At 44.7% G+C, this 72089-nt stretch overlaps 2 protein-coding genes and 2 long non-coding RNA genes across 5 annotated transcripts; 1 reads left to right on the top strand and 3 right to left on the bottom strand.

Annotated features, from left to right (window-relative positions):
* Positions 1 to 21186: 21186 nt before the first annotated feature.
* On the bottom strand, positions 21187 to 22078 carry LOC120653486 (protein MAIN-LIKE 1-like). The gene is made up of 2 exons (XM_039931222.1): positions 21613 to 22078; positions 21187 to 21519 (listed from the first exon to the last, which is right to left on the bottom strand). Exons 1-2 carry the CDS (start codon positions 21814 to 21816, stop codon positions 21187 to 21189), a joined length of 537 nt encoding a protein of 178 aa, XP_039787156.1. The 5' UTR covers positions 21817 to 22078.
* Positions 22079 to 35037: 12959 nt separating this feature from the next.
* LOC120654066 lies at positions 35038 to 43876 on the bottom strand. Its single transcript, XR_005666968.1, has 2 exons — positions 43680 to 43876; positions 35038 to 35379 (listed from the first exon to the last, which is right to left on the bottom strand). It is a non-coding gene; the product is annotated as an uncharacterized LOC120654066 (long non-coding RNA).
* A 7102-nt stretch (positions 43877 to 50978) lies between these two features.
* Positions 50979 to 57819, bottom strand: LOC120655746. 2 transcript variants are annotated; one of them, XR_005667717.1, is made up of 3 exons: positions 57380 to 57819; positions 56746 to 57063; positions 50979 to 51578 (listed from the first exon to the last, which is right to left on the bottom strand). It is a non-coding gene; the product is annotated as an uncharacterized LOC120655746 (long non-coding RNA). The 2 variants fall into 2 exon arrangements; XR_005667716.1 differs by lacking the exon at positions 56746 to 57063 and having other exon boundaries at positions 57380 to 57770.
* A 770-nt stretch (positions 57820 to 58589) lies between these two features.
* LOC120655745 (probable LRR receptor-like serine/threonine-protein kinase At3g47570) lies at positions 58590 to 62524 on the top strand. The gene is made up of 2 exons (XM_039933712.1): positions 58590 to 61738; positions 61849 to 62524. The coding sequence occupies exons 1-2, from the start codon at positions 58705 to 58707 to the stop codon at positions 62250 to 62252; spliced, it is 3438 nt and encodes a 1145-aa protein (XP_039789646.1). The 5' UTR covers positions 58590 to 58704; the 3' UTR covers positions 62253 to 62524.
* Positions 62525 to 72089: the final 9565 nt, after the last annotated feature.

Genomic DNA, 72089 nt, shown 5'->3' with positions numbered 1-72089 from the left:
ACCCCAGCGCGCAGCCAGACGGAGGCCAACGCAGTGGCGGTCCCACGATGGATCCCCAGCCTCACCGATGAGCGGATGATCTCGGGGAGGGCGTGGAGCTGGTCCACCCGGAAGACAGTGAGCGCGCCATCCTCTAGGGCCTCACGCTGGTCCTCCACCTCGCCAAGACGGCGCTGCAGGTCCATCACCTCGCGGCGGACGGCCTCCAAATCCTCCTCCAGCACTGCAGGTAAAAAATGTGAAACGCAGGAAAAACAGGGGATGGAAGGCATGATCAAGAACAGAACTCACCAAAGGCACGGGGCTGGGCGTCCGCTGCAGCGCACCTTGCCACACGTACCTCCTCCTCGGCAGCGCCCCGGGCCACCTGGACCGCCCGCAGACTCTCCCGCAGGTGCTCGATTTCGACCGAGGCAGCCGAGAAGCGACCGCGTGCCAAGTCGCACTCCCGCTGCAGAGCCGGTATGTTCGGGTGGACATCCGTAGAGCCGGACTCCGAGGACGTGGCGGACGCTACAGGCAAACCCGGCGCGAGCAGCCCCGGCCGGACAGTGGCAGCAACCGACAGCGCCGTGACGACCGGCACCGGGGGCGCGGCGGAGGGCGACGCCGAACCACTGGCAACAACAGTAGACGTTCCAGCGCCGCCCTGCACCGGAGGTCTGCCAGACGAAGAGGAGCTGAAGGCAACGGGGCCGCCTAACGACCCAATGCCACCTTGCCCCGCGATCCACGCTCCGGGACCCGTCGTCGGCACCCTACCACCGCGTTGATATCATCACAAACACAACAAAGTAAAATGCAAGGACAGATGAACGAGGACAGCGTCGAAAAATACCTTCCCCAGAAGAGCTCGCGGCATACCCGCGGTAGACTGCGCAGCGGAGCACTGGACCTCTCATCGCGAGGACGCTTGCCGTCAGCCATCAGGAGAAGATCGACGATGACGATGAGGGCGGTTAGCATTCCTCCTCGTTCTCCTTTCCCCTGCGCCTCTGCCCTCTCCTTCTCTCTGTTTTTCTCCGAGAACTGGCAGGCAACTATGTCGATGGAGATGAGGTGACGGGAGGCAGGGGGTTAAATAGGCAATCATCATCATCACTCCGCGGCGGTTCCCGAGCGAAGCAACGTCTCGAGACACGAGCCGGCACAAATGGACCTCCCTGCGGCAACCGGCACGACGCATCGGTTCAATGGGTGCGTATTCCACAGTTCCAATTAAATCTACGTTGTCAATTCATTTCCAATTGCAGAGAGGACGGCGAACCATTTCCATGCCTCAAATGAATCACAACTGCACGATTCGATTTCAAGGTTCGAAGGCCAGTCCACTAAGGGCTCCGCGCCGCCTTGACCCAAAGAGCCAGGGAAGAAAAAGCGAGATGAGCACCAAGCGGCCCGAGCCCGACCTACCCTGGCTGCAGTCGGGTAGTCTCAAATTCTCTTGTCCGATCCAGCCTCTACCGTTCCACGGAATCCTCTCCAGGGGGGAGGCCAACTAGGCCCCCCGAGCTGGCTGACGGCTCGGGTATCTGACTGGGATGCGGGCTGTAGAGCAGTGGAGTGCTCCCAATGGGGCTCTGTCGACCCGGTCGTCCGCGGCAGGGTCGGACTTCACTCGGATTGTCCTTAAATGGGCGTACCCGCTATCGAGCTCACCGAACTCGCCATTCCGGGCCATCTAGGTCAAGTGGTAGGGTTCACCTCCTCCGATCGCTACCGGTCGCAATGGAGTCATTCATCGTTGAGGCAGGAAAACGAAAAAACAGTGCGGTAAAACAAACAAACAAGAATGCCCCAAGGCTAACTTTACTTCATCAATCATCTCCTTACAACAATCGGCCATAAGCTGTTACAACAAACAAAAGCTGGTTGTTCTCAACTCAGGGAAACAGTGGATACAATGGATCAAATCCATTTACTCCCACCAAGGGAGCAACAAAAAGGGGCTAAGGCAATGGCTGCTACCTGGCAAGCTGGAGGACATACCCAAAGAACGTCGCAAGACTTCTTGTGGCACCTCGCAAGCCTTTTCCTAGCATCAGCCATGCCAAAAAGCCCCCGGCGGAGGTAGAGGCAGACGACGCCGACGAGGGGGAATTTAATGGAGCTGAGGCTAGCCCAAACTCCCCACCGGTCCCGCTTCTGGGTATCTTCCTCAGGCACTGGAAGACGGGCCATGATCTCCTTCCATTGGCTACGGCGCCTTCCAGTCCCACCACACTAACCGCCCGCCTCCAAAAGGAAGCACAGGAGACCCATCTTGGCTGCAAGACCACCCTGCCAGACGAGAGAGGAGCCCGTGACCATCCCCCGCTACCACGAAGCACAGCACCAAGCTATGCCGCCTTCCAGCTATAGCTGGAAGATGAGGCAGTGGATCTGCGGCTTCGCGTCGATGACACGTGATGTGCCCACCCGAGATCTCGGGGGAGCGGCAACCGCAAGGACGCAGAGGGGCGACCCCGTGGCAGGGAAGGTCCACACCACCACCAGGTCTCCAGACCGGCGTCATGGGGAGTCCAAGGAGGGCACCAGAAGCAGGGAGCCCCCTCGTCGATTGGCAAGGCAGCTGGCAGACTAGTGGCCTGGCTTGCCTAACTCCAGCAGCAAGCCCTCGATCTCCTCGGCGCCGGGCAGCAGTTGGCGGGATGAACTCGTTGACGAGTACATACCTAAGGAGGATCCCCTGCCGTTCGCAAGCATTCTTCTAGCACCAGAAACATAAGCCATGCCCACTCTCATCTGGAGGACGGGTGTGGGGTGTGAGGAAGAGAACTACCAAAAGGACTTCCATGTTCCGTTTTACTTGTGTAGAACCATGTATCCATAACACCCCTATTTATAGGCAAATGTGGGCGCAAACGGCCCCAGCGTTCAGCGGGCCAGCCAAAACGGGGCACACCAAAGGCCCTCACCTAACCGGACCCCTCTTGAATGCCGACGGGATGGCGCCAGCTCACCAAGCAATCGCCACGCCACTTGGGGCACGATCGCCGCACGACCAACCAATGGGAAGCGGCCCCAAGAAGGAGGGAAAACGAGGCGACCACGGTGTGGCGATGAGATGCGACGACTGGCCTTGGGATTCCACAGCACCAACACTCCGGCCGGCCATCAAGACAGGCAGGACCCCGTCACGCCACCACTGGCACACGCCGAAAGCTGAGAACGCGGGCAGGTGGATGGGACACCCCGGTCAGGGGTCATCAAGACCGAGTCCAGCGGCTCCGCGATTATAAAAATCGCAGAGCCACTCGGGGGCCTCTAACGGGGGTATAAACCCGGGACCCCTGACGGGCCCGGATCGTGCAAGGGGAAGCCCAGCAAAATTACTAGGCCAAGCATGGGACGGCCCACTAACAAGCGTGGGGAGCTGCCTTCGTTCCTAAGCCAACGGGTCCAGGATCCGACCTCCTAGGACACGTGGCGGCCCCCCGACCTGACGCTCCGGGCCAGAGCCATGCTGGATGACCCGGGACATGCGCCCCAAGGACGCCGCTCCTCCTGACAAGCGTGCCGACCAAGACAAGCCCCGTGCAGGCTCCCCGACGCCAGCTCTCCTTATCTTGCAGCACGGGCTTAGGCTAGAGGACCCTCTGACAAAGGGACAGCACCGTTCGCGCGGGCCCCGCTACACAACAGGAGGGGGCGTCCACAGACGCTGCCTCCCTCCGCCGTAATGATGGTTGCCTCTATGCACCATCTCATTACGCCAGCGAGCGTGACAGGACGCCCCCGGCCAGGCCTCTGTAAGACACCCCTCACCGGATGCGCCATCCCGCTGGCAGGGACTACACAAGAGAGGCATGAGATAGCTTCGTAGATAAGGGACGTAGGCCCAGGCGGACAAGACCGAAGGTGACCCTCGAGCGATCGACCGAGTGATCGCGCCGCCCCGACTGAGCCAGGATAAGACAGCACCGGGACAACCCGTTGCCCGGGAAGATCGCCAGGATCAAGTCTGCCCACTCCCGACCGACAGAGTGGGCCCCGACCACTAACAAGAACGAATGGCACCCCGACGGTGCTAAGACACAGCGGCAGATATATGTAAATGGGGGCCCCACCTTAGACTATAAAAGGGAAAGCCCTCCACGTAGGAAAGGGTCGGACTCCTATGAGGTTCGACACTGCTTGATCATTTTGTAAGCTCCCCTCTGAACTTTGACCACCCGGGCTCGAGAGCAATAGAGCAAGAACACCACCCCCCATACTGGACGTAGGGCACATTCGGCCTGAATCAGTCTAAATCCTCGAGTCTTTGCGTGCTAGACCATATCCGATCAAGCGCACATCAAACGAGCAATCGAGTAGTTTAGTAGTCGCCTATTTCCCACAGCGACATCGAGAGAACTCGACTCCACCCCTTTAGCCCGGCTTCTACCAAAGCTTTCACCTCACACTCTTCCTATTCTACTAGAATGAAAAACTAATTTGAGGCACTCAAGCTCCAAGTGGTGTGTTACAAGTGAGGTGAGGGGTCCAATTTATAGCTGTCAAGGTCGGTGAAACGGTTAACCGCTGCAAGCCTACGCTACCTCTGCCATGGATTCAACTCCACGCGAAAGGGCATCTTCGGAGGATGACAAGTGGGGCCGGGCGGCCTTCCCTAGGCCGGCCGGTCTGGGGGTTGTGCCACCTGTCCACCGACTTCGTGTGGATGGCTCTGATCGCTTCTGGAGATCAGTACTTCTGGCGGTTTGCTCAACCAACGTCGTCTTGGGCCGGGCAGCCTGGCTCTGGAGGCTTCTCGGCCCTCCATTGCACCGACATGCTTCTCAACGGTCATAGATTGCTCCTAGATGGGTAGATATCTTGTGCTACAATCATGGCCCAAGATTCCTTCACTTTGCATATGGGTTCAAGCCTTCCAGTTCCATCTTGTATTTTCTAGGAAACTACCCATTGGATTGGCTTGAATTCTCCCTCTAGATGATATTGGTAAAGTTTCATGCCAAAATTCCACAGTACGTATGCCGGTCGGCCGGACTCGGGCCTTCCGGTCCAAACAGTGTCTGTTTTGGGTCAAATTTGGATATGTTATTCTTGAGATCAAATATACACCAAAACTTCTGGAACACATTAAATATAATGATTATGGCATGGTTATCACCTAGATTACATAAAATCAAGTGGAGCGTTGGCAGCAAAAATCATCGATATCGACCGCCAATAATGTGTTGACACCGTTTTTTGACACTAGATACATACTGAAGAATATGTTGGATGATTCGCCAGTGGAGAAGAATAGAAGTTCTCGCTGCTGATTTCGATTGCTGATGGGACTTGCCGATGGGTGTTGCAGATTGAAGCTTGTCGATGGATTGCCAATGTGGCCAATAAAAGGAAGGTGTGGTGTAGATCTGTTTCCACCACTTTTGAGGAGCTGAACGGGCTAGCCCATTGCCAGTAGTTATCGTCTAATTAAAGGAGTCTTAGGAGTTTTCTTTGTTGATAGACTATATATATATAAGCATGCCAGAGTGTTTACTTGATGTCTGCGACATCAATCATTCGGGCGTGGAAGACTATACACACCGAATATATTCTCGAATATATCTAGAGAATATCACGTGAAGGAAGTGGACAAGGCAAAAGGAATAAACAGTAATTTCAATAGTGAGTCCTACTGTAGGCAGGACAATTATTGAAGCCAGCACCGCCATCCAGAATAGTGAGTTCTACTGTAGCCTGGACAATTATTGAAGCCAGCGTTATCATCCAGCTGTCCAGGCAATAGTAAAGGAGGATAATTGAAGACGCCGGGTGTCCAGCGCTTCCTTAAGCCTGAAGGCTCCTCCCGTCTATAAAAGGAGAAGCCAGACGCACGCATTCGATACCAGTTGGACGAAGAAGAGGAGAGAAGACACCGAGCCTAATACTCAGAGCGCATCCACCACCACTCCACCTAATCAGTAGCCATCTCACTCCCATTGTAATATAGAAATAAGGGAGCTGTTGTAATCGCCCTCCGCCTATAAGGTAATCCAAGGTTGTGTAAGTGATTGGGGTTTCCCGAAAGGGAAAGCCGTATGTAAGTTTGCTCTGTGGAAATGGATTAAGCTTTCCTGTGAATTTCCCTGCTTTCCTTGGAGCTCGTTCATACGGGGTGATGTCTTTATGCTAGAGACCCTAGAGGAGAAACCTCTGCGTTGAGTTGCTCTCGTTTAGCCCATGGAGAGGCGTCTGAGAGAGCCTGTGACCGCAGAGAAGTGTTCCCTTCGGGTGGAACTGCCTGGGGAGACGTTAGAGCCTGAGTCCTGTGTGCGCGTGGCCGGGGTTAGTTCGGGAGAAGACTGGGTAGGCCTGGTTCAGAAGCAAGCTAGCGATGCATGCGGTGAGTACCGAGTAGGACTTACACAAGCATAAGACACTCCACCGGCTAAAATTTTGGTTTCGCCAACCTGCCAAGATCCTGAGAAGCACGCATTACCCATACTCTGCATAATCTCTAATCACGCGCAAATAATAACGCACTCGTCCACCATCCATAAGAGGTCGCTATCGTTCAATAGTCGGTGCCTGAATATTAGCTGTGAAATATTACTCTGCTAATTACCCGCATAACAATCACGCACTCTTATCCACTACACACGCAAGTCGCTTTCATCCAATAGTTAGTGCCTTGAATAGTAGGAAGTTTGGGTGCCTGAGCCACTCTCTAGTGAGTGCTCGTGTGCTATTCATATTCCGAATTTGAATAGTACCTGATATTTTGAATAGTGCCACGAATTTGAATAGTAACTGCTGAATTTGAATAGTCCTGTGAATAGTAACTCGTGATTTTGAATTTGAATTTCGAACCCCCGTATCCTTTTTTGTGTGTACTGGTATCAGAGCCGAGGTTATTAAAATTTTAATTTAAGGAAATTACAATACTCTGTCAAAATTGAAAAGCTACATTATTTGAATTTAGAAGTCAATACCGGAAAGACTGTTAGTACTAAAGAAAATATAAATATTAGGTGCAGAATAAATAGTTCTGAAGAGCATACTTGGCATACCTCTCACGATTAGATAAATTTAATAGATGATTTAATTCATAACTTTTACATAACTTGGGGTAAAAGACAAGACGATTTAGAATTAAAATTTGAAAGATTACAGAAAGAACATAAGCATCTAGAAGGGCAATATTTAGTAGCAAATAAAAAATTAGAATTAGCTTTGCAAGGATTGGAAGAAAGCAAAATATTTCTAGGAAAGATTAGTCAAAATAGTGAATATATTAAAAGGGTTATATCTTATTTATTCAATAAACTAGAAAGTACCAATATTGTTGAGCATAGTAAAGAAATTGTGTTGTCATCATCTGGAATACTAGAGGTTACTAGATCATTAAATTCGGATAAATGGAAGTATCTGACAGCCTCACTAGAAGAGACCAGTGTCTCCAGGTAGTGCAAAAAGATACTAGGCTTTTAAGCCTAATGGATAAATTAAAAGGAGGATGTGCTGAAATTGAAAACTTAGAAGAAATGATAGATGTAGAAAGTGACCTTGAAAGATACCAGAAGGACACTTTAAGGAAAATAAGACCTCAACAATTATATCAAATGGGTTGGTTTGAGTACAAAAGTGGATTATACAGAATATCCAGAGAAGTTGAATTAAGTGTTTTAACAGAACTTGTTCAGTTAAGAATTGTTAGTAAGCAAATTGAGAAAAGATTGAAATATACTGGATATAAATACATACATCAAGGAATATATATTATTGGAATTAAAGGAATGACAAGGAAGAAATTAGGAACAAAAGTTTTAATCACCCTATTAGATAAAAGATGGGAATCAGTACACAAAGGATCATTAGGATTCTTAGAAGGAGACATGAATGAAAATATGCTAATAACATATATAGCTCCAGATTTAATAATGCCAATAAAAAAATTTATAGACAAAATGGTATTTGCTTTTCAGACCAAAGGTTATGAAGACTTTAAAGGTACCAATTTATTAGTAAGCATAGAATTCATTGGAAGATTAACCAATAGAAGTGGAACTCGATATAAAGTAAATGTGAATAATGTAATAGAAAGTATGCAATCCAAAGGAATAAATTTTAGGAGTCCTCTTAAAATCAGCTCTAAAGAAAGAACAGGAGAAGAATGTAATATTGCTGCTTTAATAGAACCAAAGATTTTAAAACAGCCTGAAGATTACATAAGCTATGAAAATAGAAAGGGGAAAACTTGTATTAGGTTTGTAGATTATAAAGAAAAAAGTCTGGATGATTTAGAAGCATCTAGTTCTGAATCAAATGTAGAAGAAAATAGAAGACATAGTGTATGTGAATTTATGGAAAAATTAGACATTGATAATGAAATAAAACATTATGGGCAGAAGCTAAATAAATTTCCTGATGAATATAATACTTCTATGCTATGTGAATGGTCTGCTATAAGAGAAAAGGAAATTACTTTAGACGAGAAATTTATAGGCTTAACAAAATTAAAAAGGAAAGAGAATTAAATAGTAGAAAGGCTTATACACCAATAAAACAAAATGAAAATGAGCTGAAACTACAAGATAATTTAGATAATAAAGAATTAAAGTTGCAAAAGGAAAATGAAGTAAAGATAGAGAATACAGAAGAAGATATTATTAGTGAAGAGGAACAGTGGGAAATTAATAATAAGTATTTATTAGAAAGTTATGAGGAAAAGGATGAAGATATAAATGAGTCATATAGCAAAGATTTAGAAATACATATGTCTTTACAAGACAAAGATAATGCTATAGAAGCAATGGACCTTGACTCTAGTTCATCTAAAAGAAGACGAGGTCCAGAAATAAAAACTGAAGAAGAAAAAGAAAGACATTCTAGAATGTCAGGAACTTGGCCACCAGAAAAGGAAGAACCTGCATATAGCTATATACCTGGACAATATAAATATATGGGTTCAAAAGGAAGACAATTTGAAAAGACAGTTCAATTTCAAAATTATAGAAGTGATGGTGCTATATTAAACTTAGCAGCACATGACCTTATAGATTGGCTGAATATAATCAGTATATGGAAAGGATTGATAGTGCAAAAATACATACAAAATCAGCATAATATTGGAAATAGAGTAGAAGATATACTTACATATTTAGAAATATTTTTAGGAGAATCAGCTAAGGTTTTATGGGAACAATGGATAGATGCCTTTCCTAATTACTATGAAGAGTTAAAAAGAGCCGGTAGTAATCCATATAATTTTACAAATATTATTTCAAGCATTGTTATAGGAGAAGATCCTGAATTAGGATATACTACCTTGCAAAATGAAAGATTAAAAGAAATAGAAAAGCTAACTTTAACAAACTGGAAATGAATAAAAGAGTTCTCTCAGCATTATTTGTATAATGCAACAACTGCTAAGCAAGGATATAATAAAGGAATAGTCGAAAGATACTTTAATAAGTTGCCAGACACTTTAGGGTCCATGATATTCGAAGAATATAAAAAGGAATGCAAAGAATATAATATTTCTCAAGCTATAACATTTGTTTTTAAGCAGCTTAGAAAGATATGCACAAATATACAAGCCCAAAGGTCAATGAAACAATCAGATTATAATTTTTGCAACAAGATAGTTCAAATACCATTGACATATGGAGAAGAGAGATCTAGAAATAAAAGATATCCAAAGAATTACAAGAAGGGAAATGTAAAAACAAAGAAGAGATATTTTCTGAGGAGATCAGATAATAGAGCTCCTTTCCTTCATAAAAGAAAGGTACGAAGATATAATCCTAGAAATAATTATGATAGCACATGTAGGTGTTTTATATGTAACTCACCAGATCATTTAAGTAAAACTTGCCCTAACAAAGATAAGAAAAGGTATTCTAGTAAGCAAGAAGAACAAGAAAAGGTGTTAATAATAGATAGTGTGAATGAGAATATCTTAGTTTGTGATGATGATATAATGGACGATGAGTCAATATATTCTATAATAGAGACAGATGAAGTAGAATATGATGAAGAAAATGAATCAAGTGAGGAAAAATTAGATTTAATTGATGAATTAGCTGGTCTAAAAATAGAAATGATGGATCAAGTAATTTGTAATCATGAATGTGATTATAAGGAAGGTAAGTCTAGCATAAAATGTGTATATTGCATATATTATCAAGACCCAGGAGAAAGAGCAACATGTAGTCTTTGTTTAAGACAAGCCTTTATGGCATGTCTAGTACAGAAAAATAATGAGAAAGTGAAAAATAAGTTAGAATTAGTAGAAGAAGTTAGTTTAGAGAAAGATAAGAAGGAGGATAAATATTTAGGCAATACTCCACAAGAGTTTTTAGTTCCTAGAATAAGTTTTAAGACTGAACATGTCCTGTCATGTTTCACGTAGGATATTATAGATCTAATATGGAGCAAATATGTTGAAAGACAATACAAAACCTTTCTTGATATACAAAATTATTTTATAAAATTATATCAAGGAAAAGAAAGGCAATTAGGAATAATTGCCAAAGCAAATATCTTTCCTTTACTCCATATTGATGATAAATTAATTGTCAAGCCTCGTCATAAATTTATAATATTCAAGGCTGATATAAATTTAAAATACTTCAGAAGTATACAAAGAAATACTGGTAATGATATCTCTTTACAAACTATTATAGACCATGGTTTAGCTCATGATATATATGGAACACTTGGAGAAATATGTCAATCAGACCTTGGAATGGCAATTAAAGAAGCAGCTAAAAAACTAGCTTGTGTCCAAGGAAGATATAGAATTAGATTCTGCTCTAATCCACCAAAATTTACACAACCTATAAGACCAGCAAGCCATGATATTTATATTACAAAAGGATCATACAAATTTCCTACTACTTGGTCTTCTGATATATGGAAGAATTATGAAGAGTTATTCGCCAATAATGCAAATCATGACAAGTGGAGGATATTTACTAAAGCAAGAGAAATAGAAGGAAATACAAAATTTGATCCTGAATATTATATGATGTATCAAAATAAGATAATAAAAATATTCCTATGAGAATATTATGGCAAAAATAGTATCATACAAAGAGAAGTGGGAAGACTGATAAAGCCTAATTATGGTACAGAATGTGAACTAAGAAAAGAATATCGAGAATTGTTGGCATGGTATGAAATATGGCAGCCAGAAGATGTTGATACTGAAGTGGAAGAAATATTACAAGAAGAATATCAGCAAGATCAATATTAATGTTTCTAGAATGTTGATAAGGAGTTATCAACAAATCCGCCGTGGGATAAGCATGCCAGAGTGTTTGCTTGATGTCTGCGACATCAATCATTCGGGCGTAGAAGACTATACACACCGAATATATTCTCATAATATATCCAGAGAATATCACGTGAAGGAAGTGGACAAGGCAAAAGGAATAAACAGTAATTTCAATAGTGAGTCCTACTGTAGGCAGGACAATTATTGAAGCCAGCACCGCCGTCCAGAACAGTGAGTTCTACTGTAGCCAGGACAATTATTGAAGCCAGCGTTATCGTACAGCTGTCCAGGCAATAGTAAAGGAGGATAATTGAAGACGCCGGGTGTCCAGCGCTTCCTAAAGCTTGAAAGCTCCTCCCGTCTGTAAAAGGAGAAGCCAGACGCACGCATTCGACACCAGTCGGACGAAGAAGAGGAGACAAGACACCAAGCCTAATACTCAGAGCGCATCCACCACCACTCCACCTAATTAGTAGCCATCTCACTCCCATTGTAATATAGAAATAAGGGAGCTATTGTAATCGCCCTCCGCCTGTAAGGTAATCCAAGGTTGTGTAAGTGCTTGGGGTTTCCCGAAAGGGAAAGCCGTATGTAAGTTTGCTCTGTTGAAATGGATTAAACTTTTCTGTGAATTTCCCTGCTTTCCTTTGAGCTCGTTCATACGGGGTTATGTCTTTATGCTACGGACCCTAGAGGAGAAACCTCTGCGTTGAGTTGCTCTCGTTTAGCCCATGGAGAGGCGTCTGAGAGAGCCTGTATCCGCAGAGAAGTGTTCCCTTCGGGTGGAACTGCCTGGGGAGACGTTAGAGCCTGAGTCCCGTGTGCGCGTGGTCGGGGTTAGTTCGGGAGAAGACCGGGTAGGCCTGGTTCTGAAGCAAGCTAGCGTTGCATGCGGTGAGTACCGAGTAGGATTTACACAAGCATAAGACACTTCGTCGGCTGAAATTTTTGGTTTCGCCAACCTGCCAAGATCCTGAGAAGCACGCATTACCCATACTCTGCATAATCACTAATCACGCGCATATAATCACGCACTCATCCACCATCCATAAGAGGTCGCTATCGTTCAATAGTCGGTGCCTGAATATTAGCTGTGAAATATTACTCTGCTAATTACCCACATAACAATCATGCACTCATATCCACTACCCACACAAGTCATTTTCATCCAATAGTTAGTGCCTTGAATAGTAGAAAGTTTGGGTGCCTGAGCCACTCCCTGGTGAGTGCTCGTGCACTATTCATATTCCGAATTTGAATAGTACCTGATATTTTGAATAGTGCCACAAATTTGAATAGCAACGGCTGAATTTAAATAGTGCCGTGAATAGTAACTCGTGATTTTGAATTTGAATTTCGAACCCCCGTATCCTTTGTGTGTACTGGTATCAGAGCCGAGGTTATTAAAATTTGAATTTAAGGGAATTGTGATATATTTTAGAGTATAAGAATCAGTACAGTTGAGTTTAAAATGGAAGCTTTAGAAAATGAAATTAAGCGGTACGAGTTTAAACAAAGTAAAATTCCTGATGAATATAATACTTCTATGTTATGTAAGTGGTCGGCTATTAGAGAAAAAGAAATTTATTTCATTAGATTCAAAATCACGAGTTACTATTCACAGACCCTATCGTAACACCAATCTGTGCCCACGAGGAAAAAAACAATAAAGCCAACCAACTATCTGAAGCCACATCATCCCACAAAGCACCCACCAGAAGTTCGCAGATGAATCATTCCTTGATTTGAATCTAAAAATGTGATATCTCTTGAATCGTAGATGTGATTTCAGATCCGTTTGAAGCATGTTGTTGGAAAAAATGTACCGAACAAAATGAGATCCATGAACGATATATTTCAATAATATTTTTAAAATAATATATAATTGCAATTATATGCACTCTAAATTGCAATCACAGAAATAACAAAATTGCACCATAGTCTTAGCCTGCTAGTTGCAACCCCAGTTAGTACTGGTTGCAACCCGTTACCACATAATTACTACTGGTAAAATCGGTTATTACCCAATTGCAACTCAATTACTACTGGTTGCAACTAGTTAAGACTGAGTTGCAACCCAATTGCTATGCTAGTTGCAACCCAATTGCTATATTGGTTGCAACCAAATATGTGCCAACTGTACTTGATTATTGTGACATGATACAAATAGGACACATTGTTATAACTAGTTGTAATTTGATACTAGACAGAGTTGCAATCGGCAATAAATGAAGATGCAATTTGTAAAATAAATATAAAAATATATCCATATTGGATCTAGTTTTGTTAAGCATATTTTTTGAGTAAGATGCAACAAACGGTTTGTTAATCAGACTTACGGTTTAGAAGAAAATTTGTTTGAATGAATCGAACCAAGAAAAGATTCCATGCATGCAGGCTAGTGGGATTTTTGTGGGACGTGACTTTGCTTGGTTAGTGGGTGATAAAAATTAATTAGAAAAAACACATGCATGTGCGGTCAGATGCACCAGGTGGTTCAGCCTGACGCGCTCGGCGGCCTGGGTGCATTCTATGTACAAAATGCACCCAGGTACATTATATCATAACACTATATATATATATATATATATATATATATATATATATATATATATATATATATATATACCCATGCACTATGTAAAACACAACACAATACAATACAATACAACTCTTTTTTTCCGCATTACTTTTACCCTAGTTCGTAGTAGTTCTCGGCAAGTTGCTTTAGGTTGGCAAGGCTGCATCATCTTTGATCTCTGGCTTGCTTGTAAGTCTCATTTTTGCTAGGCGTTTCACTCTCTAATCTCCGGGGCGCATCGCTGTTTTTATAGTTTAAATCTCCTACTGCCTATCTAATTGTTACACCAGTTATCGACAAGCTTCAATCAGCAACACCTATCGTCAAGTCCCATCGGTAATCGAAATAAGCATCGAGAACTTCTATTCTTCTCCACTGGCGAATCAACCAACATATTCTTCAGCATGTATCCGGTGTCAAAAAACGTGTCAACAAATATATAACACAGGAAAGCGGGAATAACTCACTCGTTCGTGGTCGAATCCGGACGAAAATTTTTCCTCGGCTAGCCTGGTACTAGGAAAACACCATGAAAAGAAAACTTCAAAGAATAAGTACTCAGAATTGTAGAAAAAAATAAAAACCAAGGGATGTGCCGGCCTCGTCAAAAACTGTGGTTAATAGCACGCGAAATCTGGCATAACTCACTCGTTCGTGGTCGGATCCGGATGAAATTTTTTCCTCGGCTAGCCTAGCATTAAAGGCACATTTTAAAAATGGGAACTCACAGAATTGTTGAAAAAAAAATTACCGAGGATTGTCTTCAGATCGTTAAAACGGTGGGATAATAGCACACGAAATGGGCATAACTCACTCGTCCGTGTTCCGTTCCGGGCGAAGTTTTTATAGTTATAAAGTTGACAATAACTTAAATGTTTAACCCTGCTTATGCAAATCTGTAAGTGTTATTTTTATTTATATTATAAAAAGTTATTATGTCCTCCGAAAAATTACAAATATATTAAAAAACCAGAGTATTAGTAACAAGTAAGAAAAAAAGTCCTTGTTGCGTGTACGTACGACGCCCAAAGTCTATTCATCGCGCGCGCGATGAATCCGCGTCACATCGCAGAAACGGCCGGCGGCGCCCCCCTATTCATCTTCTTCCTCGAGCAGGGGGTGGGGGACTAGCCGCCGGCAGGGGTTGCGAGCTAGGGAAGGGGAGGGTTGGCCGGGGAGGGGTGGTAGGTGGGTGGAGTGGCCGCCGGCGAGGTCGCCAGCGGCCGGGATGGTGTAGGGCGGCGGCGGCCTTTAGGTTCCGGGTTGCTGGGGCGCCAATGGCCACCGGACCTAGAGGAGGGGTTCGAGGGCGGCGGTGGTCCGGTGGTGGTGGCGGGTTGGCTGGCGGAGGGCGAAGCGGCGCGGGAGCGCCGCCGGCCGGGCGGGGCCGGACCCCCGGTGGGCGGTGCCGGCGGCGGGGGCGAGAAGAATGCGGCGCGGCGGCAGCTGGACAACGTCGGTTAGTGTGGCGGAGGTGGAGGGCGGCGGCGGGGGAGCAGAGTGTGGAGCAGCCTTCTGCGTTGGAGTTGCTCCAAATCGCAGATGCGATATATAGACGCCCCCGGACGACGCGCTACCTACTCTATTTTTTCATGCTCAGGACATGGCACATGCGTGGACGGGTGCCCTCGCTGCATGTGTATAGCTGCATTGCAAAACCCTCCATTTCTTGAGGTTGAACCTGTACAGGCGTTTCGTGCCCCCTCATGTACCGGAGGGTCACAAGGAGGCGTTAGGAATGTGCCTGTTCCGCCGTTCCCGACCGGCGAACTCGCAATCCGTTCCTCGCCAAGCAACGTCGTCGGAGCGCAGGCTGTACAGGAGAGGGAACCTAACCGGCCTTAACCGATCTGCGCAATAAACAAAAATAAAATGAAAACAATGACCCGCAAAATCGGCGACCACGTACACCGCCACACACGCTGGTCCATTTTATGCATGCATGGTGCATGCACCTCGCTCTTGCGCTGCTTTTAATTAATTTTGTAATGGAAGAAACATGTGTACTCGTGCGTGCAGTTGTATCTGTCGTTCTGGACGCCTTCCCGGACGGTGCCATCATCTGATGTTGATATATCCTCTCCATGATTAGCTCACTGCCAGCAAATTATGTATATTGTCAACGCCAGTTTTGAAGTCGTAGAGCAGCCCCAAACACCTCCCTCATTTGCCAGAAAATTAGTTTAGCTCGTAGAGCAGCTCCCAACACGTCAAGAGCTGAACCAAACATCATTTTTGAGAAGTGATTCTGGGTGAGAACACCTGAGAGCAGTTCCAAAAAATGAACTAGAAGAGCTATTTTTCTCGGAGCTAAAAATAGTAACTTCTTGCTGCTGCCATGTGGTTGCTTAAATTGAGAAGAAGAAAAAGCTATTTTGCCAAACGTTTTCACAATTTATGCTCCTTGCTCCTCTATAATAGCTGCACGGGGTATCATTATTTTGTTCGGACTGACGAGATAATTTTTTAAGCAAATGACGGACAAATTAGTTGTGCCTTTTGATAGATAATTTTTTAAGCAAATGAGGGACAAATTAGTTGTGCCTTCTCATACCGTGTCACGTTAACAGATGGACTCCTTGGGCACGCTGATAATTTTGAAAACCCACTTGCACCTCGATTCTCTTCACGGTTCGGCCGCGCAAGGAAAACAAGAATATTTTGTTGATAGTACCACATGGCTCTCGCTTAAAAGAGAAACATCTGTGTGTCGGTGTGTGTTTAATTTTGCAAAAAGACGCTGAGAGCAAGCCCGCGTCAACCGATCCAACCACTCGCTAATTGTCGGTGGCGGAAGAGCTTCCTGTCGACGAGGCGACGATGGATGAGGGAGCACAAGACGATATCTCGGGGTGCAGTGCACAGTGGTAAGATGGAGGAGGGCCAGTGCTCTGGCCGGGGCGAAAGGGGCAACGGCCTACGGCCCCGGCCCAGGAGGGGCCCCAATTTTTTTTTTACACGTACAAAATGGCGAGGCCCACTGAATCGGCAGTCCTGTTCCGCCTTGGCTATCTGCACTATTGATCCTGATACTATCCGTGAGTGCCCAAGATTTATTTGAAAGTGGTGCTCACGTAGTTTTTCAGTTCCTTTTTTATCGAATTAATAATACTAGCTATATACTTCTATAAGATTTTGATTATAATGTTGTTATCAAATATTAAGAACTTATGTTTATTATTTAATTTATCCTCTATTATTTATTTTTATAACTCAAATATATTTATTTACTTTTATAAAAGAAAAACCTGACTCGAGGGCCTCGAGCCAGCGGGACTCGAGGGCCTCGAGCCCGCCCCAGGGCCTCCAAAATTATAGAGCCGTCACTGAGGGCACAAGCCGAGAGAGCTCCGGCTGCCACGACTAGGCAGTGCCGAAGATTCGGGCTAGTTCCGAAATGGGCCTGCTGAGGGCGCGGCGCGACAGAGGAAATGGGCGGTTTTTTTATTTTTTTAATTTTTAATTTTTGTTTTTTACAAAAATATATTTTCGATTTGGAAATTTACAGGAATATAGCTCGGCCGCCCCGGCAGGGGCATTTTTGAAAAAAAAAATCACGGAAAAAATTGCGCGCAGGTCCCTGGGGGCCGGTCGCCCGGCTGCAGGGCGACCAGCCGTAATTTTTGCAATTTAGCTTTTTTCACGAAATAATTTCACATATGTGTCATTTTTGTAATTTTTTGCAGAAATAGACCCTGGGGGTCGGCGCCGTAATATGTGGCGCCGAGATAACACGTAGCACCACAGATCCCGGCGCCGAGGTGCCATGCACACACAAGCAATCTAGTGAATCTTCGAACTTGCCTTTAATATTTTCGGACCTTTTCAGGAGACTAGAATACTTTGAACCACACATCAAATATAACGGTAAGAATTAAGAACTAAAAACTACATTACACAATGTAAACCATAGGAATTACATCATAATACAACGTTAATGAAATACACATCAGACATGCAGTGGCATGGCAGAACCCGTTGCAACTATGGTAAACAGATTCTGAACTAAGCAAACATACCTTAGTTAATTTAAAAAAACACAACAAACACAACGATGCAGCATGTCACTAGCACTAGGTAGTCATAGTAGCCGTACCCCCACGTAGCAAACTGCGTTGAGGCTTCTCCGCAGTATCCACCCATTGTAGGTGGTGCAGGCGGTGGTGCCGGAGGGGCAGGGCCCTTCTTGTGACAAGGGCAGTTGCAGTAAGGAATAGTGCATGGTTCATCCTGTGAAGCAGCAGCATTGCTGGTATCATCATCTTCGTCATCTTTGTTACCCTCGCTCACTTCCTCGTAATGGTTCACCTTGCATTCCAGATCAAAGATCTTTATCTGTAGGTACTCGATGAACTCCTGAACTGAATCAACTGGTGCAGGATCGACCCACCTGGTAAAACCATAGTTTTCTGGAGCATCTGAAGACTACGAAATAAATTTCATGTAAGGTGTCTCAATGAAGATAAAGAAATAAAACAACTGAGTATTACCCATGCGTGTGGGCATTTGAAGAAACGACAACCGCCATCCATCCCGTCGGTGCACATCTGCACAAACAGTCCTCACAATGTCTGCATTTTGGTCACGGTTCTCTACGGTTATCGTATTGTCGAAGAGGAGTTTCATTGATAAATTCACTCTTGTGCTGTGACGGAAACTCAAACACTGGTTCCGGAAAGGAATCAGGTCCAAGAGGCCCCTCCCATATTATGGGGTCTCCCTTTCTTCCCCTTTTTCCATTTCCAAAACCGTAGAAATTCTTCCCGCTAGACCCACCTCCAGACATTGGGTATACAATGACCTTTGGTGTTTAAGTGCTGCTGGGAGTTCACAAACTTCGGAGTATTTATAGGCGCACAAAGGTCTGATACCCGGAGTGTGGAGTGTAAATGCACCTGAAAAGCCTACATGACAACGCAGTGAAGAGGCTAGCTGACCGAACACTGAAAAGGCTAGATTCAATTCTCGAACTGACTACTCGATGCATCTCTGTGCATGCAGAGCATATAAGTGCATGCAGACTCACAGCATTGTATCGCTACCGCTCGGTCGATCGTGCCTAGATGCCGCCTTCCCCACTACACGCCACAGACCTTCGGTGTAGAATGACAGTTCCGTCGTCCTCGCCCGAGAGACTGCTTTGAAGGTGAGCTTGTGTGGTTGCCGTGTTGTCACATCTTTTTGAAATGGTGAAAGGGCACTGCTATTGGGCTGTCGTCTTTTGTCACGTTTGTCTGGACAAACAATGCGACATATGGGAAACCCGTGATCATCGTGCTGAGTAGTGGGAACCTGTGATCTCGTACTCGCAGCTAGATACACTATGGTCCCTATTTTGAGCTATACGAGCGTGTCACGAAGTTTACTCTGTATGTGGTAGTCGTCATCATCGTCGGCGGGATCTCGGCCGCTAACTCCTCCCGCACCTAACTTGTCCTTCATTAAATCACAGAAAAAATTCGCAAGAACTTCCCTTATTTCACGAGCATTATGGAACCCATAAACATAACAAGTTCACATCAATAATATCTATAGAAACAAATGACAAGTAAACTACCACAATCATAAACAACCATAATCCGAACAGTCGAAACAGTCCATAATAACAATAGAGAAACAAGTGCCAACAACTAACCACCACTACCATTCCGACCTCTCTTACGTTGTGCGTGTACGTGATATGTAGGATAGCTATGACGCTCCGGTGGCCTCACGTCTCTAGCAGGACGGCGTAACAAAGCCACAGGTGTATGCAAGCTGGGATCATCATCCTGTGCAGGCGTAGCAAACAACCGTGTAAAGTCGTCGAAGGAGGTCGCGTCGTTGTCTTCAGACCACCCTACAGATCACAAAAAAAACAATTTTAAGCAACATTCAATAGCTGAATGCAATTCCGTACAAATTATACTACGTACCCTGTGTTTCAGGTGGTGGTAGTGGTGGATAGGAAGAAGCTCCTTCATATCCTCCTGGTGGCGGCATAGGGTGATACGAAGATGGCCCCGCTCCGGTGAACTGTTGTGATCCTGAGTATAAATAATAACGTATGAGCCTTCGACCATAAAATATAAGCAAATAAAATTATGCACCACATATTTACCTAAAGTCCCTCCAGCTGTTGGCATAGAGGTAAGCTGGGTTCCTTGAAATGGAGCCCCTTGAGAGGCACCTGGCCCTCCATAGGGCTGAGAACCGGGGTACCCGTACCCTGTGTGGAGTCGTATTTAAATACTGCATATAAACATACGGATCGGTAAATACCACACCATACCTTCGTACTGTCGGTGGTATAAGCCAGGCGGGACCACAAGGAACCGACATCGACGCTTGCGACTATCCATAGGAATCCTCGTACTCCGTCCGCGTACCAAAGGCCTGAAGGATGCCTCGGGCTCTATCACGTTGAGTGGTCCAGGCCTCGAGTTGTGCCGGCATGCTCATCGTAGACCCGCCATGAATCCTCATTACATTCAGTGAGCAATCTAATTCAAGCAACCTACAGGCTTCGAACTGCAACAAAAAAAACTTAGTATACAAATCTTAAAAGATCAAAAATGCCGTCAACATTTACTCACCGCCCCAGCTAATGCCTCATCCCTGTGTCGTGCATAGCGATCCTGCGAAGTCGCAACATGCGGCTGTGGATGCATGTCAACATACATCAAACGGCAACGAGTCTTCAGTTCGTACCAGGTCAGGTACGCCAGAAATGAAGGCTCAGTGTGTGGACTAGTATCCTCAGCCAACTGCTCGCCTGCATCATCCCACGCAGCCACCTATGGTTGTAATCTAGTGACACACATTGTCGAGAAAGGATGTCCAGTCCTTGATAAACTGCACGTTAAATAGAAATTAGTTTCACGTTATTAGTATGTGGGGACTTATATATTTTTGTTACCTATGATCGTGGCGCTGAACACGATCCAACGCTGCAGACACAGGGAAAGACTGGCGTCGACCGAACTGCCTCATGACTCTATCTGCGTAGTGGGCCTCAACTGCACTGTCGTACACCAAAGCTGCAGTAGTCATCCATAGGCCCTGGTCCTGTGTGCACACCGATGATATCCCAAGCGGTGCACGTGCGGCTATAGCCGAAGGACTGTATGGCTCCCACACAATGTCTTCTGAGGTCAATCGATCAAATTCGGCAACAAACTCAGGATAAGACCGCCGGGTCTGTACATGTGCCCATGTTTTCTACAAAAATAAAAATTATGTGTCCATAAGAAAGGTATTGAGGGAACAATGTATGACCATAGTATGCATAGAATATAAATTTTTTTATAAATTTTTATCGGGTCCATACCTGTCGAGAGTACCAGAGAGTCCCCATGGAGAGTCTGTCGTCCTCCGTGTCACCGTATATATCCGGCTTGTACGGAGACTAGTCAATCATAGGACGACCGATAGCAATCCTCTCGTAAGACCAAAGCTGTAGCAGAATTGGGCACCCCGTTAGGACAGCATTCCTATCATTCTGCCGTGATGCCTTGCAGAGTCCACGATATGTGCATGCAAGAACCGCTGAACCCCAACTATATAAGGGAATGGCATCCTCATTTGCATCGGCGATCTCCTGTGCGTAGGGTAGAAGTACCCTATCCACACAGTGGCCGTGTGAATTGTTGAACATGATGTACCCAAACAACCACAGCAGGTATGCCTCGAGTGATCTAGTCACGCTGTACTCATCAGCATCGGCTGCCAACAGATCCGGCTTCAATGAAGTACGAACATTGAGAATAAGAAACACATGAGGTATTTCAAAGCCATAAAATACATCAACACATCATTTTGTACGAAATTGTACCTGAAACTGTAGGAGCCATGACTTGGAAGGGCCTTTCGACTGTGGGTGCTCATTGAAATCTTCAAGATCAATCGTGGTGGCAACACCTGCAAAACATTCCTCAAGATCCTCCAGCCACGTAGAAGGTGCCACGTGGGGCCCGACAGCGTCTCCGGTGATAGAAAGACCAAGCAGCATCGCAACGTCCTGCAGGGTCGGTGCCATCTCCCCACAAGGGAGGTGGAACGTGTGTGTCTTAGGTCTCCATCTATCAACGAGAGCTGAAAGTAGAGACTTGTCTAGCTTCACAAAGCACTCTCAGCAAGACGAGCCACAGTGAGAAGACCTGCCTCGCTCAGCCTGCATCATACAGTGCACAAATGTTAATATATTATATAACGAAATGTATAACGGATAAAAACAGAAAATAGACGACATATCACCTGGGCACCCATCGTGGGTCTACAGGAACCAACTCTGCAGGTGGACGTGGATGCAGCACGTTTAGTTCTTGGTGCTAAACCTTCGCAAGGAAGGACCGATGACCCGAGTCTATTGTTGGGTCCAGCATCGCAGGAGTAACCCCGGCCATACCTACCACGTAAGATCAAAACAATACAATACAATCACACCCATCTAAATATTTCTAATAGTTCCTTATATTTCCTAAATAATTTCTAAGATTTTCTAACAATTTATAATAATTTCTAATATTTTCTAACATTTTATAAATTTTCTAATATTATCTTGCAATTTTTAAGATTAATTAATTAGATTGCTAATGTAATATATCAATGCTAATCACTACAAGTAACTACACCGAAATGTACCACTAATCAGTCTTAATAAAAATTAAACTGATTGCTAATCTACTGTTTCAACAAAATAGTTTCTATAATTTTCTACAATTTTCTAACATTCTCTACAATTTTCTAACATTCTCTACAATTTTCTAACATTTTCTATAATTTTCTACAATTTTCTAATATTATCTTGCAATTTTTTTGATTTTCTAATACTTCTCTAATAATTTTCTAGTATTTTCTAATACTAAATCTAACACTAAATGTACTATATCAACGCTAATCATTATAAGTAACTGCACCTAAATGTACCACTAATCACTCTTAATAATAATTGAACTGATTGCTAATCTACCGTTTCAAAAAAATAATTACGACATAATCTATTTATCAAACGTAGAAAATTTTAGTTACCTACAGTCGCCGGCTTGAAAATCCGGCAGGGCTTCGCCGCTTTGCCTCTCCCTCACCCCTCCTCTCCCTCCCTCCCTCTCTTTTCTTTTTTTCTGGATTTTTAGATGAGGGGTGAGGGGCAGCCAACACCTTATATAGGGTTGGGGGGCCGGTCGTCCCGCAGCCGGGCGGCCTGTGGGGCCGGCCGCCCTGCTGCCGGGCGACCAGCCCCGAAGAACCTGCGCAATTTTCTTCGCGATTTTTTTTTCAGAAATGCCCCTGATGCCCCGCTGCCGAGCGGCCCGGCCGCCGCCGCCCCGGCGGAGCGGCCGGGGTATATTCCTGTAAATTTTCAAATCGAAAATATATTTTTGTAAAAAATGAAAATATAAAATATTAAAATAAAAAAAACGCGAGCAAATGGCGGGAGCCCAGCGTCAAGTTGAAGACTCAAGCGCGCGTGAAGATCGGCCCAATGTTTAGGCCCAGTTTACGTTTATATATGCTCTGCTTGGGAGGCAGGAAAAGGTACGGTGGTTGTAATCGACTTGTGTTCTTCCTGCCCCCCTTCATTCCGCTCCGCTCTTACCCCTCTCTCAAGACTACAGACACGGTGGTTGTAATCGACTTGTGTTCTTCGTTGAGTGATTAATCGAAACACTGTCGTGATCATAGTACCATTTCTGTGTGTTCCTAGTGTTCTGTGATTGATTGTTGTGATCCGGATCCTGGTATTACAGTACGTAACCACCCCCCCCCCTCCCCCCCCCCCCCCCCCGACATTTAAAAAAGGAGCTGCTTTAATTTTCTCTGCTATTATATCGTGTCTTTCAAAATTGCATATGGATTTCTCTGACTGATCAACGTTTGTTCCAAACCTAGCATTAATGGTTTGTTCCAAACCCAGCATTAATGGTGGTTATGAATCCGCACAAATAATGATCCCTATTTTTTAATGTAATAGTGGGGAAACATCAGGGTGGGCTTGAAGACATTTTCTTTAAGAAAAAAAATAAAATCATTTGGTCAATATATTTTGCATTCACGATCTCAAACCAAATATATAGTCAAACAAAGTATTAGTAATAGTTCAAACCAACTAGTTCTTTTGATGGTGCCGGTTTTGGAACCTAACTAATCATACACAACTTTGATGACATGCCAAGAAAGCTATTATTAAGAACAAAGAGAAGGAAAAAGATATTACATCTGGTTGAACTGGGTACGCATGATTTTCAAGAATTAACGAATGCGAAACAACTAGCACAGGACGGAGCAAGTTTGGAGTTTTATTCATTCTATAGTAAAACCTAAAACAAAATGGAATTAAATGATACTATGAAATACTAAAATTATTTAGTATATAATTAACATGATGAAGTGTACACATAAAATAGAGAAATGTTGGAAACATTTCCATGTAGTAATAATTAACTTGCACTACAGGAATTGGCCTCTATAGAGGTGTGGGCCGAAATCGCGTAGCGGCGGGCCCATGACACAGCCCGCCGCTACAGAGCAGGACGAGCCCCGCTTGAGACGCCCCGCCTCTGTAGGAACCTGGTTGCGGCAGGCCGTGGCATAGCCCCTCGCTACTCGGCGTAAAGTAGCGGCGGGCCGTGCCACAGGCCGCCGCTACAACTCGGCGGCAGCCTGTGGCACGGCCCGCCGCTAAGTATGTCGAGTAGCGGCAGGAGATGCCACGGCCCGCTGCTACTAATGGGCCTAGATATATAAGGGAGCCCGGGCCACCACTGTTCAGACCAGAACAGTGGCGGCCCGATAATTCGGGCAAAATTCAAAATTGACAGGGGAAGATTTTGAACTCTTTTTTTTGCAGAAATTTGTTATCCAAGGTAAGATCAACTCATTTCCAAGTTTTTGCATGCTATGGTTTTGATTTGAAGCTCAGTTTTGGGTTTGAATGTTTGAATGAATTTCATCAGAAATCTCAAGATTTGTGGTGTTTTGGTGAGTTTGAGTTGCAATTTATGGAACTATATCTCATGTATGACCCTCTCCGCAAAAAAATAATCATGTTTTTGTGGCCTTTTTCATGTGATTCAAATGAAGTATTTTGCTCTTGAGAGAGGAGGGAAGTTAGGGTTAGGGAGAGAGAGAGAGAAATGGTGTTTTAAAAAAAAGCAATATAAAACTAATGTGTTGTTTAAGATAACTTCTTGTTTATCTTTGGTAAATCATAATATCTTGCCATGTGTCATAATTTGACTTGTTCTTACTCTACCATTGTATTTTGAACTTATTTAAAATAAATAGTCAATAATTTTGGAATTTATTAGGTAATTAATTATTGAGTTTACCATTTATAAAGTTTTGCCACATGTGATAATATTATTTGTATCACCTTAAATTGTAGTTCCACTTTTATTATTTTGGAAAATTAATTCCTTTATGGTACCATTAATTAATTGATACTATTTTCTTCTCGGTCATAACTTAATTATCCTAATATGCGATAATATGTAGTGTCCTTGTAAATAAGAAAGTTTGAATAATAATTGCAGTTCCACTGTTATATTTTTGAAGCTTAATTCCTTAATTGATACTATTTATTATCCTTGTAAACTCATAACTAAATTGATTCCACTGTTGCATTGGATGGGCCTAACGAAGTCGATGAGCTTGTTGAAGTAGAAGAAGATGTGGGAGGAGAAGAATCGTCTGAGGAAGGAGATGTGGGAGGAGCCATGGATGTGGAAGATGATTTCGATGTTCAGGAATTATTCTGCCACATTGAACCGCAAGTGTTGCTGCGTGCCGGGACAATGTCAAAAGGGCTTGACAACTTTGATACATTGGATAAGGCATCGAAGGATCCATTGTACAAGCAATCAAAGGGATGTGGTAAAGAGTTTACAGTGTTGCGTATGGTGCTTGAGCTTATGAAACTGAAGGCTATTCATCGGTGGTCAGATGCCAGTTTCAAGGATTTGTTGGAGCTTGTTTCTGATGTACTGCCGAAGCCAAATTTGTTGCCAAGGAGCACCTAGCTTGCTAAGAAGCTGATATCCCCACTTTTGTTGGGCGCGCAAAAGATTCATGCATATCCAAATCACTGCATTTTGTATGGGAAGGAGTACGAGTACACCGTAAGATGCCCTAGGATCAAGCGTAGTCGGTACAAGAGAAACAACAATGATGGTGTTGACAATGTTGACACTGGGAAGAAGGGTACCTCTAAGGGGAGGAAGAGGAAGAAGACTCCTGCCGTGGATGACAGTGATGATACGAAGATCCCTGCCCTTGTCATGTGGTACCTCCCTGTGGTCGACTACCTCAGACGGTTGTTCGCCAACCCCAAAGGTGTTTCATTGATGACATGTCATACGAGCATCCCCAACGATCATAAGTATAGGCATCCCGCCAGTGCAACCCAGTGGAAAACGTTCGATGCAGAACATATTCCTTTCTCTAGTGAGCCAAGGAATATACGGTTTGCATTGAGTACAGGCGGAATGAATTCTTTTGGACAAATGAGGAACCCACCCAACAGCTGGCCAGTGATACTAGCATTGTACAACATTCTATCATGGTTGTGTCATAAGCAGAAGTACCTAATGCTGTCAATTCACATTTTTGGGCCTAAAGAAACGGGTAATGAGATTGATATATTCTTGGAACCTGTCATGGAAGAGATGCAGAAACTATGGGAAGAGGGGGTCCGTATGTGGGATGAGACGCGAAGAGAGTACTTTACGCTCTATGCTATGATTTTTGTCACAGTAACTAATTCCCCGGCACTAAGGGCGCTTTCAGGACAGGTGAAAGGAAAGTTTGCATGCGTAGTATGTATTGACGAAACCCCCTCTATGTACCTTACATCAACCCAGAAGCTGGTCTACATGAAAAATTGTAGATTCTTGCCGAGGAAGCACAGATACCGTGCAATGACGAGGCAATTTGATGGTAATGCTGAGGAGGGAAAACCTCCTCGATGCTGCACCGGAAAGGTCGTGTTTGAAATGGTTAAAAACATCAAGGTTGTTCTTGGGAAGGCGGTGAAGGTAGTTCCGAAGTCAAAAGCTCTAACACCATTTAAGAAGCAATCCATTTCCTACAGGTACCTTCCATACTGGAAAGATTTGGAAATGACTCCCACCGATTGGATGCACATTAGGAAGGGTGTATTTGATAGCACTTGTGGCCTTTTACTCGATCAACCCGGGAAGACAAAGGATGGACTCAGTGCACGCACAGATCTTATTGAGATGGGTATAAGGCCAGAGCTCCAGCCGGTACCAAGACCAAATGGCAAGTACTACCTACCCACAGTAGGATACACCCTCACGCGTGAGGAGAAAACAGCTTTCCGCAAGTGCCTACATGGGATTAAAGTACCGACATGTTTCTCATCAAATGCCAAAAACCTCGTCAACATGGAAGAGTTAAAGATAAGTGGGTACAACACTCACGACTGCCACACAATGCTTGGTGTGTTTCTTGCAATCGCCGTCAGATCCATCGATTTGGGATGGGTGAAGTTGCCCGTAACGCGCTTGTGTTACTTCTTCAATGCAGTCTCGAAGAAGGTCATCAGTGAAGATGAGTTGAATGACCTGCGGTGTGTTGACGCAGAAATATCCCGGATCAGCGAACACACTCGAGGGCCTCGGAGATTTGCTTCGCCTCCGATACAGAAGCCCGATCGAAATTGAGGTCCGAGTGTGCCAGTCAATTTGACTTGCAATTGACAAGAAAGACAAGTTTATCAAATAACAAGGGTTACTGATCGGCAGGTGTTCCGAACAGTAATAAGGGTCGATATCGGCAACAGAGCGCCAGTAACGGTTTGGGGTCTTGAATAGATTTCGATCGACTATAAGCAAAGCTTAGCCGATGATATCGAATTCAAGCCGATGGATAGAAAAATAGATCAAAAAGTAAACTTAGACCAGATTAACAGAATAAACTTGCTAAATCTAACTCAGATCTACAAAGGTAAACGTGAGACAAGGTCTAAATCAAAGCAACCAAAAACGATTACTTTAAATCAGAGCAAGCTGCACGTGCGATAACTAGTGTAACAATTAGATAAGCAGAAGAAACAGTGATGTGCCCGGAATCCCTACAAATCCTCTTGATACAATAACTTGTAGGAGATTTACACTCTAAAAACAGCGATGTGCCCGAAGATTAGAGAGTAAAACACCTGGTAAAAACGAGACTTACAAGCAAGCCGGAGATCAAAGATGATGCAGCCTTGCCACCCAAAAGCAAAACTTTACTTTTTGTCGTTGTTCCATATGTGGAAAAGATTTGTGTCCCGGGGTGGTTGCCCATTCACTATTCCCGACCTTCCCAGCGCGAGGAGTTGGTGAGGGCGTAGGGTTCCCGACGGGCAACTGATTCCAGAGTCCGAAGACCAAGCAGGGAGTCAGAGTTGGCTAGGAAGAGCCTGTGAGCCCCGCAACCAACATGTCGACCCGGCCGAGGGTGTCCTTCTTTCATGATGCTAGGTGTTGACGGTCCTTAAGTGCAAAATATATGCCGTCAACTCCTGCATAAAGACATGAAGAATGAACATCAACAGTAGTGGTAGGAGTTATTACTAACGAATTCCACGAGTGTTGGTGAATTGTTGATTGCAGGGACACAAGTCGGGAATAACATAAAAACACGTAGAAGACACAACAGAAATACACAGAACATCGCTGCCTGCGTTACACATCCAAAAGAGGCCCATTTGACAGAGCAAACTGACCAACCAAGGCAGGGCACCGCAAATCCTGGACAAGGGGCCCACAAGGAGTGCACTGACCAAAGATGGGCCCAAACCACCTCAGAAGGGGTTTGGCCGAACCCATGGATGGGCCGACCCTTTACTGAGGCGGTTCTGGCTCATCTTTTGTGGGAAGATCGTTCTTATCCTCTAGAAGGCGGTTGTCAGTATTTCCATATTTATGGATTGCGGGAACCGACCTCTAGCACTATAAAAAGGGTCTTCCTCACCCCCTCTCAAGACACACCACCAAGGGACATCTTACACACCACTCAAGAGAAGATGTAGTGCTCCATTTCAAAGGCGAGGTCCTGCCTAGGCTAGTGCTTAGAGTAGGAGGAGGGTGAGGAGTAGTTCGGGGAAGCGCTGGGCCTGTTGGCGGTCTTCTCCGGTCTTGTACCTCTACGGATGCCGGCTTCCTCATGTATGAGTAAGTTAGTATCCATATTTCCTGTCTTGCATAGTACTTTTATATGATTGAGATCAGTTCTCTTACTCGCGGTTCATCGCTCCGTATATATATGGAGTGTTGTAGTTTGCTACGGGTCGACAGACATATTTAGACTGAAGTAGTAGCCAATAGTGCAGACGTGGTGTTTGGACTAAGGGTTACCTTTGTTTGCCATATATCTCACGGTCTATGAGGTAGGCCAAAGGTGGTGACAGCCCCGTCGGTCTTTCATAATCCTCCACGTTCGGATATAGCGTAGAGTTGTTGGCCGGAGTTTCCTATCCATTTCAAAGGTAAGCCGGTGCCCAAAGCGAGTATTCTGCCCAAGAGTTCGACCTTTAACTCATCTTGAGTGCTACCGCAGGAATCCTCTCCTTCCTCACGACATATCCTGGTGTGTCCTTGGACCGACTAAGTTAGGAGTTAGCGCACTCACATTCCCTGTGGATACGTTACCCTTGAATACTCACGGGTGAAAGCTAGATGGTATCCGTGCGCTTGCGGATTTATTGCGTAGTCGTTAAAATACCCAACAAGCTTTCTGGCGCCGTTGCCGAGGAACCATTGCGGTTCTAACTTTGAACCTAGTTGGTCCTCGTATCTTTATCTTTCAAAAAAATCTTATCTTTTGCTTTTCCTTATCTCTATCTCTACTACCCTACTACCCTTGGAAGGTTATCCTCCTACACACCTTCCATCCCTTTGGGGTGAGTCTTTAGAGCCATCCTTATAGCACCTAGATCCTCATCCGGCTACGAGATTCATCCCTGAAATGTTCCCGTGTCAAGGCAAACTCTGTTGACGCTGTTTTTTTGGCAGGCGTCAAAGGAAATATTGAAAGGAAAGAAATGCTAGTTTAAGGAATGGCGCTGGATGTGGCATGGAGAATCGGCCATGATTCGTTGCCGATTAGGAGTCCCGGTGGTCGGTGAGAAGATTGGATTGATCATATCTTGAACAGCTCTGGTTTGGAAGGCGGTATCTTTATTTGTTATGAATAGTTTTTATTATTAAATTCAGAATTGTATTTGCCGTAATCGGCTAGGACTGTGATAGCGTGGGGTATAAATATGAACCCCCGGTCATTGTATAAGATTGATACACATCCAACAAACACAACTTTACTTCTCCTACAATTTACTTTTCTGTCGGCGGCTTCGCCTTTTTTCTTTTTCTGCGAGTTCTTTCAAGCCGATCACGGACGCCTCACATTCGAGAGACTTGGTTTGCTAGTAAGTTTTTGTTTACCGAGTAAATCTGAGCTTTAGCATCCGGGCGTATCGCTGTGGCTTCGTTCAGATCTATTCAAAAGTTATCGAATTTATCTAAGCCTTGATCTCAGTCGCATCGCTGTTTTCTCGTTTAGATCTATTCACAATTTACCCGGCTTAGCAATCTGTTTAATCGGCTATCAGTTCCCTTGTTGTAACATTACACCTTGAAAAGCTGATTAGATTGGTTGTAAGCTTAGCTTGTTCAGATCCATACATTCATGGGTTTGCGCATTGTTTCCTGGCACGTGTCGGTTTTAGATCTAGCCATCTGTTGCATACCGGTATCGGGAGCTTCTTGCCGATTCCCTTTAGATCGCTTTTAATACATGTTTATCTTATCCGATTTGTTGTCATTTTCTGTATCGGCAAGGCCTTGCCGATATACTAAGTGAGAGTTACTCGGAAATCCAGCCGATACGCTCTCGTATTTGACGGTTTGCTGTTTCCTTATCAATTTACAAGTCAAATTGACTGGCACACCTTAGTTTGAATCAAGTGTGTCCGAGCTTGGCGTACGGGGCTCTCGGGCTTGGTGTGTGATCGTTTCACGTCAATACATCTTTTGGCACATCCGGTGGGGCCAGAAGAATCAATATGTCCAAAGCCGAGGTTACAGAGGACAACTACATCCCGAAGAAAACCTGAAGGATGATTAGAAGGCAAAGCTCAAAAAGGCTATAGATGCTTATAAAGAAGCATGCCTCAAGTCATTCAGTGCAACCAGAGGTGGAGAGGTGATCAAAATGTTCGATTTCCCTACTCTCCAAACCATTACTGAGGCGCAGAAAGAGGACAAAATGGTGCACATGGTACATCAAGCGGTCGAATAGGCTTTAATGAGTCATGCTCCGGTCATGGCCAATTCTGTTCATAATGCTGTGGTCAAGACACTACATGAAGGGGGATTGCAAGGTTTTATTGGACTGGCCTATCAGCAGGCTAGTCAGATGATCTTTGCCCCTACCGGATCGGCTACTACAATACCTCCAGTCCTCTCTCACAGTCAAATAGAGGGAAGCATTGGAATTTCACAGTCGATTGGTTTGACAGTGCCGCCTCTGTTCAGCCCTGTGTTCACAAGCTCTACTCCAATGGCCACGCATACACAGGGAGGCTTCATGACAGGATTCATTGTTAGATGGGACCCTGCTTCTAGTCTTGGTGTGCCTCCGGAGTTCCTGATTCCATCTATAATGGGGCAAGCAAGCTCGTCAGCTTCACAGCCGTCGAATCAGCAAGTAAATGTGTCGGCTCCACAGTCGACTCAGCCTCAAGATAGCACGTTGGCTCCACAGCCAACGACTCCAAATGCATCAGCACCGCAGTCAACGGGTCCAACTAACGTGTTGGCTTCCGGGCCGACACCACATCAGTAAAATTTGGCGATGCTAATACAGCCCAAGTCTCTTACAGAGGTCCTCATGTCCAGATTTCCTCACAGCAAAGGAGTTACCTGGGTATTCCATGATCCAGCAAATGGTTCTGTCCGTCATGTGAATGTGCCATATGTATATCCTGTGGCGCATCAACAAGCTAACCAAGGGTCAACGCAGAGAAAACACCAACAATGAGATGGTTCTCTATCAGATGTCAGATCACTCAGCATGCTACACAGAGGACATCGGCTGTTCAGCCGATGTCTCCAGCCAATACACAACTTGCATCAGCAGCCTTGCCGATGGCTTCACCACCATCACAATCAGCGCTAGCAGCTGGTCAACAGGTTGACTGGACATCTAAGATTGCTGAGGTGATGAGAGATCAGTTTGGGTTAAGGCCAAAGCAGCAAACACTCATGTACAAGACACTTTATCCATCTGCGTATGATCAGATCTCGTTCCCCCACAAGTACAAGCTATCAGATTTCACCAAGTTTTCTGGGCAAGGGGAGGTCTCCACAGTCGAGCACATCAACAGATTCATCATGCAATGTGGAGAAGCAGCACATAATGACGCACTAAAGGTGCATTTGTTTTCTATGTCTTTCTCAGGATCAGTCTTTACATGGTTTACGACACTTCCAGCCAACTCTATACTGTTTTGGGCCGATCTGGAAAAACAATTCCACCGGTTCTTCTACTCCGGCGTGTGTGAGATGAAGCTGACCAATTTGACCAATTTAAGGCAAAGGAACAAGAGGTTCAGAGACGTTAAGAACCAGTGTTATATTCTGGTTCTGTCTGATAAACAACTATCAGAGGTTGCTTATGTTTTAAGTGGATCCACAAATTGGATTCTTTTTTAATAGAAAGTCAATGAGCGATGTCAGATGCTAACAGGAGGTAACTTTGATTTAGTAATTTTTTATTCTTAATCTACCGCATTTAGTTGTTTAATTATTAATTATATTCTCTTCATCTTTTGACATCTCGTACTTCAAGATCAAAGTCATATGCTATTCTAATAGGCCCCACTTTAAAATTTCGTATATAGCCTGTTTATACTGGCCCGGCCCTGGATCAAGATCAAAGTCATATGCTGTTTATACATGCGCGCAGGTGGCAGCTAGGAACCAGGTGCTGAGCTCGGGTGATGTGATGGTGTGCAATGCGCGGCACGGTGCTCCAGGCTCCAGCTCAGATTGCGCAAGGGAACGGTGCAGGCTAGGCGCGGCACTTAGCATCTCTGCACTGGGTACGGGATAGCATCCGCTATCCCGCCTTGCAGTATCGTTTGCCGTAAAAATGTGCTGCAGCGGGCACGGTAAATGCTTACGCTATCTTCCCAGACCGCCGCCCGCACGCCATTTCCAGTGCGGTATGGACCATACGCTATTGCCTCGTGCGTGGGCCCTCTCTGTCCTCCCGCGCCGTCCCCAACCGCCGGAGAGAGAGAGACGCCGGAGGGAGGCCCGACGCCGCTGCGCGCCTTGCGCCTTGCCGGATAGAGACCCGACGCCGACACCGCTGGAGCTCCGGCCGGCCGCCCGCCGCGCTCCGCCTTTCGTCTCGGACAGGCCTCCACCGCCGCTCTGCTCTCCGTGCCGTCGCCCCCGCGCCGCAGCTTTGCCGTCGCAGAGGACACGCGCCGCCGCCGCCCCTCGCCGCTACTCGTAGAGTAGGTAGCGAACGTCCACTGCGAGCGACGCTGGCCCACCTCGCGTCCGCGGTCGTTGCTTCCCCGCCGCGCCGCGCGGCCGTCCCGAGCGCTCCTCCACGCCGCTCAGAGCATCGCCGCTAGTGCACCTCCGCGTTGCTGCGCGGCCATCCGGAGCAGGGGAGGGGGGGTGACCGGCCCGCCACGGCCGCCGCTCCGCGGACACCCCACCGCGCGAGCTGGAGGTGACCTGACGCCCCGCGCCGCTGCTCCGCGAGGAGCTGTTGCAAGCTCCACCGCGCTTGGCAGCCGCGCTGCTCGCCTGCGGCGGCGCACGCTTGGCCTGCTCGTCCGCCCACGGCGGCGCAGAGCTCGCCCGTCCGGTGCGGGATGTAGGGCTATGGGCGGCGGGGGATGCTAGGGAGGTGGCGCGCCGACGGAGGGGAGCCAGGGGAGGGGGTCGCGCTCCACCTGCCGTTGCTGCCGAGCCACAGGTACTCCCCCACCGCCGCCGTCGCGCAGGTCCGCCGCACGGGTGCTTGCCGTGCGCCCACGCCGCCGCGCACGCACGCCGCCGGATGCGCTCACGCCGCCGGATGCACTCACACGCTGGCTCTCCGCTGCCACTGCCGGCCGGATGTGGCGACGCCCCAACGCCGGGAGCTGTGCGGGGCGGGCACCTCCGCTCCGGCGCTACCGGAAGCTGAGCTCGGCCAGGAGCTGCGCGGGCCGGGAGCCGCGCCGCGCGGGGGCTGCCCCGTTGCTCGAGCGCGCGCGCCGCCGACGCACCGAGCAGGGGCCCAGCGCAGAGAGGTAGGGAGGGGGCAGCTAGCGCAGCTACGGCGAGCTCCAGGGGGTGGCGGCGTCAGGGGAGGGGCGGCGCGGGTGGGAGAGAGAGGAGGGAGGGAGGAGAGAGTGGAGGGAGCGGGGTAAAAAGGATAAAAAATTCTGAGATGTGGGTCTCACTTCTGGTAGTTTATATAGAGTAGAAATATAGAGGATGAATGAGTGCGGACAAATTATATTTAAAGGAAAGAATCTCGATGACTAAGTAAGAATATTTCTTTTAGAGAATGAATATAGAGGAGCATGATTGCAGACAGTCTTAGATCAGCTCAGCTCTGTCCGATATGCAGTCCACATCAGACGTCCAATCACCTAAGGCCTTGTTTGTTAGCCACTCTAGATTATATAATCTAACTTATTGGTGCTGAATTATATAATCCAGAATATTAGGTGGGGAGTAAATCTGAAATAAGCTCATTTTTGTAGCTTTATTGGATTATCACAATTATCTATATTATTATAATCTAGGCTGTTTGTTGACCATCTTAGATTAAATAAACTAGATTTCATAATCTGAGGGGTAAACAAACAGGCCCAAGATCAGTCCGGTGGGAATTCTTTCCGAAGGGTACGGCTAAACTTACGGTATCATCAATATATAGGAGGAGAGAGTAAAGTAAGCAAACTTTTGGTGAGGGTGTGGGATTGGACAAAGTAAAGGAGTGGAGTAAAATGGGGTGTGTAGAGAAGGTCCGATAAGCCTACTAAGGTGGCCAGCGTAATTATGTTGCAAGCACACACAGTAGACCCGTGCATAGAGCCTTTAGTGCGCTGATGGAGGTATGTCAAGTGCTTTTGCTACACCTATGGCGGATCAGTTAGATCCTTGTAAACATAGAGTATGGTTCTGAAATCCATCCCGACATGTATTAGCAAATATGAGCACGCGTTAGCCAAAACATAGGAAAACAATATATGAGATAAGAAATAGAATTTGAATGAGTTTCACAATGGTGAAATTTGTTTTATCAAATAATGATTCACATTGTGTTGGAAAGCTATATATTTTTGTCACAGTTAAAGCTTAAAGACCAATATGGAACCAACCATTGCTCTCTCATGGAAAACCACAGTTATTGCTATATTTATAGGAAGATGTGTTTGATTCTGCATTGACTCTAGCTGGCTCAAAATTCAGCAAATGAAGCATTCATCGAACATGGCACCATGGACTTGCACCAGGATATGGACATGATGTGCAAGGAGGATCATGAGGGGAATGATGACCACCGACACCAGTCCCCGCTGCAAGAAAAAGTGCTATTAGTATCGGGCCGTAGGGGCCTTTAGTACCGGTCGCGCCAGCCGGTACCGGCTGGCCGGTACTAACTGGAGGTCCATTTAGTACCGGTTGCTAGGAACGGTACTAAATACGCCACTCACACCATCCAGAAAATAAAAAGTGAACACAAAAGTGAGGATTCGAACCCACAACCTCCAACCTCGCGTGTAGTTTTCTTACCAACCCACCTATGCATGTGACTAGATGCGAGATGCTTTTCTTTTAAAATAGCCCTGGAGGCCTATTTTGTACCGAGCTAAGATGCTGACCGGTACTAAATGGCCGCGCCATTTTAGTACCGAGCCAAAACACCAACCGATACTAAAAAGTGACTTTTAGTATAGGGTGGTGTTATGACCCGGTACTAAATGGCATTAGGAGGCGTCAAAATTTTGAACCGGTACTAATATCATGGATGAATGACTAGTTTTCTGGTAGTGCCTAAAGTGATGATAATCTACAACAAATGATACTATTGTTAGGGGACTATACATACATCTCCAAGAAATCGAGATTTCTCCAAGTCGAATAAAATCTTGTAATACTTTTTATTTGGATCGAAAAACTCCTTATCCAAACAGAACAGCAATAAACACCACAAAACAACACACCTGCCAAGGCATGCCACTGCAACCGTACTACAGGCCCAAAATATAAAAGAGTTTTTGGGTAAGGGCATTGCTCTAATAGACTTAGGTTAGGATTTGAACACCCATCTTTCTGTAAGCCATATGAACGATTACCTGTGGTATGTGGAGGTTTACCATTTCCAACAATTTTCTAATCTACTAACAGCATATGTGCAATAAAATTAAAAGAAATAGTGATCCCCACCAAAATGCTTGACATGCTTCGTCAACTAGGTCAGTTTCTTTTTTGCGAGGAATGAACTCCCAAAGGTAAATCACCCTGCTAACAATTCGAATTTACATGTCACGGCATGCCAGTTAGAAACCATAGGCACATAGATGGAAACTTTTTGTAGAAACTCAATCAGATGACACTACTACAAAAATGATTTGTAGCAACACTCTATTTTTAGAGACGGGTCAAAACACAAATGGAGCGAGTCACTGTACAAATTTGCATCATTTTCAGAGGTGGGTATGGCGTCATGTTGTAGCGACAATGGCCTCTCATGCCACATTTCAATATAATGTTTTGGCGATTGATGACACACACAACACTTGGACTAATATATGTGTTAAGATGATCATTATCAGGCTTATAGGTCCAAGGGGTGAAAAGATACAAAACCCCGAAGAAATCAGGTCGAAAGGACAAAGACAGATGTAATTTGCACTCACCGGTTAAACCGACGTGAGGCAAATTACACTCACCGGTGCAATGGGCTCAGTAGAGACCAAGTCAACAGAGTGCACTGGATGAACCGACGATGGGAAAAGATGTATCATCGGTGCAACGGATCCAGAAGCTAAGGCTAGGGTTCAGCACCGGTTAGACCAGCGATGCTCAAATTGAGCGTCGGTGCAGTTGTCCAGAGACTCCATTTTTTGGGGGTTTCTGAGCTTGCACTCACCGGTTAAACCGACGATGATTTCAAGAGCGTCAGTACAATTGATCAAGTAGCCGTTGGAGCAGTAACGGCTAGTAGCTGGGAAAAAGCATTCACCGGTTGAACCGGTGATGACAAAACTGGAGCGTCGGATCAACCGGCGTTCAGGAATTCTGTCAGCCTTTCCCAACGGCTCTTTTGGGGTGTGTGGGATATATATACCCCCCAAGGCCGGTTGCTGCATATGGTTGGATGCCAAAAAGGTTGAAGGAAGTGTTGCCCAAGCAAATCATCATCTCCAACCATCCTAGCAAAGCTTAGTGTCATATCTAGCTTGTGAGAAGCTTTGAGAGAGTGCTTTGTGCACCTGTATAGGCTTAGTTCTTGAGAGAGCTAGCTTAAGAGAAGTCTTGCCGAGGCAAGCAAAGCATTCCCGTCGACGACCCTCCGACTTGGTGTGGAGTGGTGCCGACACTTTGTACGGGGGAAGAGGAGACCCCCTCCTTGGTGGAGAAGCTCCGTAGTGAATTTCGGCCGGGTGACCGAGAGAGACGGTGGCGGTGCACGAGACTCGGTGTCTTATGGGCACTTGCCTTTGCTTGCCGGTGCGCCTTGGTGGCCTAGTGCAAGACGGTGATCGGAAGAGCCTCGGTGTCCCGTGGACGTAGGCGTTTGAGCCAAACCACGTTACATGACCATGTCTACTCGGGAGTTTGCATCCCTCTTGCCCTTACCACTTTACTTACCGTATTACGTTTCCGCATTTACTCTATCTTGTGTGCCTTTACTTTCCTAGTTAGTTTGATTAGGATTGGCTATAGGTTGCAAGTCTTTTGGAGTAAGTAAAGAGTAGCATAGATAAACCTTGGTAATAACTAGCATGTGTAGGACGTGTTAGGTTTATCTTATGCAAATAGTTTGAGCCCTAGGTTAGAAAGCGAATTAGCGACCCTATTCACCCCCTCCCACTCTAGGGTCGGACACACCGGTGATCCTTACACACGTACCCCTCAAAAGAGCATTTCTAGGGGGCATTTACAGGGACGGGTGATGGTCTCACCTATCTCCGGGTGATGGTATGGCCCGCCACTACAAATGGTATCATGTAAAAAAAATACATAACTTTTTCATATGATCTCGGATAAAGTCAAACTTTGCATCAAAATTGTAGAGAATGATGAGATCTAAAACTTTGTAGTTGATAACTTTTTCATTGAAGATCATTTAATGGTCCAAAAAATTATTATAAGTTCTCTAATAGCTATAACTATATAGTATCTCATATAACTTAAGTTATACTTTGAGATTTCCACAATCTTAACCTTCATATACACTGTAATATACTTGAATTTTTTTTACTTCAATAGTTCACAATAACCATAATATAGAAGTTACACTGTTTTATTTCTTTTGCTATATGTAAAGATTTAAATGACTTTTGGATAAAATAAAAAAATATTTTTAGGGGCAGGTGGTGGCGTCACCCGCCTCTAAAAATCAATTTTAGATTTAATATAATAGAGTAGCTTACGCCAGAGTGTCACAAGTGACTGTGTAGTGTGGTAGTAAGGGATGTATGTGCGAGGCTTGAGGTAGGCAGTTCAAATTCCAGGTGATGCAAGTGTGCATATTTCATCAAAAAAAATTGTAGCTTGACACTTGGCTAGAATATTTTTTTATTTTTATTTTCAGTTTTTTATTTTTTTTTTGAATTTTTTTTTATTTTCTAGACATGGATTTGTAGGGGTGATCCATGGCATGACCCGCATCTAGAAATCAATTTCTACGGCCAGGTCACACCATGACCTGCCCCTAAAATCATTATCAGGGACAGACGCATTACTCGCCCCTAAAAATAATATTTTTAGCTGCGAAATTAGGGGTAGCACCGCACCCGCCCCTAAAAATATATTTTTACATGTCCTTAGAAGTCTTTTCTATAATAGTGTGACAAGGAAGAATCATTTTCGAAACATATGGGTCATGTTTGTGAATTCACTTTGATGATTGATGCGTGCCTTGGCAAATGCTACTACTAGTATAGCAAGACAACAATGGCCGTAGAACACACAAACTTGCTACCACCATCCACTACTAGAAAACGGGCCATCAGTCTAGGCCAAAAGTACCAGCTGTTGTTTCAAACAGTACTGATGCGATGGCAGGGTGTTCAGGGAGGGCCTTCGGAACCATATCGTGGCATGACCCAATGCCAATGATCCAGCATCGACACAGGATTGTGCCACAACCCGGTACCAAATGTTCCTCAGGGCATAAGCACGGGTACTTAGTGGGGAGGATGACTACTGGGTGAACTTTGAAAATGTGCATGCAATATACTGTCGAGCTCTCGACATCTCTCTCATCGCCTGGTGGGTTCTATAAGTATTGACTACTCTCTAGATTAATACATTTTATTAACCAGTCTTGTTCTTTATGTACTATCAAATCGCCTGGTGGGTTCTATAAGTATTGACTACTCTCTAGATTAATACATTTTATTAACCAGTCATGTTCTTTATGTACTATCTAATTTATATTGTATCGTGTAGTATGGAGCTTCAAAGATGCCAAATAAGTATGGCAGCATATGGTGGGCTTTATGGGTGCAATGCTTATCAACGAGGCAAATTTACAGACTAAATATCAGGACACGTGCGTTAACATGTACAAAGCGTAGCTGCGCAATATTACAAACCCTGTATACTAAAACCTACAACTTCAAGTAAATCTTGATCGACTTGTACCTCTTTTCTATTCCTAAATAAATGCTAAGTCTAATGCATATGTATATATGTTTATATATCCATATGTGCATGTGTCATTGGATTTTGCTCGCAGTTTGCGTAAAGTCTAGCGAACTTATAGTGTTTGGCTTGAAGAGGAACAAACACACGATAATCCAACACATCATAGACCCATTGAATATGTATGTTTAATTTGCACAATTAAATCCTTTTAATTTTTAGATCAATTATTAAGCATCAAAATAATATTTTTAAGTGTAGGGTCTAAAAAATTTGTGAAAAAGAACAAAGGCACTGGTAACTAGAAAGAGGAGTTGACCGGTACGTGGGATCGCTATCTGTTTTCATATCTCATTTGATGTTCTGTATACGCATACAAAAATATTGTATAACTAATTTATTCCTCCTATAGTGTTCGAGACAAAAAAAAAAGAGGAAATAATTGGCGTGGGTACTACGTATGTGATTACATGCATATTCTAACCTATTGTGGGAAGGTTACCAATGAGGACCTAAGAGTACATACAAATCGTTCACAAATATGTTTCTAAATATACTAGCGTGATGAATTAATATACCGAGTTTTTTTAAAAATGATAGATGATGAGTATCAAGGACTATGTTCTCCAACTGGATAGGATCACGATCATGTCGGACCAGCTAATATGATTCATTATGACCGAGATCCTGGATCAGGAGACGAATTCTACCACAACGGCCATATTAATAGACAATCCTCATCGACGTCGTGAGGAGCTTAATACTTGCATAGTAATCATGACAAAAATCATGGCTCATTACATTTTTAGTACCTGTGCTTGTGACATTTGTATATTTGTAAATATTATTACGTCTAAATAATTGAATTATATGATTGGCTGTGACATTTAGTTATTTTCACACATTATTCGAAGTCAAACACGACTAATGGATGTATAGTAGTGTATAGCATGCAGGTGCAGCAATTCTAAAAGAATTAACAGTAATAAACAATTTAAATAATACAGGATTTGGGGGAAAAAAGGGCAAAACCCTTTGGTACCACTGGAAAGGCTAAACGGTACCAAAGGGCCGCTAGCTTACGTTGGCATAGGGGCGCCTTTGGTACTAGTTGGCCTTTCCAACTGGTACCAAAGGTGGACTTCAGCATCGAGTAAAATCCATGTTCATGAAGATCGCACCTAATACTGGTTGAAGAACCGGGACTAAAGCCGGTTTCCAACCAGTACCAAGGGAGCTTTTTCCTGCAGTGTACGGCAGGCGGCTGTTTATTCTTTCTAAGATGCGGCACACAGTATATATATAGTGAGGTGTATAAGGTGACTTCATCAAATCTAAGATTTGTCTTCTTGGGATGCATAGTGGTATGAAGTACATGGGTGTATCCATAGGGGTAAGTATATGCACATTATGTGAGTATATGCTGTTTTACTATGTATGTTCGGGAAAATATAGACTGTAGAGAAAAAATAGAAAATGAGAATTACATGAGTCAACATATATAACCAAGATTTCAATGTGCAGTAAAAGAAACTTCTTTCTTATAGATATGAATATTTAATTCATGTGAAAGGGCATGTAGTCTAGTGATTGAGTCTTGGTAGCACCTCTGGTCCTGGGTTCGACTCCCCCGTGAAAGCGAATATTTTAAAATTTAATAGCGTTGTGTTTTCAGTGGTAGGCGATATTTCCGTCGATAGCAAGGTGACATTTATGATGACTTCCTCAATCTTGAGGAGAAAATTGCATATTTGGGACTCAAAATATCGCGCTTCGTAGTTTTACCAGTTCTAATACTGAGGCAAGTTGCAGCGCATTGCATTGCTTCTAATGGAGGCATCAGGAAACGGAAACAAGCTCCAAGCTAGATGTGATTGAGGTGGAGGGGAACAATGGCGCGTGAAATTCGACTGATCTGCTGAAGCTGATCGTGCTGTTGGGGCAGTTGGGCATTTGGGTTCGAGAAGATACTCTTAATACTATACACCCGGGGAGGGAGAGCTGAGGGCGCCCGGAGCCTCTCCGAGCGACACGCGGTGGAGAGAGGACGGCCGACGCGAGCCGTGGATTGGCGGTTCGGTCATTTCTCTGCGGCGCATTCGCTGCAGTGGGGTCGCGTGCCGCACCGCCTCCCCTGTAGCGCCTCGCCTGCGCCTGGGTCCCGCCGGTGTCCCCGTGCCTGCTTTGCGCGCCTCCTGTGCTCCCGCCCCGGCCTTGCCATCCCCGCCGCCTCGGCCTCGGCCGCACCGCCGACCGCCCGATCCGGCCCCGCCGCCACCGCGAGGACATCCCGGCCTCGGCCATGCCCGCGCTGCCGTTCACGCCACGGCAGCCGGCGCGGCAGGGCGTGCAAGCGGCGGACAGCCACAGCGGCGGAGGGAAAGAGGGCGGTGGTGCCTGGGAGCGGAGGCGCAGATTTGAGCGGCGGCGGCGTCAAGGACTCGAGATGGGCGGCAGATACGGTCGGCGGCGGTGTCGACACGGGCGTCGAATCCGGGATCCGGGCCGAGTCGAGGCCCGCCGGTGTTCTCGGCGTGACGTGGCGGAGGGCGAGGCATGCAGCTGCCGCCGGAAGTCGCCTGCCTGCGTGCTCTAACCCTGGGGGACGACTAGCAGGCGGCAGCATGGGGGTGGATCGAGGACGGGCGGCGGCGCCGAGGTTGGAGGAGGGGATTGGAGAGGACGGTCAATGGCGGCGGATCTGGGCGGCGGCTAGGGGCGGAGGCGCGGCTGGTGGCGGAACCGGGCGCGGCGGCGTGGAGGCGGAGTCATGGGCGGCGGGGCGGCGGCGGATCCACGAGGCGAGCGGAGGCGCGGGGAGCGGTTCGAGAGTTCGCAGTGGAGCCGTGGAGATGAGGTCATGGGGATGATAAGGGAGAATGAAAAAAAAAGAAAAGGAAATAGAAAAAAGAAAAAAAGAGAAAAGGAAAATAGAAAATAAAAGAAAAAAATTGAAAAAAAAACTAATGAGTGCGGCGGAGCGCACCATCTACCTAGTTGACTACATAGGCACAGCGGCCAGCCTGCCTGCCTGCACAGGGCGGCGGCGGCAAGGCAGTAAAACACACCTGTTAACGCACCTATCAAGTGAAGGGCAATAAGTCAACTCACCTACCAAATATATGAAAAAAATAGAGAAGAGAGGAAATACAGGTCTGAAAGTCAAGTGCCATACGGTTAGAGTCCTATTTTTGGGAAACCAATATTAGAAATGGTAAAACTGTGAAGCGTGATGTTTGGAGTCCCAAATATGCAATTTTGTCTATTAGTAGGTGGTTCCCACAAGATCCTAGATCTCGAGAATGGTACTTTAGTTGACATATTTTTACCTTGTGGGTTCTAATAGACCGTTATTTTTTTCAAATGGAAAATAAAAATAGTTAGAGCAAAAAATCAATTTAAAATATTTTGATTCACTGACAGTGTCCAAAAGGAACCACACAATCATAGCTGGCCGAATGATCAATAATTATAGTACTATAGCTAACATATTCTTTTTGTGTTAAATTTTTTTTACAGAAGATAATAAGGGTGAGCCAAAAATTAGTTTTAACATGTATTGAAACACTGACAGACTGCCTCGGAGGAACCATTAACATGTGGTCTCACATTAAGTTCATCATTTTTTAAAAAGATTGTTTCACTTATCTACTACGAGCACCTATTCACGAACGGAGTCATTAAATCAGCTGATCAACGAGCAAATGACTAATTCTTCCCTTATGTCAACTTCAAAACACTAATTACCAAAAATAATAGATTGCTATGAGACTATGTGAACTACTACCGTTATGACAAGTGGTACGTACGTAGGTATCTACTACTAGTACTAGAAGTTATTTACAGACCCAAACTTGCGATATTGTACCAAATTAAACTTGCTCATGCTAGATTCAGGTCGTGGTTTCTTGGAATATCTAGTAGGCGCACATAGACGAAGTAGGAACTCATTCAATCTACTATGGAAGGTTGTGGTTTGGGACAAGTTTTCACTACTCACCAGGACTTTGATCTGTCATGTTTGTCGTAAGGTCATCACTTTGATGGGCAATTGGAGCCATGGCCAATGCCACCGCCACCAGCAATACGATGATGCTCGAAGAACGCGTAAGCTTGCTCCAGCACGCGGCCACGGTAGCCATTATATTATCTCAAGTTCTGAAAACCAACCCTGCCGTGGCCATCCCCTATAAATTCCACACCCTAGAAATTCCTCCTGGTGTCTTCCCTTGGTGGAAATGCAATAATTCCGCCCCCACTAGGTAGTTCTGTGCGCACTAATAATTCCACTCAACATATACAATGCCACCCGCAAGAAACCACTCTTGTTTTTAAATTATTCGCACTTCGTGATGTGGTCATTCAAAATAAGGACATGGCACTTGTTTTAAATGTTTGACCATTTCTTCGTAATGGTCAAAAAGGTTCCAGATTAATTTTCAAATTGTTAAAGAAATATTATCTGGCATGTCACTTGTTTTAAAGGTTTAACCATTTTTCGTAATGGTCAAAAAGGTTCCAGATTGATTTTAAAATTGTTAAAAAATATTATCTGGAAACGTGATCTTGTTCTAAAGATCAATACAATCAGAATTTGATTTAGATGCTAGAATTAAAATTTATATATATTAAATTTAAATTTATTACATAAATATAGGGTGATGTCATCAATCTTGTCTTTTACTGCATGCAAGTATGAGTGCGCCACAATATGCTCCAAAATCAGTCTATAATGATTAGAGTATTTCATTCATCCTACCTCAACTATTGGAGAGGTGGTCCATAAATTAGTTCATAGCTAAAGGTACCCATAAGTTTATGAGCTGCCCCATAAGAAATAAAATATCAATTTATCTCACTTTCACCTTCTCTTTCTCTCTCTCCTTCATTCTCTTTATCCATGTCACCTACTAACTACTACGTACTTTTAAAATGAACATTATGAACTTTGCAATAGCTATTGCCTATTATAAATAAGGTCACCACTAAGGACTACTTGGTCCATATACATTGGTGTTGCCCTAAACCTATCTACCATAAAAAAACAGTAGGACCACTTGTAGGGAAAACTACCCAGACATTAACTTGGGAAGTTGCTAACATCCATCCAATGTTAACTTTTATTCTAAATCAAATCGACATGGTGCAGGCAGAGACGATTAACGATATCAGCAACAAATGATACACGCGCGGCAGCGAAAATTAATCAGGCGCTGAGCTCGGGCGAGACTGATGTGTGATGCGCGGCACGGTGCTCCAGCTCGGCTTGCGCAAGGGAAGGGTGCAGGCTAGGTCTGCGTTGCTAGGCGCGGCACTTGGATCAGCTCTGTTGTGTGACATGCAGTCCACATCAGACGTCCAATCACCAGTCGCGTGGGAATTCTGCTAGGGTCGAGGAGAGAGTAAAGTTAGCAAATGTTTGGTGAGAGTGTAGGGACAAGATAAATGAGTGATCAGTCGAGTAAAGTGTGCTGATGAGATATGTCGAATTCGGATAGCACCTTTTACCACATTTTAAATTGAATATGGATACGGATTCAAATATACTCAGATACAAATCCAAAACAGATACCTCGGATTCGGATTCTAATTCAAATATTTACTTGATATATGAACTAACGTTTAGCTATTTTCTTTATTAGTAGTTTTAGATTACAAAATAGTTATACATGTACAAACTAAAGTATAATATAATAATATAATATAGATAGCTAGTTAAAAATAGTTTATTTATCAATAAATATGTTAATAAATAAATACATAAAAATAAAATTACAAATAAAAATATATTGCAATAAACCTATAAATATTGTTTATTATATATAAATAAAAAGTATAGAAGTAATTATAAGATAAAACAAGAATATTTAAAAGTAAATTTAATCTTTTTATATTTTTATTATAAAAATTAATAATATGGGTTGTCAGAAATGAATATAATTTTTTAAATAGTTTTAAAATGAAAACGAATACGGATAGTGTTGGATATTGTCGAATACGGATGTGAAATCGGATAGTGAAAAACAATGAAAATCGGATTCTGATGTATCCACTTTACTACAACATTAAATTTGAATACGGATACGGATATTTATATTGATGTTTAGACAGATATGGATGTCGGATAATTCAGATATCTGCTATCTGTTTCCCATCCTTAGCTATACCTATGACGGATCAGCATATCCTTGTAAACATAGATGATGGTTCTGGAATCCATCCCGACGTATACATGATTTAACATAATTAAAAGTTAGCCAAAACATAGAAACACGACATAAAGGAATAAGAAATAAGATTTGAATGAGTTTCACAGTGATCAATTTTATTTGATTAAATAATCATTCACATTGTGTTAGAAAGCTATATATTTTTGTCGTCAAAGCTAAACCTTAAACACCAATATGCAACCAATCATTGCTCATGGAAAAGCATAGTTATTGCTACATTTTATAGGAACATATATTTAATTATCCATTAACTCTGGCAGGCTCCAGATCATTCAGCCACTGTAGGGGTGCAAATAAATAACCCTTAGGTGCAACTCCAATCCTCTTTAGTTCAAAATATTATACTAGTTTTTTAAAATATAATATTATTTTGGAGAAGTAGTACAAAATTTTAAACTAAAGAGGGTTGGAGGTGCCCCTAAGGGTCACCCATTGGCACCCCTAAGCCACTGAATCATTCATCTAACCATTACAAGGAGGCTTATGAGGGGAACGATGGCCTGCCACCGCTTGGTTTACCGATGTCACCAGTGACCAGTCCTAGTATGAGGATAATCTACAAGAAATAATGATATTATCATTAGGGGATTACTGTAACACCCTAATTTAAATTTCAGCATTTATTAATAAATTTAATTGGCTTTATTTAGTTTTCTAAGGTTTTATATGCTTAGACTTGCTTTTAAATTAATTTTCTCTCACAAGTAATTAAATTTTTTTTCTTAGGTTTAATTTTGTTGTTGCATTCATGCTGGTGCATTGTTCTTTTTGTTTGAGTGCTAGGGTTGAATTCAAATTTGAATTTGAATTCAATTAGATTTGAGTAGTGTTTGAATTAGGAAAGGAGAAAGAAATAGTAAAGAACCCAGCCCAGTAGAAAACTCAAACCCAAACCCCAGCCAGCCCAACCCGGCGGCCCACTCTCTCCTCCCTTCACTCCCCCGCACGGCCCAGACTCCCCAACTCCCTCTCCCTCCCGTGCGCGGCCCAAGCTCCCCGCGCGGCCCACACTCCGCAGCCCAGCAGCGCTTCCCCTCAACTCGCGCCTGCGCCCTGCTTTTCCCCTCACTGAACAACCGGGCCCGCTGTCAGCTTCATCCCCTCCGCGACGCGCTCACACAACGGCCAAGCCGCGACGTCCGCCCGTGATCCCCGCAGCTTTCCTTCCCGAGCCCGGACCCCGAGATCTCCGGCGCTGCCCCTTTAAACCACCCCGCGACCCCCTGCATCCTATCTCGCCCCACAACCGCCGCGCAAAAACCTAGCAGCCGCCTCCACGCCGCTCCGCCCGGAGTAGAGCACCGCGCCGCCACTGGTGAGTCTGCCCGCCCGCTCGATTCCTCGCCGCCGGTGAACCGCAGGCCGCACTGACCCGTTGTACACCTCCACAGACCCCGCCCGGACTTCCTCGATGGCTCAGCAGGCTCGGAGATGCCCTGCATCAACCTCGCCTCCGAGCTTCGCCGTGCGCCACCACCGGACCGACGCCGTCGACCTTGCTGCGCCACGCATCTTCCCGATTCAGTACTAGGTGAGCACCACCTAGATCCCCGTTACCTTTTGTGCCAGATGTCTCAGCCGTAGCACGTATCCGAGGCTAGAACACCGGCTTGCCGGTGCTCTGCCACCAACCACCCATGGCGAGCTCGCTGCAGCGCCGCCTAGCCCCCACCGTGCCTTGCCATGGCCTGCACTGGCTCTGCGCACGCACACAGAACCCACAGACTCGGATCCCAGCCCCAGAGCTGCCCAGCGTGAGCGCGCCGGCGAGCGTCGCCGCCCAGAGCCGCCGCCGTCACCGTTCTCGCCGCCACAGAACCGTTCGTGCCCAGATCTTGGCCTAGGTGGACCACGCGCGCTGCGTAGATGCCCCCTAACCCAAATCCCGCTCGAATCTACCCCTGGAAGGCCGGATCGCTCAGCTCCGGCGAGTGCCCTCCCTCCCCCCCGCTGCCGCCGCGTAGAAGGGTCGCCGTCGACCTGCGCCGCCGTCCCGCGCGCCCAGCTTGACCAGAGCCGTCCGATCCGTAGTCAACGGATCAGATTAGATCCAAATCCAAACCGCGCTGAGCCACTAGATCAAGATCCAACGGCCCATACGCGTAGATACCGGTTCGGCCTAGACTTTTTGCTAAAGAGCCCTCACTTTTCTTCAAAATCAACCCGCACTCTATGGCAGTGTAAAAGTTTTTGCAGATCTGCCCAGATTTTTTACACGGATCCCCCTAAGTTTTCCCAGAATAGAACCCGCCGTCCAAGCCTGCTGTTTTTGCACGTTAGACCTTAGAACTAATGTTTAATTATGTTTTAGTCCCTGGTTTTTGCAGAAAAACCCTAGAAACTCTGTTTTTCTTACAGTTAAGCCCCTGGACCTTGTTTTAGCTCTAGTTTTCACGTTCTAGCTCCGTTTTAGGCGTTCTTTATGTCCACGCGATCGTTGTAACGCGTAGAATAGTTCTAGCATAGTTTTGTTTGCTGTTTTCATGTATTGTTGTACTGTTTCTTAGTATATGCTATTGTTTGCATGTATGTTTATGTTGTGTATTGTCTTTGGCCATGTGTTCGTGAGTAGACGTTGATCCATCTGAGGAGCCCCAGTACCAGTACCCGGAGCAGCCATCTTCTGAGCAGTTTGAGCAGCAGCAGGAGCAGTTTGAGGAAGGCAAGTATAACATGAACACTACCTATCACTTTAAATACAATTTCATACTGCATTTTAATATTGTATGCCTATAAGGATTTCCTAGCCACTTTATATCCTTTATATATATCCCTTGGGTTGCATTTTGGTTAGTTGTGCTAGGTGCTGCGCTATAACACACTTGGTCCTTTTTAATTAATATGATTAATGGTTTATTGCAACTTAATTCTGGGAGTGGCCCTCTGTGCTCCGTGCTTGAGTGGCTCACGTCTCGTTAAAATATATTTTGTTAGAAACATGGTTTAGGGGGCCAGCACGGTGCTTAGTGCTTGGTTGGCCACTCTCCATAAGGACCGGTTCATAGAGCGACAACTTGGGACAACAGCGCTACCACAAGACTGGAATGGGACGGTCTTGGCGTAATAATTAGGTCTTTTGGTTTGGAGTAACTTACCTGCGGGGCAGGGGAGGTAAGCTTCTATGGCCCTCGTACTGAGTGGCCTCGTCTGTGCTCCGTGTCTTGACGCCCACTAGATCTGCTCCATAGTCGCCGATCCACCCTCGCGGTTACTCCTTACCAACGAGATTCTTTGTAAAAGCCTCGTAGTGAGTTTGCTAGTCATCTCACCTAAGGAAGTGTGATGAACAACTAGCGTAGCTCACGACTTGTGGGTAAAGATGTGCAAACTTTGCAGAGTGTAAAACTGATATACTAGCCGTGCTCACGGTCTTGAGCGGCCCAGATCCTCCTTTTGATTAGTGGGGTTATCTTCCTTTGGTTAGGAGGGTTTCCCCGGGTGGCTTGGTTTGGTATGGTTCTCAGTAGTATCATAATTAATTTTGATTAATTTTTATGTAACTGGGTTTATGGTAATTCATCCACTTGTAGTAAATAGCTTTAATAAAATTTTACCAAGATTAAAAGCTAATGCAGTTAAGTCAGCCGACCTTAGAGCCTCATAGTTTGTGTTATACTTGTTGAGTACAAGTTGTGTACTCACTCTTGCCTACTCTACTCTTTTTCCTCTTGGGGATACTCTACTGCTGCTCAGTTCCTACCGACGCGAGGGAGTTCACCCGAAGCTACCAGGAGTACGAGGACTTCTAGGCGTTCGTCTCCCAGTCGACGTCCCTGTGGCGCCCTGCTCAGCTTCCGACGAGAGTTATCGTATATGTTTTACGCTTCCGCATACTCTGTATTAGACATTTGTCATTATTGTAATAAATAACATTTGTACTTGCTTTATTATATCTTTTTACGTGATATGTGCTGTGATATATTGTTCATTCTGTTGTATATACGTGTGACTTGATCCTGGCACGTATATGATTGCTCGGTTTATGTCCTTTTGTAAACCGGGTGTTACAATTACATCCAACCAGTCAAGATTAATCCTAATTGAATGTAATCACACAATACTTTATTTAGATCAAAAATTCCTTTATCCAAACAGAACCGCAATAAACACTGCAAAGCAACACACTGACCAAGAAACTCTAGTGGTTGTCTGGATACTTCTCGTTCCTTCCCCTTCTTTCTTGAGTGCTACAGTAGACCGAGGCGAAAGGGAGGGTGACAACGCCTCCGGGGCCATTTCCGGCGCCCTCCTTCCTCTCCGGTGTCCTCTCTGGCGCCAGAGAAGGAGGAGGGCGGGGAATCGACCGCCGGCTATCTATACTTCCTAGGTAGGTATAGATCTAGGGAAGTTTGGGTGCTCGCCGTCGTCCTCGATGGCGGAGCTGGTGGTGCCGGGACCGGCGGCTGCAGAGCGGCTCCGGCGGCAAATAACCTCCGACGGGAGGACGGTCTTCTTCCCCGACGTCGTAGGTGGTGCTTATGACGGCGGCGTGAAGCTTTTGTTTCCCCTGGTCTTCAATGGCGACGGCATCGCCTCGGCTGAAGATTCAAGGCGGAGGTTGTGCTCCTTCTGGGGCTTCTTCTTCTGCATTGGTGCGTTGTTCACTGGCGGCGGATTTTGTGCCGGGGGATTCTTGTTGCTTTTTCCGTTTGATTTTGGTCGGATGGAGGAGGTGACCATGAAACCTATGCGGCTTCTTTACCCTCTGCTGCTTGCTGCTGTTGGTGGCGAGGCAGAGAGGAATGACTGGACCATTCGATTCGTTTTCGGATGGGTCCTTTCGAGGACCTCGGTTCTTGGGCTGCTGAGTTTCTCATCAGTGTGGCTCCATCTGCACTCCGGTTCGTGTGGTTGGGAGATGGTCCACGGGAGGTTGAGGTGCCAGATCATGGAGCCGACAGCTGATGGTCTTCTATCGAGGATATCTTGCAGCTTACCAATGTTTGGAGTCCGTTCAATGATCTGGAACGGAGAGGATGGAGGTTGGATGGATCGGTCTGTAGCAAGGGCGTCGGGTGAGCGACAGAGGCAGATTGAATTGAGGAAGAAGCACAGTTGGGGTCTTTGTGTAATTTTTCAGTTACTCAGGATCCTTTCTATAAGTAAAAGATGTACTGCACTTCTCTTTAATATATGATATACATCCTTTCTCACCCAAAAAAAAACACACTGACCAAGGTATGTCATTGCAACCATACAGGCTGAAAAAAAAGGTTTTGGGTAAGAAAATTGCTCATTTTTTTAGACTAGACTATTATGCCCGTGACTTGCAAAAGACAACGTCAGAATAAGCATTAGATACATATACTTGTCCGTTAATTTTGTAGGGACGTGCTCGAGTCGTGGACGGAGGGCTAGCCCAACTCACATATGGGATAGACCATGAATACACACATGCAACCTTGTCTCTATAAGCATTTCTGAGAGACTGAGTCGGCTAATCCTCGATATTTAGGAACATGTGTTTGATTCTACATTGACTTTGGCTGGCTCCAGATTCAGCCACTGAAGCATTCATCTAACATGACACCATGGACAAGCACCAGGATATGGACATGATGTGCAAGGAGGACCATTAGGGGAATGAGAACCACCGCCACCAGGACCATGAGGGGAACGAGAACCACCGCCACCAGGCCTGCCACTAGGCGGGATAGGATACTGATAATCTACAACAAATGAAACAATTGTTAGGGTATGTACTACATCCAACAAATCGAATAAAATCATATAATACTTGTTTGGATCCAAAAACCACAAGAAAAGGCATGCATTGCAACCGTACTGGCCCAAAATAAAAGGAATTTGGGTAAGGGAATTGCTCTAAAACAATTAGGTTTGGATTTGAACACCCATCCTTCCTGTTTTCAAATAAGCTATATAAACCATTACCCACTATGTGAAAAGCATTTTTTTATGTAACGTGTCATTGGTAATAGGCATAAGTTGTCCGTTACATGAAAACTTAAAGGTAAAAGTGCCTGTCCTAGGCAACAATGAAGATCCATTACCAATAACAAGCTATTGGTAATGGACTTTATCTTCGTCCGTTACCAAAGTGATGAACATTGGTAATGGACATTTGTTGCCCGCTACAAATAGTTATTTGTTTGTAATGGGCACTTCTTGCTCGTTACATATATTTGACTAGCTGTAACAGCCGTTTATGTTGCCAGTTACCAATTGTCTAGCTCCATTATTGTTAAATCCGGGGACATGGGAACCTGACGTCTGTACGGAATAATGGATGGGGTATGTCCCATACCTTGACATTATGTAAACTACTAATATATAAGTAGGACTAGTCGGTACAGAAGGAAACTACTCGAGTAGTACTCGGGTATAGGACTTTTGGGCTAGTATCGATCTAGGTTTTTAATGGCATAGGCGAGATGACTAGAAAAATATTTTATCCTACATAGGGGTAATTTTAGCTTTTCACTCTTCATTAAACAATCATGTGATTGTATTGTAATGGTAATGCCATGTAAGGGCTGAAAAATTATAGATGATGGCATTGAAGGGATAGTCTAAATTTTGATGGCATAGTGTAGCGAAAATGACCTCTCATGCCATATTTCAATATAATGTTTTGGTGATTGATATAGACAACACAACACTTGGACTAATATGATTGTTAAGATAACCATTCTCAGGCTTTTAAGTTCAAGTGATGACAAAGAGAAGATAGGCATAGCTAGACCCAAAGATTGAAGAGACCGTGAAGAAACCAAGTCAAAACAATCAAAACAGAGATATTTTAGTATCACCGGTTGAACTGACGCTAAGAAAATTACATACGTCGATGCATTGACTTGGAGCACGTCTGGGAGTTTTGGTAACACCGGTTGAACCGACACCAGGAAAGTTGAATACGTCGGTGCAATGAACTCAGCAGCTGAGGCAAAATCTATACACCGGATGAACCGACGCTAGATATTGATGAACGTCGGTGCAGTTGTCCAGAGAGTTAGTTTTTCAGCAACTACACTCACCGGTTAAACCGACGCTGCATCGGTTGATTACGTCGGTCGATTGAGGTAGCCATTGAAGTATAACGGCTAGTTGGAAAATGCACTCACCGGTTAAACCGGTGATGAAAAAAACGGGAGCATCGGTTTAACCGGTGATAGCGCTTTTTGTCAGCCTTTTTCCAACGGCTAGTTTGGGGTGTGTGGGCTATATATATGCCACCCCACGGCTCATTTGAGTGTGCTGGATACCAAGGAAGTATACAAGAGCCATAGATCATCTCCAACCACCATAGAGCTTCATTGTACATCATATAGGCTTAAGCACACTTGTGAGAGTGCTTAGTACTTGTAATAGGGATTAGTTCTTGCGAGAGCTCCCTTGAGAGAAGTCTTGCTGCAGCAAGCAATCCTTGTGATCCGTCGTGTGACCCTCCGACTTGGTGTGGAGTGGCAACGACACTTTGTGCGGGGGAAGAGGAGACCCCCTCCTTGGTGGAGAAGCTCCGTAGTGGATTTTGGCTGGGTGACCGAGAGAGACGGTGGTGGTGCACGAGACTCGGTGTCTTGTGAGCACTTGCCTTTGCTTGCCGGCATCGCCTTGGTGGCATAGTGCAAGACGGTGATCGGAAGAGTCTCGGTGTCCCGTGGACGTAGGCGTTTGTGCCGAACCACGTTACATGACCGTGTCTACTCGGGAGTTTGCATCCCTCTTGCACTTACCTCTTTACTTACCATATTATGTTTCCGCATTTACTTTATCTTGCGTGCCTTTACTTTCCTAGTTAGTTTGTTTAGGATTGGCTATAGGTTGCAAGTATTTTGGGGTAAGTAGAGAATAGCAAAGTTAAACCTTAGTCATAACTAGTATGTATAGGACGTATTAGGTTTATCTTATGCAAGTAGTTTGAGCCCTAGGTTAAAAAGCGATTAGCGACCCTATTCACCCCCTCTAGGGTCGGACACCCTGGTGATCCTTACACATAGAAGGGAGGGTTATAATTTATGTTAGAGTATATTAGGTAGACCAGGTCATGTACCCCTACATATTCAGCTCCAAGGTTCAAGCTAATAAATCTATCCAGTATACATAATCTATTCTTCCTACATGGCATCACGAGTTTAGGTTCTAATCCTAGTCCTCAAACCCTAACCTTCCGCTATTAACCATGGGTCATTTTGACCCATGCCACTACAATTTCTTGAAGTTGGATTGAGTGGCATGATTTTGAACGTGACACCCAATTTCACGGAGTTGTGGTGGCACGAATCGAATTTTCCCATTAACGATACCCTCATCCTCCGGGTGCCGCCGGCCATCCCCTGTCTTGCTTCCAGCGCCCTCATGGATATGTTGATCTCCGCCGGGGGAGTACCTCCACCTCTTTCCAACACATCCCATGAACTGTCGTTCCTCTAGGTGTTGCGGCAGATTGATCTAATCTGCCACCATCATCATCAAGCAGCAGCACATCATGAGGAACACACCCGAGTGTCGTCGTCCGCGGGCTAGCCTTGTCCTCCCTCCTTCGCTCGGCATCGCTGGACCAGGCTCCCCTAACCGTGGTAGTGGCCTTCCTGCTCCTCAACATGCGACATGGAAGACGAGCACAGGACTGAGCAGGTCCTACGATCCAATCGCCGGTTGATTCACCGGCGGTGCCTCTTGGTTGGTCCCTACCATAACGACACTAGGGCTCCGGATCGGGCCTCTGGGCGGTTGGCCGATGGGTGAGGAGGATGAGGATATGCGAGGGGTGGCAGATTCTTCTCGGATTCGGCAGATCCTCCTCCATGATGTCGCCACTGCTGCCGACTGCCTGGGGCTTCTCCTCCGCAAGCTCTGCCATGTCACCGCTATCTTCAACCGCTTTGACTCGCTCATGTGTCACTTCTGCTCCTCGAGCCACCTGCTCCTCCACATTGCTGTCGAGCTACCTCCGCTCCACTTCGCCCCATCTCCTCCCCGTTTTGATTTTCAGCTCCCTCCAGATTGCCCCCTCTCTTTTCCTCTGGCTCTATCCCTCTGTCACGCTGTGGTTGTTGACCTTAGTAGGAAGTTAAAGAAAGATATTGAGGGTGAGGGTCTATGCTAGGCGCATCCGAAAGTTCTCCACGAAATGTTGTTGTTGTATCTCTTATTTTTGGTTTTCCCGATTTGCTATCGGTTTTGAGTCACCCACCGCTTGTCAAGCTCGCACCTCTACCTCGATGTTGGAGTCAATTTCACTGCCTTCTTCCTCGCATTCGACTGTGCAGCATGGCCATATGGAAGGCATCCTAGGGGACATCCGTTTGCACCGCCATCCTCGCCACTTTGTCCACACATCGATCTTAGCTAGCTCATTGTCGCCTGCACCAATCGGGACGTCTCCACGTACTTCATCCATCGTCACCTTTCCTCTCACACACTCGGTCTAATAAGCTAACGTGTGTGATTCACCCGGCTCCCGTGATATCCATCCTCATCGTGTGCGCCTCTTCCCTAAGCATGGAGGGCTGCTGCTGCATCACCTCTTCGGGCAGTAGCGGCGCCACCCGTGGTCTCTCCTTCACTATTGCATCCTTACTTCCACAGACCACATCCATGACCTCGTTGTCAACTACACATCGCTACGCCCTACGCATGGTCTTCATCAAGTTGTTCGAGTTCTTCGCCGTCTCCTTCGAGCATTGCTGCCATGTTATCCGGAGCATTCTACCTTGTGTTGGTCAGTCTGCGTTCACCTCCTTGCTTTGAGCGCAACCCCATCACCAACATCGTTGTCTCCTCCCCAATTACTTCATCTACTCCAGCAATAGTAGGATGTGTTGACATTTTCTACCCAGCCATTCTTCTGCACCTATGACCACTGTGGAGGCCTTCTCTGCTGGTCCCTCAGATGACAGTGTCTGGTTGTGCACCCTACCTTGCACGTCCGATCTTGGCAACATCAGTACGTGCCTGTCGTCCCCGATGCGTTCCCAAGCTTGGAAAACCCAGGAATGCCTCGCCCGATGGCCTAACTGCATCGACTTTGACATCTCCCACGACGATTGCCTCGACTGCCTCGACATGTCTCCATCTTCATCTACGGTGCCTTCTCATTTGCGCCACCATCTTTGGCGCACCCTCGTGCTTCCACGGCTTCATATGCGGCTACTTTGACTTCATCATCCTCGACTACTATCCCGCACATAGCATCTTCAACAATAGCTATTCACCAGCATGCTGAGTCTACCTCAACATTGGCACAAAGGGCTACCGTCTACTTAAGCAACCTTGTGGTTTCCACTGCAGCCACGACATTTACGACACACTGACCGTTATGACTACAGGGGATGTCAGCTCACCAACTTCTCTCTAGTCTCACCATCTGCGATGCTTCTGATGTGACTATGGGGGATATCTGTAGACCAAGTATATATGTAGGACAATCTCCTTACTCTCTGAGTCATATACCCATATATATGCAGCCCCAAGACTCAGGCTAATAAATCCATCCATTATACACAATCTATTCTACCTACAATTTCCAATGGCATACAAGAATTTTTTTTCTCTAATTAAAGTAGCTGATAAATGTGTGCAAATGAGTAATTCTTCCTATGTCAACTACCGAAAATTTCAAAAAATTAATTACAAAAATTAACTTAATTAGATTGCTAGGAGACTTCTAAGATATAGGAACTACTACCGTTATGATAGTGGTACGTAGGTATGTACTAGTACTAGAAGTTATTTAGAGACCCAAATTTGCGATATTGTACCAAATTAAACTTGCTCATGCCAGATTCAGGTCGTGGTTCCGTGGAATATATAGTAGGCACATAGACGAATGCATTAGTAGGAACTCATTCAATCTACAAGTTTTGGACTACTCACCAGGCCTTTGATCTGTCGTGTTTCTCGTAAGGTCATCACTTTGATGGGCAATTGGCGCCATTGCCAATGCCACGGCCACCAACAATACGATGATGCTCGACGAACGCGTAAGCTTGCTCCAGCGCGCGGCCCCGGTAGCCATTGTATTATCTCAAGTAGTCAAGTTCTGAAAACTAACCCAGCCGTGGGCGTCCCCTATAAATTCCACACCCTAGAAATTCCTCCTTGTGTCTTCGCTTGGTGGAAATGCAATAATTCCGCCCCCCACTAGGTAGTTTCGTGCGCACTAATAATTCCACTCAACATATACAATGCCACCTGGTCCGCAAGAAACCACTACTCTTGTTTTTAAATTATTCGCACTTCGTGATGTGGTCATTCAAAATAAGGACATGCCACTTGTTTTAAATTAAAGGTTTGACAATTTCTTCGTAATGGTCAAAAAGGTTCCAGATTGATTTAAAAAAATTCTAAAAAATGTTATCTAGATATTCTTAAGCGTGATCTTCTTATAAAAATAACAATACAATCAGAATTTAATTTAGATACTAGAATTAAAATTTATATATTTTAAATTTAAATTTATTACATAAATGAAACATACGGTGGTTGTTTGAGATAAGTTTTCACTCACCAGGCCTTTTGATCTGTCATGTTTGTCGAATGGTCATCGCTTTGATGGGCGATCGGCGCCATGGCCAATGCCACCGCCACCAACAAGACGATGATGCTCCAAGAACGCGCAAGCTTGCTCCAGCATGCGGCGGCGGTAGCCATTCTCTCATGTTGCATTGCGAAAACCAACCTAGCCGTGGGCACACCCTATAAATCCCACACACACACAGGTCGTCGTTCCTTCCTGTGTCTTTCCTCGGTGGAAATGCGGCAATAATTCCTGTACTACTTGCAGGTAGCTTTGTGGGTGCTGATAATTCCGCTCACCCTGTACAAGACAACCCGCAAGAGACCACTCAAACAAGTCATTGTCTGAATGCAATTCTTTGTTCCACTCTTGTTTGTTTCTTTGGATTCACGCGCATTGGGTAGTCGCTTCCAAGAAACGACTCCAAACAGGTCAAAGTCTTTGAATAGTAGGTACCCAATCTCCGTCACACCTCTGCTGTAAGCCATCATGGTGTCCTTTTGTCGTTCAGCACATACTCGCGCCGACTTATTTGAATTGGACGACAAAAGCACTAGCCACTAGGGATGATGGATGGTGTTCGATTGTGCGGTCATGGTTATCCTCTGATTGTGATGAACACCTAGGGATGATGGATGCTTTGCCTCCGGATAGTTACATCGAACCATAACAATCACATATAGTGGTAGACTGCCAGCAAAGTCTTTGTAGTGGCCATTGGGGCCAGAGCAAAAGAGACTTGACAAATCACCAGCCATTCACACTACCTTTGTGATGATGCTACTTAAATCGTCTAAAAGCACTCCGAAAACTGGACCATGCTGCCAGCTCCTCTGCCCACATTGCCATATATATATTGGCTCTTTTTTTACCGTGGAAAATATTGGCTCTCATATTGCATAAATGTAATTTCGATGTTAAATCTGATCTGGAATATCATGTATGGGGATGATTCAAGTGTATTTATTTAGTCCTCCTTGACATTATTCCTTATGCTTTGACACAAATAGCTAGGCCGATTACACCTGGTACAAGGTATAAAATTAATAAGTTTAAGCTAACATGTTTTCCAGCACTGACTTCCAAGTCTTCGTCCAGTACGTAGCAGCCATGAAGCAACCACTAGTGACCACTCCATAAAGCTCGAATGTTGTACCAAGTGATAATGTGGTTACATTGTGGAGCACTAACGGGTCATTCCAACTTGTGTCTCCCTGCACCAACTAAAGTATTATATATAGTGATAGAAACTCATAGTAACCAAGGCACAGACCATTCCTCCCATTAGTCATCCAAATACAGAATAACAAAAGAACATGGCTGGTCTGTTCATAAATCTTCACCAACACTTCTCTATTTCAGTTCATGTCTTCTTCATCCTACTCTGCACCTTGCCATCTTCAATTGCAATCACCGAAAAATTCTCGGATGCCAGACAAGCTCTCCTATCTTTCAAGCTGCAGCTCTCCAATGATCCTCTTGGAGCATTGGCCTCATGGAACAATGATTCTGCCAATTTCTGCAAGTGGCAAGGAATCACATGCAGTAAAAGGCACACTAATCGTGTCATTGCACTGGACTTGCACTCCAAGGGCCTTGTTGGTCAGATACCACTCAGTATAGCCAACCTCTCTTTCCTCACAGCCATTGACCTATCTGATAATCATCTCCACAGTGCCATACCCTATGAAATTGGTGGCCTGAAGAGGCTTAGAAAGCTGAACCTAAGTATGAATTCACTCGATGGCACGATACCTGCAGCTTTGTCATCATTGTCTAGCCTCGAGGAAATCAGCCTCTGGAACAATTCACTCTCAGGTGAGATCCCTTCAAACCTTAGCCGATGCTCCAAACTCAAGTTCATCCATTTCAGTAGCAACAAGCTCCAAGGAAGAATTCCTACATGGGTTGGGACACTCCCTGCCCTCCAAGCATTGATTCTGTCAGGAAATAACTTTGTCGGTAACGTCCCTGACTCATTAGGCACTACGCCATCTATTACCTATGTTAATCTAGGCCAAAACTACCTTACTGGAGGAATTCCACATAATATAACAAACAGCCAATCTCTGCAATACCTAGTACTCCCATATAATGGTCTTAGCGGCATGATTCCTCCAGAATTGTTCAATAGCTCATCCCTCGTGATGCTTGATCTTACACGCAATAATTTCACTGGAGCTATACCATCTGTCAGTTCAGTGTCATCACCTCTTTTTTCCCTTACCTTGGGCGATAACAGCCTTTCAGGAAGCATCCCTGTACCCCTGGCAAATTTTTCTTCCCTTTTGATGTTGTACCTTGGTGGCAACAACCTCGTTGGTAGCATACCTGATAGTTTGGGCATGTTGCAACTTGAAATATTGGATATAAGCATCAATAAGCTGTCAGGCTTGGTACCATATTGTATTTATAATATGTCATCATTAACTTTTCTAAGCATTGGTAATAACTCCTTTGCTGGAAAACTTCCATGGAACATTGGTCTCCTTCTACCTTCCATTAGCACATTGATACTACAAGCAAACAGATTTGAGGGTCCGATTCCATCCTCATTGGTTAATGCATCTAGTCTTGAAGTCCTTGATCTAGGGGTGAACTCATTCCATGGGTTAGTTCCTAAATTAGGGACCTTGACTATGCTGAAGGAATTGGACATAGGTGTGAATCACCTCGAAGGACAAGTTTGGAGCTCTCTTTCCCCTCTCATAAATTGCAGCAATCTGGTCAAATTGCTCTTAGATGACAATAAGTTCACAGGAAGCCTGCCTGAATCAGTTGGCAATTTTACGATAAATATGAACTGGTTATGGTTAAGCAAGAACAATTTTTCAGGAAGCATACCTTCTAGCATAGGGAACCTTAAGAACCTGACATTGCTTTATGCAGACCAGAATCAGTTAACTGGAAGTATTCCTTCAACCATTGGCAATCTTCACAAATTGGGTTCTCTAAGCTTGGCAAGAAATAAGCTTACAGGTGTCATTCCAAATTCTATCGGTAATCTTGACCAGGTGGAGGAAATGTACCTGGACAATAATGAATTAGAGGGGACAATACCATCCACTTTAGAAGGCTGCAAAAATTTGTTGATTCTAAACTCGTCCTCTAACAGACTTGATGGAAACATACCAGTAGAACTCTTTAGACTCTCATCACTTTCACGCGGATTGGACTTGTCCCACAACCTCATTAGTGGTTCCATACCATCACAGGTTGGGAGTCTTATCAATCTTGGACAGTTATATCTTTCGGGAAACCTGCTGTCAGGAAAAGTTCCATTTTCAATAGGACAATGTGTGCTTTTGCAATCCCTGAAATTGGATCGGAACTCCCTTGATGGGGGCATTCCTGAATCCTTCAGAAACTTGAAAGGCATTGAGGAAATGGACCTCTCTCAAAACCAGTTATCTGGACCCATTCCAAGTTTCTTCGGATTGTATACTTCATTGCGATACTTGAATCTGTCTTTCAATGATTTTAGCGGGCCAGTTCCAATTGGAAGTCCTTTCAATAGTACAGCTGAGGTATCTCTTCAAGGAAATAAGATGTTATGTGCATTTACTACAATACATGGGTTGCCACCTTGCTTGACATTTAACTCGAGTGGAAAAGGGATATCTTATATCATGAAGATTGTTCTTCCACTTGGTATTTTTTCCTTGGTTTCATTGCTATGTCTATTGTGGTTATTTTTCACTAAGAGGAGAAGACAACCTCAAAGGATTTTCATCAGTAACAGGAAGCTGAAGAAAGTATCTTATGCTAACATTTTCAACGGAACAAACAATTTCTCACCTGAGAATTTGGTTGGGATGGGTCGGTTCGGGGCAGTATATAAGGCTGTATTGGACATTGCTGCTCTTCCTGTAGCAGTTAAAGTGTTCAATCTTGAGCAACATGGAGCAGTGAAGAGCTTTTGTGATGAATGCAACGTCCTGAAAAGAATTCGCCACCGGAATCTAATCAACGTCATCACCTTGTGTTCTACCATCGATTACAGCGGGAAGGAGTTTAAAGCTCTCATCTTTGAATATATGCCAAATGGTAATTTAGAGAAGTGGATCCATCCAACAACATATGGATCTGGAGAGGGGCCATTAAGTCTTGGGCAAAGGATAAACATAGCCATGGATGTCGCATATGCTTTAGATTATCTGCATAACCGTTGTGTGCCTGCATTGGTTCATTGTGATCTGAAGCCAAGCAATATTCTATTGGATTATGACATGACAGCACATGTTGCTGACTTTGGATTGACAAAATTTCTGAATACAAGCTCATCCGTGCAGCAAAACAGCTCAACAATGTCATGTGGACCTATTGGTTCAATCGGATATATTGCACCAGGTTAGTCACTGAGCATCTACAAAACCATGCTTTCCATTTTATGCTTGTATCTATCTATTTCGAGTTATTTTATATATACCTCTAATTTAGTCACCATCACATCAATCTAGAGTATGCCTTGGGCGTCAAGAATACAACTGAAGGCGATGTCTATAGCTATGGAGTACTGCTGCTACAATTGATCACTGGAAAGAGACCAACTGATGAAATATTCAAGGATGGCTTAAACCTCCACAAATTTGTGTATGCCGTGTTTCCAGAAAGGATCTGCGAGATTTTGGATGCTAATTTGCTACAAGAACTCAGTAATGCTGGTTCTGATTCTGGAGAACAAAATTGTGCTGAAGCTTGGATGCATGGCTGCATTATCCCACTCGTCAAAATAGGCCTTTTATGCTGCGTGGAGCTGCCAAGACAACGAATGAGGATGGGCGATGTGTGCAGTGAAGTTGCAGGAATCAAAGACGAATACTTAATGTCACTGCTGCAATCGGAGCAACGCATTGGTTATTAGCTAGCTAGTTCTTAAGAGTGATGGTTTTGATTCAGTGATCACAAGAGGAGGGATGCTACTATGCAGATTATGTTTGAGATTGTCATTATTGTTATTGATTCACAGAATACACAATAAGGCAAACTAGTGTCGTAAAAAAAAAGACCAACTAGTCATTATATTTTTAGTTTCTACCGAAGTGGCCAAGTTTCCCTGCATTGGTTTGAGAATTAATACATGATACCACAAAGTTGTTTATTTCAAATATAATCAGCGGCACTTCTTGTTTCTTATAAATATAATGAATGTTGCCTGCCTCCTTCGCATGGCATACCAAATTTGTTTAGAAAGACCAATTTTGGCATCCAACTAAATGTGGTCCAAATTTCATAGTTAGAGCAAATTTTAGCTTTGGCAACACAAGCCAAACATTCTGTATATGCGTGGACGCGAGGATCAAAAAGCTGAAACCCTCTGTCCATTATTGAAAACTATGATAGCAGAGAAATGCAGCATGAAGATGAGGGGGTGATCATGAAAAGAAAAGGATGAAAATGGTGCAAACCATTCTCGTATTTATGACATCTTATCATTTTTTTACCTTTTTTTAAGATTCAACAATATGTTGGTTAATGGCTTTGATCCCCAAATCGGTCAGAGGACCGAATCTCCGCCCGTCACTCCACCAGTCATGTCTATGGCTGTGGGCCCTCCTTGTGCAGTGCAACAATAAAAAGAGAGGAAGCTCGCCGGGCACGCAATCCAACAATTGCCGTGCAACAGCGCCCCCCCCCCCACCCACAATACCCTGCTACTTCCTCTGTCCGGGAAAGGATGCAATTTTAGCTTTCCTCACGCAAACCAATAAAAAAGTAAAATGACATATACACCCCTACTGTACAGCATACTTCAAATATGCCGTGATTCAAACAAACTCTGGAATGTTTGGGGTAGAGAGCGGCAGCGAAAAAAAGCTCTGGGTGCAGGCACTTTTTTATTCCATGAGCTGCACTTGTTTTACTGTGGTGCCAGTCCATCAGCTCCCTGTCAGTGATTTTTTTTTTCAATTAGTGGGTCCCATGCTGAGTGGTGTATTCTAGAATTTCATTCTTTCTTGGACAATTTTTGAATCCTATAATTGCATTCTTTCTCGGACGAAGGGAGTACTTCACATCGACCCCTCGGCGCCTCGGCGACCACGCCTTCACCGCCATGTCGACTTCCTCCACCAAGCCCAAGCCCAACGTCTCCCTCCCTCTGGACGCGGCTGCTGCTTTTTTTTTTTTGAGACTGGACAACTAAGTTACAGCTGTAGTATCTGAACGCACACTCCAACACACCCACACACACTTACACACACACAACACACACCCTAGAGTGTATGCTAGACCTATACAAACTATACACACACCACGCGTCCTTCTAGAAATCGACGAAGTCTCATGGGCTCCGCAGACGAAGGGCATGTCGTATTACCATTGTGGCTCCACGCGTACGTACAGGACCTGCAAATCAATTTTGGGGGAAAACCCCGGTGCAGCATCAGGTTCGATCCCAACTGGGAATCGAACGCGGGCGGGTGAGCGAAGCGGCTGCTGCTTTGGCTGCGAGAGACAATGGGGAAGAGGAAAGAACGGGTTTGGGAGGCTGTAGGATCAAGAACACCGACTAGAGGGGGGGTGAATAGGCGGTTTAAAAACTAAAACCAATACCACTAGAGAAATTTAATTAGTAACAAAGGAAAGCCCTATGTCAAGCTATTACTATCTCTAGATGGGTTTGCAACCTAGGGTGACAAGACACAATTCAAGCTCTAGTAAAGAAAATTGCTCAAAGTAAATGCAAGTATTAAAGAGAGCAAGAGTAGTAACCAAGCTTGACACAAGAAATTATCCCGTGGTGTCGATGACTTGCCGGTCACCCCTAATCCACGTTGAGGTGGATTCCAAGAATCAACCGCTCCTCTATCAAGAACCTCTTGATCTTGAGCCGGCTTGAATCAAGGAACCGCTCCACACCTCGATTCCACTAGAGTTGCTCTTCACCACTCCGGTGAGGTGAGCACAAGACCTCTCACAACCGAAATCGGGGCTCCTCAACAATCTCCTTGGAGGTGCTCCACGAAATCCACTTCTCCAAGCCGTCTAGGGAGCGGCAACTCCCAAGAGTAACAAGTTGATGACGCTTGCTTGAAGTATCCCTAATGCCACAAAGCTCAAACTCTTGATGCAATGCACTAGGAAGCTCTCACACTCTCAAAAAATGCAATCTCTAAGCAAGTGTGTGTGAGAGAGGGATGCCTTAGCTCTAATATGTCAAGAATGCAATCCAAATGGCCAAGAGATGCACCCAATGGCCGGGCATTGGGTATATATAGACATCCCTCCAAAAACTAGCCGTTACACTCTTTTCTGCGAAATCGCGGACCGTCCGCGGTTCAAAAACCGGACTGTCCGCCGTTATAAACCAGTGAGTCAGAGTGCATTTAATGCATGTCAGAACTAGCCGTTAACCCCTGGCGGACCGTCCGCGCCCTGGTGGCAGACCGTCCGCAGTTAAGAGTTCCAACCTACCAGAGACTAACATCGTCTCTGGAACATTTTGAGATTTAGCCTGCGGACCGTCCGCGCCTCAGTAGCGGACCGTCCGCAGTTAAACTTTTCAGCCCAAACCAGAGAAACAACCTCTCTGGTACAAATTTGAAATTAGCCGGCGGACCGTCCGCCCACCTGGTCCGGACTGTCCGCCAGACCACCAGAGCCTCTGCAAGCTCTCTGGAATGGTCGCGGACTGTCCGCCAATCTGGGCCGGACTGTCCGCCCCTCTGGGCCGGACTGTCCGCCAGCCCACCAGAGCCTCTGCAAGCTCTCTGGAACGGGCGCGGACTGTCCGCCCCTCAGGCGCGGACTGTCCGCAGTTACTCAGTTAGCTCTCGAACTTAGTCTATTTCAAATCTTTTCAAAACGCCGTTAGCCCTCATGCATGCAACTAGACATTTTGAGCAAAATGGCACTAAAGACCCGTCAAGCATGAGTACACAACCCCTCTTGATAGTACGGCTATCTATCCAACAAATCCGGTCACTTTTCAACCACTAAACGCCTTGTGACCGGTAAAATACAAAGGCCCTATTTTATACCTTTGCCTTGAGCCCGAGCTTTGCTCATCATCTCCAAAATTCCATACGTACACAACCGAATTTCTTTCATCCTTGGATCAACCTATACTCATTATCTCAAATGAAATCGTTAATCCATAAACCGTTGTCATTAATTACCAAAACTCGAATTAGGGGCCTAGATGCTTTCAATCTCCCCCTTTTTGGTAATTGATGACAACACTAAATTTTGGAGTGATAGAAGTTTTCAAGTCAACTTTATACACTAGGCATAAGGTAGACTTGGAATTGAACTTTGGAAGAACTTACTCATTTTCTTGAAAATTTCAGAATATGGTATGAATAAATTTCCCAAGTTCGATGAGTAGAGAGAACTCCCCCTTGATATGTGCATATAAATTTTCATGAATACCAAGCACACATATATATATTTGAAACTTTTGACGGAGTTTTCCCTACAAGTGGAAATCGAGGCATACAAGATACAAGATATATATGATATGAACTTTGACATGGTTAGCACAACCTCACAACCACAAGATGAACATAAATAGATAAGAGTAGCACACACCAACATAGTTCATCACACAATACAACCCAAAAGTTCAAATCCAAACACAAGTCTTAAGTAGAGATCAAACAAGACACAAATAGGCATGAGTAGCAAGCGGAAGCCGAAAGCGAATGATCTCCATGAGATGTCCATGAGCTCCCCCTAGATCCAAGCACTCCAAAGCTCCTTCTCCCCCTTTGGCATCAATTGCCAAGAAAGTCAAACGGCTGGTGGAGGAGGTGGCGGTGGGTAGAACGGCTGGTGCGGGTAGAACTCTGGAGGCGGCACTGGAGCCGGAAACACTGAGTAGAAATGATCAGAAAACCCTGTGAAGGCTGTGCTGAAAGCATCAAAGCGCTGCTCTAGCTGCTCCTGTCTCTGCTCAAACTGCTCAAACTGCTCAGAGGAGGGCAAATCCTCAAAACGTGAGTCAAGGGCTGCTATATCTGAGTGTAAGCTCTCATGAAACCCCTGCATCTGAGTCATCATGGGCTGGAACATCTGCTGCTGCATGTTCTGAAAGTTGAGATTCATCTGATTCTGCATCTGACTAGCCAACCCCGCAATCTGAGAGGACATGCTCTCCTGCATGGATGCAAAGTATGGATCAAAGTAGCCAGCTGGAGGAGCCCACTGCTGCTGTGCTGGAGGATGCGGTGGTGGCATGGCATGCTGAGCTGCAGCTGCTCCCATATGAGCATCATCATCACTATCATCTTGCCCCTGTGCTTCGGCATCCATATCATCTCCAGGGAAGGGAGTCAAAGGCCTCAAGAGAAAAGCATTGTCATTCTTGAATGGCCTGAAAGGTGTGTGCTTGCTTTCACATATCCCTCTGAAGCTAGTTTTAACCTTGATGATGGACATAATGTATGGAGCAAAGTACAAGTTCATCTCCATGTTAAGCCTCAAGTCTGCAAGCTGATCCATGATAAGAGCAATGATATTGATTCTATTTCCATTCATGATATGAGATATCACATTCCAATAGTGCCCTCTAATCTTGTCCTTGTTGCCACTCTTAGGCATGAATGTGACTCTAACAATTTTATTGATCACTGCAGGATGATGCCTTAGACCCTGAGTGCCCCCAAAGCTTCTAGCAATTCCAAGATTTACAGGCTCATAGAACATTGGGTAGTCATTCTCATCTAGAGGGTTTTCTAGCACAACATTCATACTATGCTCACTATTTATGACATTATAATCCAATTGATTTGCCTCAGCAAACTGTGCAAATGTAGCACCATAGGTTCTTTTTCCAGTTGTCCACCTAAATGTTTCCTCAACCATGTTGATTTCTAGAGTGGCATAGAACTGGCGTATCACTGTTTCATTCCAATCACACCTATGCTGCAGAAAATCAGCTAACCCCATTTGCTGAAATCTATCCACTAGATCAGTCATGACTTGATGTTGTCTCATATAGCCTAAGTCAATGGTCTGATGTTTGAAGACATTTTTCTTAATTAAATGACCAAAGTAAGCATCTTTTTGTACCTCGGTTTTGAAGAAGAGAATGTTGGTGTCACGAGGCAAGCTGAACTGATCCACTGCTCTTGCATTTGCATAGCTCTCTGCAGTCCACTGTCGGCTAGGTAGATCTAACCCCATCAAATCTGTAACATCATTGTCAACCCCCTCAGTATCTTCCTCTGAGGACTCATCACCAACATCTCCCACTGAAGATGCAGCAGCCATCTCACTGACATTTGGAGCATAGTCCACATCATCCGAGTCATCACTATCTCTTTGCCTTTTAGAAGTCATTGCCTTTTTGATTTTCGTAGCTGTGGCCTTGACGATCTTCCGGGGTGGCCTGAGATCAAGATTTAACCATAAGAACAATTACTAAAGTCATAGAATCAATCCTTAATGATAAAGCTCAATTCAGCACTGATCTGAGAAAACTGATACTAGCGGACTGTCCGCACTTCTGAACGCGGACCGTCCGCGGTTCATGAAATACCACGGCGGACCGTCCGCGTCCAGCAGGCGGACTGTCCGCGACCCATCTGTTCTGCACAGGAACACAAAATCGCCCTCATCTTTGATTCATCCATATTTTGAGTTTTGATTCAAATCAACCAACCAAACTTTAACTCTAGCAACTCCTCATCACTAGGAATAAGATCCCCCAAGTATTTGCACGAATCCATGGAAAAAAATAGATCGGAGCATCTAACCCGTACTCTTTCCAATAAAGAAATCCAAGAACAAGAGTTAGGGATTCATTGAAATACCGCGAGGACATGATGCACTATCTTGAGAAGAGTCCGGGGATGTGCTCGGACCGTCCGGGAACCACTCCAAAAGGGCTTGACCTTGTCGTCTTCCCCACATGCTTGAGAGAGAAAGAGAGAGACACTTTTGGAGTAGTGTTTGGTTTGGTGGGGAGGTGAAGGGGACATCCAATATAAGTCAAGTCTGGCCGACCCCACGATTCTGTCCAGTCGCGGACTGTCCGCGGTCCTTTGGCGGACCGTCCGCCTTTGAAATTTTTACACTGCAACTGACTGAAACTGCCTCTGCCCAAACATGCGCGGACCGTCCGCGGTCCTTTGGCGGACTGTCCGCAATGAATTTTTGCGGTTGACAACTTCTCTGCAGAACCTCTGGTGAATAAGTCCAGTTAACGGCGGACTGTCCGCCCCTTACCCGCGGACCGTCCGCGCTACCAAAAATCTGACAAGTCTGAATTCTGCCAATTTTCTCAATTCCAACTCTAATTTGGGATCATTGCTCAAATAAAAATCTAAAAATCTCAAATCTTGCATGAAAACCTTCAAACAACTTATATGAGCAAGTTTCAACAAGAATTCAAAAATAAATCGAGTAGAATCATGAAAACTCATAAATGGCTCAAAAATACCTCAAAAATTCATAAAAATGAAACAAGAAGTGCATGAAAGAACCATATGCCACATGTGCTAGTTTTCAAGCCACATTTGAGAAGTCAATTATGTTTAACTCATTTCTCAATTTGCAAAAACGAGATTCATCCAAAGGCTTGGTAAAGATATCGGCTAATTGATCATCCGTGCCAATACCATCAATCTTGATATCACCCTTGTTCACATGATCTCTAAGAAAATGATGGCGGATATCAATATGCTTGGTTCTTGAATGTTGAACCGGATTAGAGGCAATCTTCACGGCACTTTCATTATCACACAACAAGAGAATTTCATCAAATTTCACACCATAATCTAGAAGAGTTTGCTTCATCCATAATAATTGAGCACAACAACTTCCGGCCGAGATATATTCCGCTTCGGCGGTTGAAAGAGCCACGGAATTTTGCTTCTTTGATGACCATGATACAAGAGATCTTCCAAGAAATTGACAACCACCGGAAGTGCTCTTCCTATCAACCTTGCACCCCGCATAATCCGAATCCGAGAATCCAACCAAATCAAAATGAGCCCCCTTGGGATACCATAAACCAATATTAGGAGAATATTTCAAATATCTCAAGATCCTTTTGACGGCGGTCAAATGACATTCTCTAGGTGCGGCTTGAAGTCGTGCACACATGCAAACACTAAACATGATGTCGGGCCTAGATGCGGTCAAATAAAGCAAACTACCAATCATAGAACGATAAAGCTTTTGGTCAACCGGGTTACCTCCCTCATCTAGGTCGAGATGCCCATTTGTGGCCATAGGAGTCTTGATTGGTTTTGCATCTTCCATTCCAAATTTCTTCAAGATATCCTTCACATATTTTGATTGACACACAAAGGTGCCTTCCTTGAGTTGCTTGATTTGAAGTCCAAGAAAGAAACTCAATTCACCAATCATGGACATCTCAAATTCCCTAGACATCATTTCACCAAATTCCTCACAAAAACTTGGGTTAGTTGAACCAAAGATAATATCATCGACATAAATTTGACAAACAAACAAGTCTTTACCAATATCTTTAGTGAACAAGGTAGTATCAACCTTACCAATTTTGAAGCCCTTAGAGATAAGAAAATCCCTCAATCTTTCATACCAAGCTCGTGGAGCTTGCTTAAGACCATAAAGAGCTTTAGAGAGCTTGTATACATGATTTGGCTTCTTGGGATCTTCAAAACCGGGAGGTTGCTCAACAAAAACAAGTTCACTAATTTTGCCATTCAAGAAAGCACTTTTCACATCCATTTGAAAAAGTTTAATGTTGTGAGAGCAAGCATAAGCTAATAAAATTCTAATAGCTTCTAATCTAGCAACGGGAGCAAAAGTTTCACCGAAATCCAAACCTTCGACTTGAGTGAAGCCTTGAGCGACCAATCTTGCTTTGTTCCTCACAACCATTCCATCTTCATTTTGCTTGTTTCTAAAGACCCATTTAGTGCCAATAACATTATAATTCTTGGGCCTCTCAACTAAATCACAAACTTGATTCCGGGTGAAATTATTTAATTCTTCATGCATAGCATTCACCCAATCCGGATCTCTCAATGCTTCATCTACACGGTTAGGTTCAAGAAAAGATACAAAAGAATAATGTTCACAAAATGAAGCGATGCGAGATCGAGTTTGGACACCCTTACTAATATCACCCATGATTTGATCCACCGGATGATCCTTTGCAAGAACATGATGAATTCTTTGAGGAATAATGGGTTCTTGAGTTGATGAAGAAGGTGCACTAGATGAACCAACATGATCTTGTACTTGAGAATCATCATTACTTGAATCTTGTACAATTTGTTGTGCTTGATCATTTGAGATAGAAGTTGAAGGATTAACTCTAATTGAGATAGAAGGGCCATCTTCATCTTCATCTTCTTCTCTTGGTCTAACATCACCAATTGATATGTTTTTCATTGCATTTCTCAACCCATCACTTCTCACATCATCAAGATTTTCTTGTTCATTTTGAGACCCATTGGTTTCATCAAACTCAACATCATAAGCTTCTTCAACAATGCCATGTGTTTTGTTGTAGACCCGATAAGCCTTGCTACTAGATGAATATCCAAGAAGAAAACCCTCATCACATTTGTTTTGAAACTTTGATAACCGAGTTCCCTTCTTGAGAATATAGCATTTGCAACTAAACACTCTAAAATATGATATATTTGGCTTCCTTCCAATGAGCAACTCATATGGGGTCTTGTTATGAAATCTATGGCAATACAATCTATTTGAGGCATGACAAGCTGTGTTGATTGCTTCGGCCCAAAAGCTATCCGAAACATTATACTCGGAGAGCATTGATCTTGCCATATCAATCAAGGTTCTATTTTTCCTCTCAACAAGACCATTTTGTTCCGGAGTGTACTTGGTTGAGAATTCATGCTTGATTCCTTTCTCATCACACCATTCCTCAACTCTTGTGTTTCTAAACTCACTTCCATTGTCGCTCCTCACTTTCTTCACTTTGAGCTCAAATTCATTTTCGGCCCTTGTAAAGAATTTCTTGAATGTGTCATATGTATCGGCCTTGTCATGAAGAAAGAAAACCCATGTATATCTTGAGTAATCATCCACTAACACAAGACAATAGCAATTTCCACCTATACTTCTATAAGTTGTAGGACCAAATAAATCCATGTGCAATAATTCCAAAGGTCTCTCGGTTGACATGACACTCTTAGTGGGATGAGTATTTGCAACTTGCTTTCCGGCTTGACATGCACTACAAAGCTTATCTTTATCAAACTTCACATTCTTCAAGCCAACTACTAAATCATGCTTCAAAAGTCGGTTGAGTTGTTTCATGCCAACATGACCAAGCCTTCTATGCCATAACCAACCCAAAGATGATTGAGTGAATAAGCAAGTGGACAAATTTGCCTCTTTAGTTGCAAAATCCACAAGATATACATCCTCATGTCTAAATCCCGTAAAGATGTGATCTTTTCCATCCAAGCTAGTCACTACAACATCATCTTTAGTGAAACTACACTTATATCCAAAATCACAAAGTTGAGTGACCGCTAAGAGATTAAACTTGAGAGAATCAACCAACAATACATTTGAGAGAGAATGATTGCTTGAGATAGGAATTGTACCAACTCCTTTGACTTTGCCCCGGCTATTGTCACCAAAGATAATGTCACTATAGCCACCAACATTCTCATCTAGAGAGGAAAACATCATTTGATCTCCGGTCATGTGTTGAGTGCATCCACTATCAAGCACCCAATGTCTTCCCCCGGACTTGTAATTCACCTACAAAGAGGAAGTAACC

Source organism: Panicum virgatum, chromosome 1N (genome assembly GCF_016808335.1).
Source record: "Panicum virgatum strain AP13 chromosome 1N, P.virgatum_v5, whole genome shotgun sequence".
Lineage (NCBI taxonomy): Eukaryota > Viridiplantae > Streptophyta > Magnoliopsida > Poales > Poaceae > Panicum > Panicum virgatum.
The sequence above is the reverse complement of the archived record's forward strand: the minus strand, read 5'-3'. Positions and strand labels throughout refer to the sequence as shown.

What these genes read in the sequence shown, in the direction of transcription:
- LOC120655745 (XM_039933712.1), top strand. Translation starts at nt 58,705, where the DNA reads ATGGCTGGTCTGTTCATAAATCTTCACCAACACTTCTCTATTTCAGTT. An exon ending in AATCGGATATATTGCACCAG is followed by an intron (nt 61,739 to 61,848) that starts GTTAGTCACTGA and finishes ACATCAATCTAG; the next exon opens with AGTATGCCTTGGGCGTCAAG.
- LOC120653486 (XM_039931222.1), bottom strand. Translation starts at nt 21,816, where the DNA reads ATGGCACCGACCCTGCAGGACGTTGCGATGCTGCTTGGTCTTTCTATC. An exon ending in CATGGCTCCTACAGTTTCAG is followed by an intron (nt 21,520 to 21,612) that starts GTACAATTTCGT and finishes ACTTCATTGAAG; the next exon opens with CCGGATCTGTTGGCAGCCGA.